We start from the raw sequence: 72,089 nt of genomic DNA, 5'->3' as shown, positions 1-72,089 counted from the left end.
CCCCCTCCCACCAGGTCACATCCAGAGAGGGCATGTGGGAGGTTAGGTGTTGGGTTGCTTCCGACCCTAATCAGTTGACACTTTGGCAGGTAACAACAACAGTTTTGGAGCTATGGACTAGTTGTGTTTGAAGTTCATTGCTTGGTCATGCAGAGACGATGGATTTGGTGAGTTATGGAGTTTCTAGTCTGAGGTTCCATTATGGAATGAGTTCTCTGAGAGGAACTTGGCTTGATGTGCTCCACAAGTCATATTTCTGCAAGCGAGGACCCACATCATTGACTCGGGAAATAGTTTTATACCCTACCTTTGTGATGTTTGTGGCAGCATTTTCATTGGCTGGAGTGTTAAGTTGTGTTGCTCACTATGAGTTGCAAAGAGGAATAGGGTATATTATGGTTTCCTGTTTGAGAGAGGGCTTTTGTGTGGCTGTGCATGGCCAAAGTGAGGTTAACAACTGGTTCCATTTTGGGCTACATTTTGTGCCACCTTGGAGGCTGCTTCCAGGTCTAGGTGACTGGGTTAGAAGGTTTAGTCAGGGGGCCAACTGTGGGCCACCAAGTTGGCCTTGTGCACCAATAGGGCCGGCTAGACTATAGTCTAGTCGGCCCAATTAGGGTTAGGGTTAGGGCCCTAGCCTAGTTAAGGTTAGGGTTAGGGCTGTCGTGTGATGGATTAGATATGGAAGGAGGGGGCGAACCCGAGTACTGATAATTTTGGCGAGGATTTTGTATGCTGTGGAGAGGAGAGTGATAGGCTGCCACTATCGAATCTGCTGACGGTCTCTTCCTTCGGGGATGAGGCAAATCAAATCTGATGAGAGCCACTCTGGCATCTGGCCATTGCTGAAGATCTGTTGGAAAGCGCCATCTTTGAGAACGCCGTTTTGTCACTGTCGCAGTTTGAAACTTTCCTCGACCTGTAGCAAACCAGCCTGCACAGGGTGACAGTGACCAAGAGTACCAGAAGCTCAAAAGGTAAACCAAGTAGAAAGTTCAAATAGACTTCTTAGACTGAGAAGCAGCAAGACCTGGGAAAACTTTGGAAAACAAATGCCAAAGAAGGCAAACACTGCTAAGTTTAGAAGTTAGTAGTGCAAATTGTGAAGTTTGGTGCTTTTGATTTTGATTAGCTCCTCCAACTTATTACAATTCCTTTGATTCTTTCCTCTCTCCTTCTGATATTCAAAGCACTGCTTGATGTTTCACTTGTGACTTTCCAAATCAGCAAATTCAATGCTCCAAGGGCACCAATCAGCCTACAAACTGATGGTTCAGCACCAAATTAGCCCCTTAGATACAACACTGCTAACCAATGGCTTGTGGCATCTAATTGTGTGCAATCACAGTTTTTCTCTCTAGCAATCTCCTTCTTTTTGGGATCATCGACCTCCTCACTCAAAAATAAAAATCAAGTAATGGAAAAATGGTTGGCTTGATTCATTATTATTATAAATAGTCATACACACTTGACTATTGCCACATTACACCTTGATTTTACCACTCTCATTCATCACATATAAAAAGACCATCCCCAAGGCACACACATCAAATGCATATTGGACCCTTGGACTTCACACTTCCTCTTATTTCATGCAAAGCATTAATTGCTTGTACACACAAGTGGAGACAAGCCTGGCAAGACACACAATGTCATGACTGAAGGGAATAAAAATGAACACATGACATCCCCTACCAACACCTCATGCACATTGGATACCATAACTCTGAAGCACGAGAAGTATCCACATTTCCCTTCATCATCTTGCAATCATACGTGAAACTATTTTTCAAAATTTTAAAAAACCAAAGCAAAGGGGTATTTACATGTGATGCTAGTTACATTGGTAGAAACAGACACTCTCAAAACTCCTACTTATGTGCATAGTGACTACCTTGAGACATGAAAAAAGTGTTTAAAAAAAAACCTCATGATCATTCTCATGTTGTAGCAGCATGGCATCTTCACCTTGAAGTCACCTAGTTGCAGCTATTCCCCTTGCATTAAGGCATCGCAATTGTGGCATTCTCAATCAACTGAGACACGTTAGTGACTTGGGTCTTTGTATAGTAGCCTTGAATTTCTTTGGGCAGCCCACAGCAATACTTTTCAATCTGCTCTGACAATGGCACATTTGGACAAGAGTTCACATGCAATGGAGCTTGCAAAAACTTCTTATTGTACTCTTCCAGATTGTGAAAGTTGGTTGTGCTCAACAAATGCCAGGCCATCATAATATCCACCTTAAACGTAGTGGTCAACCATGCAGCTGAACAGTGAAAATACCTACTTAAACTCCACCCATGTGGTGGGTGCTTTACCTTGCAAGAGCAAACTTGTCCACCACGGCAAAGCATTACCTTTCAGGAAAGTGGCTGATTTACGTATCTTTGAAGACTCAAATGAAGTTTTCCCCAAAATAAGTTGCATCAAACTGCGGAATAAGCATTAGAGCTTTCAGCCTATCCTGAGCACCATTGAAGGTCTCAGGCTTCACTTTTGAACCACCCTCTTTAAAGTCCTTTGCTCTTCCGATTGTCAAGTGATCATACATTGGCACTTGCATAGCATTTCCCGTATTCTTACTAACAAAACCACCACCCATCACAAGATTTGACCAACCAGCCCTGATTCCTTGCATTCCAAGCATGCTTCCAGAATTTCCCATTATGCCATGCATCCTTGGCCTCATACCAACATTTCCGTACACAATGTTCGGCATACCAGGCTGCATACCCCCAATGCATACTTCCCTAAAAGCCATGCATACCAAGTTGAAACCCAGCAGGGAAGTTTCCAAACATTCCAGACCCTTCTCCCACTTGACCAGGCCTGAATTACCAAACAACCACCAAAATATCCTGGATGCATCGCAGGTTGGGGGTTAGCTAGCTACTAGGGATTGACATGTTGAAAATTTGCACCAAGACCATTATGCATGCGGCATACCAAAGGGATGTCCTTTAGACTGCTTTGAAACCCAAGTTGCTTTGGCCCCTTCTTGGGCTCCTTTGCAATTGATTGAGCCTTATGCTTCTTGAGTTTCGGAGGAGCCTGCATAAAAGCATTGAACTGCAGATCGTGAGTCAATTGTGTCAGCATCCCCACTGCACTAACCAATTGATCTTTAAACACATTATCAATATCCTCACCCCCATCATCAGCTTCAGCCCCTACAGGCCCTAGAGCCACGGGAGGCTCTTCCTCTTCCTCAACATCTGCAAATTGACCTGCAGAAACTTCATGTTCCCTAGAGGAAGCTCGGTCATCTTTTGAGTGCTCCTCATCCTCTGATTGTTGTTCTTATCAAAGCAAACAACGAAAACTGAACTGAAACTGAATGCAAGGAAAGAGACAGAGAACATTGAAGGATGCCTGAATCAATCTGTTGTAGCCCTAAATCAGGGCAGCAACTAAAGAACAACAACCTCTAAGAGAGGGGAAGAACAAGGGTTGTATCAAGACTGAAAGGAGTAGAACATTGAGGCATTGGACTGCAAACTAAGGCAGCAAGAGAAGTGCCAACAAAGGCTGGAACACATGAGCCAAAGGGAGCTGCAAACTAGAGCATCAAGGGGCAAGATCTGAAGGAGCTGAATCAAGAGCAAACAGAGGCACAAAAATGGAGCATTGGAGGGGCTGTATCAGGAGCACTTAGGAGCTAGAGAAGAGGCACCTGGCAGGATTGATGGCAGGGCAACAAGAGGCCATAGACAGGGGTAGCAGGAGGTGCACCTTAGAACTAGGAAGCAGGAGGCTGAGGGTTGTAGGAGGCCAAGGGCTGTAGGAGGTGTGCTTAGGCAACATGTGTCTGTTTGCTGTAGGTGGAGGAGCAAAAGAGCAAGTTGGAGCTAGTGGAGATGGTGTGAAATGGAGGAGGGGAGGGGGCACTATATATAGGGAGGGCACCCTCAAGAATGCCTCCCAATTAGACAGTGTCGGCCCTCCATCTGGGCTGACTAGGTTGGCCATACTGGAGACCTAGTTTGGCCATATGGTAGCCGACTGGGGGCTAGTGGTTCCCCTCCGAACACCTACTCTAGGCCTCCTAATTGGAGGCAGTAGCTCTTGAAAATGGTCTCCGCAAGGGCCTTGAATCAGTGCCAAAAGAACAATTGTGGTCCTCACCTTGGGCAAGCACACCCACAACAAAGGCCCTCACTGTGTACATAATGCACAATGGTATGTTGTAGACATGAGATGGACACAATGCTAACACCCCCTCTCAACTCTTGCATTCACGGGAGGAGGATCATGAGAGCTGGGTGTGTTGCGGGAACATGTGAAAGAAATTGTCGTAGAGACCACGGTCGGTGAAGCTGGTGTTAGAAAAGCAAACCACCCGGTGCTCGATGGAAGGTGTGCGGGGGTCTGGACTAATCACAGAGTAGTGGTGGGGGATATGGGTAGATCAAAACTTTCTCAACTTATGTGTACCACAACATACATATGCAAACTAGCAAATAGACTGTGCACACTGGCAAATATAGAAGCAACACTATATATTTTTGTCTACCCACAAAGGGAGAAAGATACAATACCAAAGGTTCTCCTACTATCAACATGGCACCTCTAGATCTCTAAGTCCACGTTGTAGCTGAAGAGCTGCAGCAAACTCACTAACCCAAAGGTGAAGATGATTTGGTACAGTTTGCTCTCCTGATGTACAACACAAACTGTGTGCTACTGGCAAGCTCAGTTTGCTGCCCAACTTGGTTCTACCTCCTAAAGTAGGCCTAAAAAGTGCTGCTGTTGTTGCTCCTGGCTGCCCCCAGATTTGCTCGAGATCAGCCGCAAAAGTAGCTGCTGTACCAGCCGCCCTGCTTTCAGCTCTGGTAGCCTCTGGATGTGCGCCTTTTTCTACTGTCTACAGCAGCCTGATGTCTAGCAAAATCTTCTACCAAAATTGCATCTAATGAACTAACTAGGGCCCTGCTTAAATAAGCCCCCATTTGCCCCAGGGCTGGCTGGCCTATTATGGCTGACCACCTACTGCTGGCCGACTGGGCTTTGGGGCAACAGGTTGCCCTAATTGTGTGCTTCCTATCAAGACCTGTGCCTGAATCTCCAATGCCTCCTGAATCTTGCCGTCGAATGAAGCAAGTATTCTTACTAGCTTTGTATTCCATCCGAATTGCAACAACGATCTAAATGTTCTCGATGTTTCTTGGCTCACCTCCCCGACGCACTCCTCATATGGGGGCTCACAAATGGGGAGGTGCCCATTCCAATGCGTCTTTGAAACCGGCCAGTAACACTTACTAGGCAATAAAAACTTTACTTTTATCCGAAAAATGCAGCAACTTGTAAAATTCAGAAACTTCCACCAGAGACTAGACCGTCTCCTTCATCTCATGACACCTGATTGGCCCCTTTAACTGGCGCCTCCTTCGGTATTTCTTTAACTTTATTGCATAAAAGAGGGTACACAACCTCCTCTAGAATCTGCCCTGTACTCAGGAATATAGATATCTAGAAAAACAATCCTTAGTTCATCTTGCCAATCATGGCACAAAGGCATCCAAATCCAATAGAACATCTCTGATAGGCATGGCCGAGCATGATCAATGCAATTCCTTGCAACACAAGCCATTGTCCACTACCACAATTTCAAGTTCTATAGCTTACAGGATGACCCAAAGGTCCCTTGACCGTTACCAGTGCCTTCCTGTGTGACAGCCCGCATAACAAAGTGCGTAGCTAACAGAGGCCTCCCTCTTGCCCACCACTTCTGACAAACTTGCAACGCAATCTCCTGCGGAAATCCGCTGCTTTGTCAAGGTAACTCGATCGGTTTTGGAGGGAGGGGGGGTTTCCTTGGGTCACCGGTTTTGGGTTGGAAGCCGCCATATCAAAGGTGACTAACTGAAAGCTTGAGCTTAAGGGAGAAGGGGTCCAGCCGCGAGCAGAAAGTGCGAGGGCAATGAGGAGGCGAGACCCAAGAAGGAAGTGGAGGAGAGGAGCCCACAAGTGCCCAGTGCACAAGCAGCCCAACCTCACGGGAAGGCCACGAGCTGGTGCGCAACACACAAGCGGGGAGCAAGGTCGGTGCAGGTCGCGGGCAGCCACAGAGGAGGGCACGAACACACAAGCGGGTAGCAAGGTCGCTGCAGGGACAGTTGCTCAAGTGATGCCACAATGCGTAGGAGATGGGCAGATCCAGGCGACCTGCCTCGTCTCTAAATCACACGGTGCATTTAAGAGGGGGTTCAAGTGGGATCGACACAGCTGAGGGGGCCCGATTTTGGGCGGGGCCGATCTGGGCCGTCGGATCCCCGAAAATAAACTAGGGCCGAAAAAAAACTCGGCCTGCGAAGTAAACTAAAAAAAAAACTCGGCCTACGAAGTAGCGAAGTAAACTAGGATCCCTAGTTTACTTCGTAGGCCGAGTTTTTTTTTTAGTTTACTTCGCAGGCCGAGTTTTTTTTGTCGGGGGCTTGTCAAATTGCCTAGTTTACTCCAGTTCCCGAGTTTGGACTTATAATTTTTTTGCCTAAGTCTCAAATTGCAAAAGAATGGAATTGAACCCACGACGTGCCGCTAGAGAGGCCACAGTCTTACCATTAGGCTATAATTTTTGCTAGCTAGTGTATTCGGCCTTTATTAATATATGTGCGCGGCAGCCCTAGTTTACTTTCGGACCCTAGTTTACTTTCGAGGATCCGACGGCCCGGATCGACCGACCCCGCCCAAAATCGGGCTCCCTCAGCCATCGATCCCACTTGAACCCCCTCTTAAATGCACCGTGCCTTTTAGACACGAGGGGCGTAGGTGACGCAGGCAGCAAGGAAAAATGGGGGGGAAGGTGATGCGGCAGCAAGGGGAAATGGGGAAAAGGCGTGTAGGCGACGCAGGCAGCAAGGGGGGGAGATGGGGGGAAGGAGAAGAGCGGGTGGCGAGGATGAGGCGAGGGCGAGCTCGTGCAGGAGAAGGGGGAAGGTAGCATCGACGAGGGCGGTAGCCCAGCAGCAGCAGCGGCATTATGACTTAGTCTACCTTGTATCTTCTGAGATTTGACAAACTCAGTACCCAAACCGTAGTAGAAATGGATGCTCGAGTGCGTGGATGCACGTGGGTTGTGGGTGAGAGCTGAGGGGGATGTCATATTAGACGGTCCATAGTATGCATAATGGCGTTGATGGCTTATAATCTAGTGGATGGTTGACATGAAACTAGAAACTGCACTTTTTTATGCGATGAGTTTGGGTATGTTCCGGGGTTCATCTATTAGCAAACATGCATTGTGAAAATTTTGTCCAATCGGCCAGTTGGTGTTGTGAGGATCTTTCTACCTTTAGTGGTGCATATGCCCTATCAGCTACCCTTTGATTTGAAATAAAGTTTTCAATCTTTTTTGTTTTTAATTTGGGAGAGAAAAATGCAAGATGAAAATTTGCTTCACAAGCTATTGCAGCTCTGATGAAGGGTTTTTGGATTATAATTTGATTAGGTTAGTTTGTAAGCGCTAGCCTTTAAGGCTGAGTCTGCCCTGCATCTCTGGAGCTTGTTCTACTTATGAGATCTTATAGAAGTAGCACACTTTTATATGAATTGATAGCAAGCTCCATGTAATATTCTACTTTCGTCAATATGAACTCTTATGAGTCCCTGAGGATTCCAAAGTATTGTGGATTGGTGTTGTTTAAACAATCACTTTTTATTCCCTATCATTTAGTTTGAAGATTAATGATGTGGCATATGAGTTGGAGTTGCTTCACGGAGTGAGTCCATCTTGTCTTTCATGTTAGGAGACTGAAAGTAGTTCTTGGAAAATGCAATAGTCTTGTAGCCATTGAAGATGTAGTTCGACTTGAGGACTTGTCTTATGTACATTCCACATGAATAAGAAGGTAACTATGGATTGTAAAGAAAGGTTCTTAAAATATGAATGCTACTGAGATTTTAATGAAGTGAAAGTACACGTTAAAGGATGACTACCCAGAATTTGTTGGTGTGGTGTGTTTTAAGGTAGGAAAAATATTCTTGCCATATTTGAGGGATGTTATTTAATGTCATCATGGTTGTAGTAACTCAATGGATAGATGTAACTAGGGCTAGTCCAATTTTCTTTTGTGGGTGCCACCCTTGGTTATCCAGTCAAGTTCTCGATGTAGTTGTTGGTTGTGTGCTGTCCTCTTCCAATACAATGTGCTTCCTCACCTCGCATGTTTGAATTCCATAATTTCATAAGATGACCTTGATAACCTTGTGCATATTCCATTGAATGTATTTTTAGCCTCAATTGACCAGTTCTTTTGCTTGTTTATGATACATTTATGCAGGGTACTTGCCAATGCTTATGTTTGGCATATCATATGGATCTTGTGATACCACAGCAGATGTTCCAATAAATTCACTTGAGACCCAATAGTCTTAGTTTTGTAATTTGTTTGCAAGACGAGACGCTGATATTTGGTCTATTCATATACGAGGTTGTATGGATGAATGCCTATTTTTTTGGAAGAAAGCCTTGAATTTTCTATCCCCTAAGAGATTTATCTATCAAGTGACTAATAGTTGCTACTGCTGATTAATGCTGTAGATTGTCAATTTTGTGCCGTACCTCTGCACATAGTAAGTGGGCTTTATAATGGGCTGTTTCTTCAATTCTCAGGGAAGGTAGCATGGCCACGGGAAACGCAAAAAATGCATTAAAAATGCTTATTTTACTATAGAAATGCTCTATTTTTAAAAAAAAAAATTGTAGAAATGTAGGGAATCCTTTCTACCAAAAAATATCCGCAATAGCATGTGTGGTATTTTGGAAAAAAAATCCGTAAAATGCTTATATCCACTCACAAAATTTCCCCGCAACGTCGATACGTCCATCCAAGTTGAGAAGCACCATGTTCCGACCGCCATATTGATGTTCCCAATGCATAGGCGACCAAAACAAACCAAAAAACAACATTTTTTGCTTAGTAAACATTAAATTTTACTTTTTAAATGCTAAAATTTTTGAATAATGAGAAAATTAAGAGGAGAAAAAACAGAGACCGCTCTGATACCATTGTTAAAACCCCATAGATCTCTCTAGCTAATCACTATGCATAAACACACATAATCCATGCATATACTCATCCACCCAACCACCCCCGAGCCCAAGGGTGCACACATCAACATAATGAAGAACCACATAACTAACCTTGGTGTCCCATACCACCAAGAGGTATGCCTTCAATCTAACAGCACATAGCTCTAGTATGAAATGGCAAGAGAGTAGATACAATGCTCTACACAAGAGAACATCCCTTGAGAGTGCCCCATGTCCCTATTATTTAGGAGAGCTCTCAAGTGACTCTTCACTCTCCATCTCCATGTGTGACCCTTCTCTGCCTGACCCTAACCTCAACCCAAGGTTAGGTCTAACCCTTGTCCCACTAGAGTATGTTCCCATGCTCCCATGCTCCCATGCTTACATGCCTAGGATGGGTTAGCCTCCTAGAATATGCACATGACACAACACCTAAAGGATGCATATTCCACGTTCCAAGCAAAGGAAGATGGATATACAAGGCAGATCAACACACTCACTGAAGCCATTGCTAAAGTAGAACAGAGAGTGGTAAGCCTTTAAAGAGAAAGAGAACAACTGAACAAAGCCCATCTTGAGAAACTGAAGGTCCTCAATGAGGTGATCAACTGCAAAGTCGCTGGAGATAGATCAGATGTTGGTTAGCCATCAACAAGTGCTTGAGCATGTACACCAGCAATTAACTCGCAGCCAAAGCTTAGTAGAGGAGTAACAAAGGTAAATTGAAGAGGTTAATGTTCAAGCCATAGCTTCCAGGATTGCAACGGAGGAAGCTGTAAGAAGATATGCCGAGCTGGCCATTGCTCGAGATGCGCGAGAAGCAGCCATCTCCACACTACTCACCACCAAAGACTCCGGAATATAGAATCTAGAACACCAGCTCACCCTCCAACAAAGATCTCAACGAGCTAAAGAACCAGATGAATTACGCCAGCTCATCGAATACACCTTGGAGATAGGTTCGTTACTTGTAACTCCTCGGGCCCTTCCTCAGACTCTAACATTGTTTTTATCTACACTAACCCTCTCTCTTCTTCAATATGAAATTAACTTAACCAAAGACCTCAATTTAGGAGACCTAATCCTAATTCATCAAAACACAGAAAGGGATTCAGACCCAACTATAATAATGGGAATCCTAGGGGGGATATAGTTCTAATTGACCCAACTGATATTTTCTTTTTCCCCTTACATCTCATAGTGCTAAACCTTCGGAGTTGGTGTTCAGTCAGACATCCTGGATGATAGTGTCGATAAACTCGACCTGTTTCTACCATATGATATCCTAATGACATCGGGGCCAACTACGAGGTTGTTGTACGAAGCTACCAATAGGTTATTAGCCATGGCTGGACTGAAGTATATAATACACATCAGCATCTAAACCTCTCAGAATCATCCATTTGGTATTATAAAACTTTATCGAAATATCCATGAGCATTTGGAGGCTATGCTCACTAACATGATTTATAATTTTGATAAAGAGCATATAGAATACCCTAGTATAACCAACAATGATATAATTAACCTCCAAGAATTTATGAAAACTAACAAGCCTAGCCTTACCACCCCAAGTTCCAGAGAGGGTCAAGAAGAAACACAAGGAACCTCCTCATCTTTTACTTATCCAGTGTTCTCTTCCATCGCCAGTAAGTCCCTTTCCTAATGTATCTCTAGCTAACAAAACTGAGGTTGATTGTATCCTCTCTCTCTTCTCTCCTATCCCTGTTGATTTTCACACTAACGCTCTGGAGATGCCGGCACCAACTTTATCTCTACCAAGGCTGATCGATGAGGTACATGACCATCACGCTCAATCAAGATGATGTCCAAGCTTTTATTAATGCAACTCTTGAAATCGAAACTCATGTTCAAGGTGCTGATGCAAATCACACCATTTGAGCCTACCAGAAGGATCTTGCCGGATGCATACTCCAACATGGAGTCACGGAGGCAGCCTTATGTTCCATACCCTCTCCGAGCCCCAATGCCAGAATTAGAAGAGATTTTACCAATGGGAGGTGGCTTTCTTGCTAAAACAGCCCGCACGAGGGTACTATCTTGTACATAATCTATGCCTTGGGTTATAGCACTTGTCAAATCATCCAAGCTCTGGTACCAATGTAAAGTCTCCACAACCCATGCCCAAGGATTATCTATGGAGACCAATGTAAGGTCTCCACAAACCATGCCCTAGGAATATCTGACCTAGAAGCAAAACCTTAACAAGGTTTCATAGACCATTGACTAGCAACTCACCACCCAACTATAGGTTCAATGCCTTGAACCACCCTCGAGTCCTAAGATCTAATTGCCGCGAGCTTGCTTAGTACCAAGGGCCCCAACCTAGTGTCCCATACCACACTAGGCCGAACCACCAACCTTACAACTCCATGGTACCACAAAAGATTGAGATTCTAACAAATATGTGTGTTAAGGCAAAGGAGAGTTTGGCCATAGAGTTTGGATTGTTAAAGTACTAGTTGGATCTATGTTGGTCACCTTTTGTTTATGAGTTAGTGCATGTTAGTCTCCTACTATTTAGAGTTTGATTATTTTTTATACTTTTCTTTAAAATTTTATGATATTTTCTTGGCTACATTGTAGCTTAAACGGTGTTTGTAAACACCCGATGTGTGTTATTATCAACCTTAAGTAGCAACACTTTCTCTTTCAAATTTGGTGAAATTACCAAAGTCATCAAAATTAATTTAAAGATGTTAATTTTATTTTTTCCAAAATGCATGGATTTTTCCTATTTCGTCTAATATGGACTAATGTGCCATCCTTTCTTTTGTAAACCCAGATGCTTGATTCCTATTTTTGATCTTAATTAGTTACTACTACTCTTTGTTTGGTTAGGAGACATGGGGTCGCGTCTTCCCTCCGCATGTAGGAGGAGCTGCCTAGGTGCTTGATTTCTAACCATTATTCTATGTAGCAATGTTGTGACATGCTCTACATGTGACATCCAAATGAGTAAATATATATTGACTTGGATCAACTACTCTAACTCTCTCTATAGAAGTCCATACTGGGACATTATGGGTTCGATTATTTCACTCATGTTTCTCCCTACATTCATGTACTCCCCTCCTAACAGTTTCCACCCTTCCTTCTATAAATGTAGATGCTTGATTTTTAAGCACTATTCCTTCTCTAGCAACATTGCGATTGGCTCTGCATGTGACATCCAAGAAACGACATCGTTCAAGTCATGCTAAACATCTATATATGGCCTAATAGATTTTCAATCCTAATAGATTTTTAGCCTAATATGTATGTGTAGCCTAAAATATACATAGCCTAAAGTATATAGCTTAAAATATATATAGCCTAAAGATGTATATAGTCTAAAATATATGGCCTAAAGATATATATAGCCTAAAGTTATATATAGTCAAAAATATATATGGCTTAAAGATATATATATGTTAAGGCTTTTCATTTCTACTAGGTCCTCAAGCAAACCTATCGCTCTCATCTGGTCCCCCTCCCCCATCAACTCCCCCCCCCCAGTTCCCTCCATCTTGTGCTACCATGCCATTTCCATATCCAGGCCCTTCTATAAATGCCCTTTCATCATCAAGGGCTCCCTCTACCTCCATAGCGCTCCCTTTCTCCATGCCGTTTCCTTCCAGGGCCCGCCAGGAAATCTTTCACCATTATCTAGAGTGGCTTCACGAACATCCTTGTTTGCGATACCAATTTATCGCTTGGCTTTTCCAGCCAAATGGCCATCTTTAACAACCCCTCAATCTCATGCCCAAGGTTTTGTATTAAGAGTGTAAGTGGTAACTTACTCTCCATAGGCCCAATCTATGCATGGAGCATCTCATTCACTTCCTCTTCTATAGGTTTCAGGTAATCCATTGCATTTTTCGAAGATAGGAAATAGAAAAGATTTTACAGGACTGGGGACTCAACAGTCCTCAACGTCACGACCCAATAAAACAATCGACATGGTCAAAGTGATGGACTCGAGACTCAGTAGTCCTCAACGTCATGACCCATTGACTTGCTTAATCCAGATGATGTTAAAGTTTAAGCATTGGGTTTAGCAGTACTCAATATGGGTACTACTAAAAGTCTGCTAATTTTAGCATGCCCATGTGCAAGAGAGTGGCCACAGACCATTGTGGTGAGAGAGAGTCTCAGAGACAGAGAGAGAAGCTAGCTGTAAGCTGCTGGCTATTAGACACTGGAACTCATCATTGATGAATAGTTAGTAACCTAAGGAAGGTCGCTTATAAAAAACAATTAGTGTAGATTATTTATGAGAATATATTAATGAAGAAGAAGGTTGGATCCTTTCTAGATTTAAAAAAGCATATGTTGATTGAGCTCTCACCTTTCAAAGTTCTGCAACCTGTAAAATTACAAAACTACAAAACCTACAAAGAAGAAGAAGTTAAAAAATACATTCTCTCTCTGCATCCTTGAGTGTAAGAAAAAAGAAGAAGTCGAAGGTGAGAACCTGCAACCTGAAAGCATGCAAAGAAGAATTACAGTCAAAAACAAAAAAAGAGAGAGGGAGATGCATAGCCCCTCCCCACTCCCAAATCTAATCACCTCTCTCCGAAATGTAAGGTAATCATCACCTCACCTTCCTCTCCACTTTTTTCATATTCAAAAAAGGCTTTGATTGAAAGAAAGGTGCTTTACATGCTCATGGGCTATCAAATTAGATGGCTAGGGACTTTTAAAAATTCATCACATTCTTCTTCTTAATATACAAAAAATATAACACAGAGAATTTCTTCCTGGTTGGCTGCCAGGTGGCACAGGAAACCTCTTCCTTTATATAATAAAGAGAAGAGATATGGAGAAGATGAGCTTGGCGTTGGGTTAATAAGGTTGTAAGCCTAGGTGGAGGCTTGCGTTCTAAATCGGTACGGTGCGAAAAAGGAGAGGTGGAACTAGGACTCAAGAGTCAAGAGCCCTTTTTGCAAGGAGTGGTGGCATTCATCATGAATGAGAAAATGCTTAGTAGGTACTAGGGTGCAACACTTCAATGAGGAGGGAGCACACAAAAAGCCAAAAAGGACCTCATCCTCAAAATGTGTAATGGCCACAAGAAATATCCAAGGCAAGAGTAGTACAATGCCCTAAACCCATCTAGATACTCATCCAACCTTAGTGCGTAGGGCTTATGTCTTCTTCCTCATCTGTGGGACACGAGGAAGAAGCCATAGGTTGTTTTAGGGTCTCGCCATAGCTATCTGCTCTGTTACAGAGCTCGCCGAGAATCACATCGCAGGCGGTGGCGGTTGGACAAAAGCTAAGCTTTTTTCTCCTCTGAGATGCAATTTCTGAGCTTCTGAGCTTTTCTGATCTCAAATACAAGGTACTTGCACCCCTCTCTCTCTCTCTCTCTCACACAACACAACACACACACACACACACACGCACGCACGCAATCATGAGATTTAGAACAGTAATCACGACTCTTAGAGAGGTTCAAGAAACGTCAATGACGATTTCTGTGGATTTGTTTCAGAGATGCATATCATTTTTCTTTGCCTTCTAATGATTCAGCATCATGCCTCAATCTATTTGGCACCCAATTTTTTTTAAAAATGCAGCTTGGCTGCTCTCATGGCTGGAAAAACGAACAAGAACAAGAGCAAGGCCAAGGCTGGTGCCAATGTTAATGAAAATCATTCCGAAGGTTTGGCCGAGGATAATGCAGCACTGATGATCGAGAATTCTGATATGTGTATAACTGCCGCCACTAGTGATTCAAATGAGCAGGAGAATGAGTCTGCAGCAGGAACAGAAAATGCACCAGAGCAACAGGTGGCAGAAGACAGCGTTCCACTTATTGACAAATCTGACAATGCAGCCGACTGCAAAGCCGTGGATTCAAGTGGACCGGAGGGTACATGGCTAATCAGACCTCTAATTTGTCTGCACTTTTGGGATTGTTAGTGTTTTACCTATATAGGTATCCTTTCAAACTTCATCTAAGTTGAAAGAAGCTTGTTGTGAAGAGCTTAACAAATTCTCTTGTATATGCAGGAGAACTGCGATTGTATCCTATGGCTGTGAAAGGGCCATCTGGAGAGCGGGTTGACTTGCAGGTAAGCTACTTCATTCTTTACATTTCTCCCAACCATGCTGCTTTTGTATCCCGAAATCATAGAGGCAGGTTTGGCAAGGTGTTTGCATCGTGATTAGTTTTTAGTATTTTTTGCGCCTTGAAATACTATGTGGCAGGGTGCATTAACATGCACAAGTTTTTTCACCTTGGTCTATTGTCTTGGTAACTATATCATCTATACATACACATATTCAGCATTCCCACCCCTATATAAGGGTTCCTCCAGCCCTTGGGCCAATCGTTTGACATTTTTTCACAAGTGTGAGGTGTGTGCATAGCCAAACTCAAGGGAGAGAGGTCTCGATCCAGGGCAGCAAGCAACGTTTCCAGAAATGCAGCCAGGAGGAGGTCTCCAAGTCTACGAATGCGAGTGCCAATGTGTTGCCAGGCAGCATGGCCATGACAGCCCACTTTGAGGTACTCTGCTTGGGACCCTATATTGTGTACTCTCTCTCTCTCTCACCTTAGGTTAGGTTAACCATAGCCCAGGGGTTAGGCATCTTAAGTGGTGCTTAGTAGCTTTTATGAGACATGTGCTATATTTGGCTCATGGTTTATAGGAGGTTGACTATGGGTCAGTTTGAGGGAGAGCTCCTCAAACTTGGACTTGAGGCCTTGAGAGTACTCCATGCTTGCATCAGATGGGTGTGTACTGGTGGTATGGGACGTCGGGGACTTTGCACGTGGAGCCGTGTTGGATGCTACTATCCCCTTGTGCTCAGTGGTGAGCCTAAACGGCTTTGCGGTTCGGTGGTGAGCTAGATGCTAGTGTCTATATGTGTTTCCTTTTTGTTTATGCTTAATCGTAGGGTTTGTTAGCTTGGGGGCTTTACATTGGTATTAGAGCCAGACGTGGAACCAAGCTGGGATCAAGGTGGCTCCAAACGTAGTGAACGATACGTTTAGTACATTTGGAAAACGCGTTGAAAAGATTCCAAACGTAGTGAACGCTGTCCCCGATATATGTATATATATATATTATATAATATTATATATATATATATATATATATATATATATATATAAAATATAATATAGTTTGCTTATAAAATTTTGAAATATGAAGTTTGAAGATTCATCAATGAACATTAAAGCACTTACTAATACTATACAACCTTTAGTTCAATTTTGCGGGAGGGAGAGAGAGAGAGAGACTTGAGCATGTGCGAGAGAGAGAGAGAGAGAGAGAGAGAGAGAGAGAGAGAGAGTTGAGCGCCGCATAGAGACGCCTACAGGAAAAGACTTGAGCGCCGCACAGAGATGCCGCACATAGACGTTGCACAGAGGCTGCCACACGCACGTAAGGAAAAACGAAAAAAAAAACGACGTTGACTTGCATCCGCTTTTTTAACCTATAAAATCAAAAGTGCACGTTCACTACGTTTCCAAACGTTTGGAACGTTTGGATTACATCCAAACGTAGTTTGGATGCAACTATGGCTGGGAACACTCCAACGACGAGAAAATTCATCGTGTGGATCTTGTGGGTTCTAATATGTGGACTGCTTTTTGTCTTCCAAGGCCTGCTGGTATGGGACACTTAGGGTGGAAGACAGAGCATAGTTAGAGGTGAATGGAGAAGATGCTATGGTTAGGTATGATTAGATGGTTTTCGCAATCGTTGCGTATCTATGGAAAAAGCACGATCCTTTTGTCATATCTCTGCGTTTGCTTGTTCGTACGAGGGTAACACCTTGGGCAATGGACGTTTTCATGCATAGGAGGCTTTTGGACTATTTTGTTGAGCCATTTAGAGGGCTGGTCGGGTTCTGCAGAAAGCTGAACCCTATTCGCTTTTTGATTGTGCGTGGGATTTTATGCTTTTTGGGACTTTGTTGTGTGCTTTTTCTGTGTATGGCTGCGACCGGCAGTGACTCCATTTGAAAACTGGAAAACGACAATGTGAAGGTAACCCTAACGCATATATTGTGGCATCTGTTGAGAGAAAGTCACATGGAAGAGAGAGAAAAGCTGTGAACTTTAGCGTGCTGGGCATGCTTTTGGACTGCTGTACCATTGTTTGTTAGACACACAAGCATGAAACAGAGGCAGCCGACTGGCATTAAACCTCCACGACCAGCCAAAAAAGCAGTCGGCCAGCTGCAGGGGTGTCGGCCAGCACATTTGGGAGGTTGTGGACCTGAAGCAAAACAATCAGCCAACACTAGCATGTAAATGCTAGTCAGCCAGCATCAGCATTAGAGGTCCTCCTTCCACCACAGGGCTGCCACCCAAGCCACAGAAAAATAGGGAAAAATGGGGAAATACGGAGAGTGGGGAAAAATGAGAAAACACCTACAAGGGCGGGCATACCCACAACAAAGGCCCTGGTGTCTATAGAAAGATAGGAGATAACTTCTAACACCCCCTCTCAGCTCCTGGCTGCTGTGAAACCAACCACAGGGAGTTGGGGTGCCGCCTGAGCAAATCCTGAGATAGCGACTTCGTGAAGAGGTCCACTGTACTGTCCTCCGTCGAACAGAACTCTAGCAAGATGTCATCAGCAACGATCTGTTCACGAACAAAGTGCGTTTGGATGACCATGGCTTCCTCTCGTGGAAGCCCAATCTTGCAATGCAACCTCTGCAACCTCACCACCTCACAAGCAGCCCGGTACTCTGCCTCTGTCGATGACAAGGCAAAAGATGACTGCCTCTTACTGCTCCATAAAACCGCTCCTGGGCCTGAATTAGATCTCCTTGTGTTCGGATCTCCTCCCCAAACTGAGTCACTCCAACCGTGTAGTTGGACTCCATCAATCAATCCCCCTCCTGTGTAAAAGAGTCCATGATCCTTCGCATGTCGCAGAAACCACAGGATACGCAATCCTACCTCCCAAAGTCATGTGCAACCATGAGCTCAACTCCCTCATCAGGAAGCTCACGTCCAATCTGGTATCCATCAATCAAATCAATGGACCATTCTGCTTCCGAGTCGAAGAGACATCACACTGCTCACAAGGATCAACACCTGTTATGGTGAAAAGCCAAGTCCTGGAAACCTGTTGAAGACCACGCAAGGCCTTCTGGAACTTGTCAACCACCCCATCTGAATCCGGAACCACAAAGCCTGGAGAATGTACCTCCTTCTGCAAGTAATCAACTGCCACCTGCCTGGCTTTCCAAGAGGTCCCCGTGGAAAGAACATCCTCATCTACAGGAGTTTCTTTGTCCCGAATACTACGAGACATCAGAGCATAAGTTACCTGTTCAGTTTCCGCCGTAGGCAAGGTGGAGATGGCGCTGCGTGAGACAGGAGCTGAGACGGTCGAGGTGAGCTGAGCCACTGGCGGAGGTGGTCCTAGAGCCGCCCCATAAGCCGGCGGTGATGGTCTGCTCCCCAATAGCGCCGCTTGTTTAGGTGGTGTGAGTTGGCGGCGTTGGTTTTTGTGCGGCGGTGCCTGGGCGGAGCGCGGCTCTGAATCGACAAGTGGTGCAGGTAGACAGGTTGGTGTCGCGTGCAGGACAGCAGTAGTGGGTGCAGAGAAGCTGGCGTACGCCGTAGAGAGCACACAGTTGATCCCGTTGATTGCTTGAGTGTCGAATCGAGCAGGGAAGGTTGTGATGTTGATCATTGTTGTGAGCAGCAAGCAGTGGGATTCTAGCAAGAGATGCGACTTTGATACCAACTGGTGGCAAACAGAGAGGTTGGAGAAAACGGCAGAGTATAGAGAATCCACAAAAGGAGATGCAGGAGGTTGAGGAGCAGGTGAAAGGTTGCACATAGCCTATATATTGCTGATATGATTGCAGAAATAGGGTCGTTACTTGGTACTGCTCTATGATTGGGCTCTCCCATATACTGTGATGATACCTGAGGTGTAGAAGTCATGTGTACTCGAGCTCATAAATAGATGAGAAGGTCGTTGGCTGGCCACCAAAACCATCCACATGTGCTTCTTGTTCCGCCATGGAATACAGATGCACAAAATCAGCAAACATGCAGGGATTTAAGGAGTGCAGAGAGTTCAAGGTGGTCGCACACAGTGGGTAGATAGCATTCAGCTTTTTGCAGAAGCACAACTCACATAGGTCGACTTTCAGCCCACACATCAAGCATGCCGACTTTAATGAGTAAGTACTCCAAAAAAAGCAAGCTTATCCCCAAAATTACTAGGCGGCCAGCTTTTTCCCTTTTTGTTCCCCCCTTTTTTAGCATAAAGGCCATTTATATGCCATATATGCCTAAAATAACCCCATGCATGCCAATGAGGTGATAGTTCAAGTGGTGAAGGTGTTTGTCTAGGACCAAGAGGTCCTGGGTTTAAAACCCCACTAGGTGCTTCCTCGGTGGCATCGCCTACGGGCGGATACAAAAGCACCTATAGGGGGTGAAAAATGGTAACTACAGGAGGATCTTGGGCCTATAGCCAGTCGGAAAAAATGATAACCCCATGTGCATGCTTTTTTTTTGAAAGGCCGTGTGTCCTTGCGCCCATGCTTTCAGCCACGCGTCACTCTTGCTGCCTGCCTTTTGCACAAATGTGGGTTTGTGATTGTACGGCCAGTGACACAAACGTCCCCCCATTGCTCGTGTATAGACAGTGCTGACAGCAAGTAAAGAGCATGTCCAGCACGCTACAGTCCACTTGCCTTCATCTCTCTTTCTTCCACACGCTTTTCATCCACGAAACACCTTCTTGCTTGCGCTAGGGTTACCCTTCTTTCAGTCATTTCTTCTAGGCTGAGCTACTGTTGTTTGCAGCCATGTATAAAAAAGTATTCAATAGAGTCCCAAAAGGCAAAAACTCCCATGCGTAAAAGCGCATAGGATTCAGCCCTATGAAGAACTCGACCAGCTCTCTATATAACTCAGCAAACAGTCCTAGAACCTCATGTGCATGAAAATGACCAAGGCCCAAGGTGTCTCCCACAAGGAGGCACATACAAGGACTTAGAGAACAAGCAAACACACACAAACATAACAAAAAGCTGTTGCTTTTTCCATGGATATGCAATGATTTCAAAAACCGTCCGAGCATACCTAACCGCATCATCTCCTTCGCTCACCTCTAACCCTTCTCCTCTGTCTTCCGCCCTAAGTGTCCCATACCACCGGGGCTTGGAAGACAAAAAGTAGTCCACAAATTAGAACCCAAAGGATCCACCCGATGGATTTTCTCCTCTCCTACCACAAACAAACAGGAAACAAACATAAACACTGGCATACCTAACCATAGTGTCTTCTCCGCACACCTCCGACTCTCCTCCTCCGTCTCCGACCTAGGTGTCCCATACAACCGGGCCTTGGAAGACAAAAAGCAGCGCACAAATTAGAATATAGAAGATCCATTGATGGACTTTCTCCTCTCCTTGTTGCAGAGTGTTCCTAGCTTAATTCCAGTAGTTGTGACTGTCATACCAATGTAAATCCCCCAGGCTAATAGACCCTACAATTAAGTGTAAACAAAAAAGAAACAAACATAAACACTGGCATCTAGCTAACAACCCAACCATAGAGTTGTAGGCTCACCCTTGAGTACAAGCAGATAGTATCATCCGAGACATGATTGCAAAAAAATGCATTTTTTTTTGAAAAAATAAAAAACGTGTACGTTTCAAAATATCCCAATTTTGGGGACGCGTTTAAAAAAAATAATTATTTTTTTTAAAAATATGTTTTTTTTGGGACGTGTTTGTTTTTGTGCATGAATGGTTAATGTTGAATGGTCATTGGTAAATCAATATTAAAGTTAATGTTGAATGGCATTGTTGCCACTAGACCCATGGGGGCTTGGGGCCATGTGAATGTATTATGATTTAATGAATTATGATAGCCATAGGCTTCAAATTGTTCACTCTTGAGTTTTTATGCACAAGTTTAACTTTTATAGATGAAATTTCTGGTTACTAGGCTTAAAAACTGTCATGACCCTGTGAAAATGGAACAGCACAAGTGTGGGCATGGTGGTTGCTGAGCAAAATAAATATTAAATGATTCATATTTGGGGTGTCCGGACAAAGGGAATGATGTGTGGACATCTGCAGGTGTGAAGGGGGACCAAGAACATTAATATTTTTAATGTTCTAACCATGGGTGGCCCCTAGGCCTTAGTGGCCCCTAGGAACTTTAATAAACATTAAAGTTTGGGCCTTAGGATATTTTTGGAGAGAGGCAACTCCACTTTTGGAGTTACACGCCTCTCTCATCTCTCTCTCTCTCTTGCTTTTGGGAAAACGTGCAAGTTTCATGCGTGAAAGAGAAGAGAAGCTGGTCGACTGCATAGAGGTGGAAGCTGCTGGTTTCTGTGTGTGAAAAGCAGGCCGTACAACGCTGTGGAAACGGCCCGTACAGAGCTGTAGGATAGCAGGTACTGCTGCAGGTTTAGGCGACGGCTGTGGAGCACGTACAGACCTGTCCGAACTGTTGCAGGCGCAGACCTGTCAAGCAGGTACACACACGTGCAGCGTGTATTACTGCAGTACTGTCCAGACAGTTGCAGGCGCAGACTGTCAAGCAGGTACACACACGTGCAGCGTGTATTACTGCAGTACTGTCCAGACAGTTGCAGGCGCAAACTTGTCCAGCAGGTACACACACGTGCAGGGTGCACTGCTGCAGTTCTGTCCAGTTGGTACAAACAGGGCAGTACAGTATTGTATAGCTGCACGCGGCGCCTCATTTGGTACAGTCGGCGCATCATCAAGGATAGCTGCAGGTACAGCACTGAGGCGGCTGCAAGGAAGAAGGTACAGACAGGTACACACACGTGTTGCGCATGCAGATTCGTACAATCAAGTGCACACGTGTGAAGCAGAGTTGTTGATACAAGCGACTGCAAGTACAGACTGGTACAGTCAATCCCTCCGGTGCAGATCCACGCATTGAAATTGGTAAGCTCTGAACTTGTCCATCTTTCTTTCTTTCCACTGGCTTGTATCTGCTGCAGAGTTGTGCTATCTGGCCCCTTGTGAGAGGAGGGGTATGGCAGTTTGAAAGGGTGGAAACAGAGACTGGACAGTGGATGTATGTTTGTACTGAGTTGTGAAACCATGTACATGGGATATGCGAGATGTGTGCTCAAGGCTGCCCGGCTGAATTGTCTTGGCTGATCCGAGGGAAACACAGAGTGTTGCTTTTGTGGAACACAGATCTATGTGTGAATCCTCTGTGCTAAGAGGTCTTGTGGGCTGCCAGATTGGACATACAGGTGTATTCTCCTGGCTGGTTTTGTTGTACTCAGTTTTACATCTCATTGAATATGAATAAAGAAATACCGAAAGGGGCGCCAAGCTTTGAGGCCAATTGGTGTCGTTTTCATTTCAGTTTGGGCAATCTAGCTCTAGTTAATTTTGTTTCTTATTTGGACTACAAGTGGAAGGGTGACTGCTAGTCTACCGCACTTTGGTTTCTACCAGAGGCCGGTTTCAAAAACTATATATACAGACCATAATAATAGCTAAAAAAAATTAACGAATAAAAAACTTATTTTAAGAACTTCCCCAAAAATAAAAAACGTTTTTAAAAGTATAAAACTCGTATAATACTTCCCGTTTTAAAAATGTCTAGCAACTATGCATGGCTCCATGTGCAAAGTCCCTGGCGTTCCATACCACTAGTACACACCCATTAGATATAAGTGTGTTGTCTAAGTTCTTGGAGCCACACACTCTTGTGCTCTGTTTTGGGGATTGGTTTCAGTCCTTGCCACTCGCATTAGATGCCTTGGGTTGCTAGGGCTATGTAGTCTTGGGCTTTCCACCGTTGTGCTTCATTTCGGCACTTTGTGCAAACGCTAGTGCCTGTTCGAAGGAGGTCGTGGTTTCAAACATATGTACATCTCAGTGGATTTGCGTGTCTTTTTTTGTGCTCAAATTTGCGCCACTACAAAGCGAGGTGAGTGACCTTATTGGCAAACTAATGCACTGGTTGTGTGTTCAAGCGCAATCCCCTAAACCCATCCTCAAGCACCTTAAGATAGTGAGGAGGTAAGAATTGCCTCTTGAGGTTGGTGACAAGCTGGTCCCATTTATTGCAAGCAACCCTAGACTAGGTGTTTGCTTGGGCACAAGTAATTCACCAAGAAATTACCTCACCCTCGATGTAACAACTTGCTACACAACCTTTTCTACATTCGATATTCTACCAACAACAAAATAAGCTTTAAACTAATGAATCCAATAATACAAAGCTGGGGGATCAAGTTTTAACACAATCACATTTATAAAAAATCACCTTTTTGTGAAGATGAGCCGAGGTAGTTGCAAGTGTTGCTCTCGTGTCAAAAGCTGCAAAGAATCGATCATGTTCTAGGTGTCCCCTTTGCTCTTCTTATTCTATATACAATCGTTGGGCTTTTGCACTGAGGGCTACTCTTTCATGATATGTTTGCATCTGAAGCTCATGCTCTTGCATCTTCAACTCATGTTGATACTAGAGCGAAATCCAATAGTCGCATGCTTACTATTGTTATAACTAAACACAATCTGTGGATGATACCTTCCCCACTTAGACTGTCTCTTGGAGACATACATCGTGAACATATCCTTCATAGGTTGGTTCGTCCTCTTCGTCTGACCATCTTACCTCGGATGATTATCCGAAGATGACATAACATGTTTCCAATTTGGAGTTGTGCAATGAATTTGGGATCTCCATCACTAACAAACTCCCCAAGCAGTCCATAGAGCTTATACAATTGCCCCACAAAGAGATGAGCCAACTCGTAAGTCTTTACCGACAACTTGGTAGGGATAAATCTAGCCATCTTCGTCAATCGATCAACTACAATCCACATTGAATCATGGCCCCTACTAGTCTGGGGTACTCTAATTACAAAATCCATAGAGACACCTTGCCACTTGTTCTCAAGAATTTGCAAGACTCTATAGCTCTAAGCCTTTCAACTTTATTAAGTTGGCACTGGGTACCCTTTTGCACATAATCCTCAACAAAGGATTTCATGTGTGGCCAATAGAAATGCCAGCCAACCAAGGCCAAGGTTTTATGTATGCTCGGGTGCCCCACATTACGTGCGTCATGGCACTCATGCAATATCAAAGCTTGGACATCCAGATCACTAGGCACACAAACCTTGGCATCCTTGAATAGTATTCCACCTCCAATGGAATACTTTGCTAATATCTTTCTCTCAACAGCACTCATCGAAGTGTCCGAAACACTTGGATACCGTGGGTAGCAACCGGCCTAGACCAATTGCCAAATTCGGCCAAAATGGAAATCATGTTGGCAATGCCCTTTAAGAGATAGATAGAAGTCACAGGTTATGTCAACAAAAGAGATAGCATTGACCTCGAGGATCCTACTAAGGGCATCAGCAACGCGATTAGTTGCCCCCTTACAGGAATGGATCTGGAAGTCAAACTCTTGCATGAGGTCAACCTATCTCGCCTTCCGACCCCTCAGGTCAGGTTGATCACAAATATACTTCAAGGAGTGGTAATCCATCCGACTACAAACCGTGGTCCATACAAACAGTGTGTTTGCATTTTCATCGCATGGATAACACAACGAGAAGCTCCTTTTTTCTAGGTAGGATACCACATCTGTGTCTTTGAAAGCTTCTTGCTTTCAAAGGATATGGGTCTCCCATCCTAAAACAAAGTAGCACCTATTGCATAATCATTGGCATCCGTTTCAATCACAAAAGGTTTACTAGAACCCACAATCCGCAACATTGGCGCTGGGGTAACTAGCTCCTTCAATGCTCTAAAACAGAGATCCAACTTATCACTCCAAACCATCGGAGGACTTAACTCGTGCTTCTTGCTTCTCAATCATTTTAAACCATTCCAAGACGTTATGAACCTTATCAAGATGAATCCTCACACCAGCAATAGAGATGACATGACCTAGATACAAGAGTTCCTGCTGTAAGAAGTCACGCTTTGACTTCTTCCCACCTCACCTGAGAATCTCCAAGATGACTCTGAGAGGTTGTATGTGCTCCTCCAATGACCCTTGTAAATTTGTATGTCGTCCAAGAAGACAACAATCCACTTTCCTAGATATGGACGAAATAAATCATTGCTCTATTGAAAAGTACCAGGAGCATTGGTCAACCCAAAAGGTAGGACCAAGAGGTCATAGTGGCCATAGCGCATCATCCGAAACACAGATTGTTACGACCCTATGTTTTTCTCTGGACAACAAGCAGGTGGGCACGGGCACAGGCACGGGCACGGGATGTTCAGTGTGAACAGGCATCAGTTTGGATATGAAAAGGAAAACCCATATGTGTGTAGCCAACCCAAGTTTGAAAGGAGACTAAAAGGGATTTTAAAGTTTATAAGGTTTAATAACCTTGGACAGCTTAAAAATATTATTTTTTAAAAGCATGCGTTCTTGCTATGTTGCTTTTGGCGTTTTTTTGATGAAAAGTGAATCGCCTCTTTATAAAGGGCGAAGGGTGGCGGATTCGAGGGGAGGTTGCCGGGTGGTTTACGCGGGCGCATCCCCTTGAGCGCTGCTGCGCGTACGTTTGGAAGGCCAGGCAGCTGCTGTGCATGGGCTACAACAGGGTGTTGCTGCACATGGGCTATAGGCGCCAGGCAGCTGCTGCGCATGGGCTACAGGTGGCGAGCACTGCTGCGAGCATAGGCTTCAGGCGGCAGGCGCTGTTGCGCATGGACCACAGGAGGCAGGCGTTGCTGTGCGCATGTGCTACAGCCAGCAGAGGGGCACCAGGCGGCTGGGCTACAGCCAGCAATCGGTAACCAGGTGGGCAGCAACGGGCAGCCAAAAGGAGGCGCCAGGTGGGAGGCTTTTTGCGGCGTAGAGCAGTGCCATGTGCGGGTGCTGGCGACTGTGTGTGTGGAAGCAGCCAATAGAGACTTATCGAGGTGACTGTTGGGTTGGACAGCACGACTCTATCTCTCTCTTGGAAGGAGGCACCGAGGGGCTAACAGCCAAGGGGTTTCTCTCTCTCTCTCTTCGCAAGCAGGTTTTGTTTACGAGATTAGGATGCAGAGGATCAAGCTACATATGCACAGGATGATGTTCTTGGAAGAGATGTGTTGTTGCTCATCATCTTGGACTTATGTGTATTCAGGGATTGCTTGATACGTCCTCTATCTTTCTCTCTCTAGGTTTTGGCAACCATACTTGGATGGTATATCTGTCATGGAAACAGGACATTGGTTTTTCGAGAGGAAACATGACTATGGTATCGAGGAAACATACATGCCTATGGTTTATGGATATAGGTCTATGGTTTATTGGATACAGGTTTTTGGTTTCATGTGGGAAACATGTCTTTGGATTCATGTGAACAGGTTATAGTTTTCTCGAGGTTACATGCAAGCTGTGACTATAGGAAGGTCATATGGTTTGGTACAACCCTACTGCTGTTTGGGAAAGAGGGTTTGTGGGATCCATGGTTGAGATGGAGAAGACCTTTTCAAGCAGGGAGGTGTTGTACAGGTGTGCCTTCTCTATGGAATGCTTTGCTGTAATAACGAGAGTTCTTATTTGGAAGTCCTGGGTGAAAAGCTAAAAAGGATTCTATTGGTAGAGGATTCTACGAGTTGTAATATGTACTCAAATTTTGTTCAAGTAAAGAAATACTGCAAGGGACGCCACTGCGTTTTGGGACCAATCGGTGTCCTTGTACTATTTGCAGGAGCGCTGTAGCTCCCCCTGTTTGTTTCCTTTTCTAGGTCCTCATGGGTGCTGAAGTGTTTTGTGTGCGGGTGTTTGTTTCACCGCCCGTCAGATTTCTGAAGGCCGGTTTCATGGTTCCATTGCCAGGATATCGTCTACTTTCTCAAGGAGGCGAGCCCGTGGTTGTCACATCAAAACCTTCAACATGTGGAAAGTGAAAAGGAAGTACAGGAGATAGTGCAGGATTATGAGTCTTTGCCTATATGAGGTGAAGAGCAAAAGCTAAAGATGAAGCTTAGGAGAAAAGACACCAAGGATAGGAAGTAGTCAGCCAGGAACAAGAAAGCAGTTGAAGTGTTGTGGTGCAAGAGATGGGTTGAAGGCTATGACTTTCGACATTTTGTCACCAGTGGTATCTTCACGGAAGCTTCATGGGGTTCGGAAGGTAGCTTCTTTCTATGTCTAGCAGTGGTGATCTACTATGCTTCATTGGGACTTGTGCTTACCACGTGGGTGGAGTACAAGTATGTTTTGGGTGCCTGTGGATGTATCAGGTGAGGCTCAGTTGGAAGTTGAGGAACTTGACGAGGTTCTTATTCCAGAGCAGATACTGGCACATAAGGAAAAAAAGGTACAAGGTAAAGTTTCCCGTCGCTATCTTGTGAAGTTTAAAGAACTATAGTGATGGATGCGAAGTGGATGGAGGAGGGTGACTTAGCAGATTCACCTTAGGTATTGCAGCTTTATCTTGACGCCTTTGAGTTGGAGCTGACTCTTGCGAATGGCTCATTCAGGTTCAGCAGAGCATGGGTTTGGAGCATTGCCTGATGCTCAAGAAGGGGGTAGCACCTCCGCTCCCTTGTTACAGACAGGCTCAGTTTTTCATCTGGGAGTTGTTTGATGACATCTTTGTATTCACCGGAGGTACTGAGGCTGACAGTACATCTGCTTATGGGACTTCTATGATATTGTGTACTAGTCACATGAGATGATGCTATTTTTGGAGTTGGTTTCCTTTGGAATGGCATGGTGTGGTTTAGCTCAAAGTCTGCAGCAACCTGAGTTAACACTTCGAGACTCTGTGGAGGGCATAAGTCTTGTGAGCAGTCCTAGAGTTGGTTTGGTTCATATATGGATTGAACTCTATTTGTGCATGTATTTATACACTTTCTGAGGTATTATTGTATTCTGGTGCCATTGGATCCTGGTACTCTTGGGAATACATGGGTAATACTCTGGATACGTCAGGATGAGATGCATGTATATTGGTATGATACATCAAGTACTTTATTATGTTCATGGATGCATCTCTGAGTGTGGCTCCTGCGGGATGGTCATGTGCAGAGTGGGTAAACAATCAAGAGGGACATATGTGGAAAGTACTTCGTGGATGTATAGTCTAGATGCATTGAGTGCTTTCATATGCTCATGTTTTACCATCAGTCGTGGATGCCCATGGGTGTAAGGCTTGCGAGCAACCCTGAGACTGCTATTTTGGAGTGGGTAGAGCATCTTCAGGAGCATATTGTTTGCGAATGCATATATGTGTCATGCATATGTTTGTCATATGTAGAATGATGCATGGTTTTGTTTTTGGCTAACACAGGTAACGTGTTTCCACTTGTTTTTAGACTCTTGCTGCAAGTTTTGAAGGAACAAGCAAGAGTTGTTTGTCACTTTGATGTGACGGTATGGCCTTATTGTTTAGGATGATTGTTTCATCACCCAAATGCACCGGAGGGGCATTGCTTTGGTCATATGGGGACTCTTTCTTCATTGGATGCCTTACTATGTTATTGAGTGCAATCGAGGACGCTTGCTGTTTTTCAAGAGGGGGGTATGTTACGACCCTGTGTTTTTCTCTGGACAACAAGCAGGTGGGCAAGGGCACGGGATGGTCAATGTGAACAGGCATCAGTTTGGATATGAAAAGGAAAACCCATATGTGTGTGGCCAGCCCAAGTGTGAAAGGGGGCAAAAAGGGATTTTAAAGTTTATAAGGTTTAATAACCTTGGAAGGCTTAAAAATATTATTTTTTTAAAGCATGCGTTTTTGCTATGTTGCTTTTGGTGTTTCTTTGATGAAAAGTGAATCGCCTCTTTATAAAGAACGAAGGGTGGCAGATTCGAGGGGAGGTCGCCGGGTGGTTTACGCGGGCGCATCCCCTTGAGCGTTGCTGCGCGTACGTTTGGAAGGCCAGGTAGCTGCTTCGCATGGGCTACAGGTGGCGGGCGCTGCTGCGAGCATAGGCTTCAGGTGGCGAGTGCTGTTGCGCATGGACCACAGTGTTGAGATATCGAGCTCGTCTAGTGAGGCGGTGGCCACTGATGACCCGCCTGGGGGATAGGCCCCACACTTACACCACTGGCATGGTTGGTGAGATCTTGGGTGATATGCGGCCAGTGGGATGACAGGCTGTGTGACAGCCACTCTAGAGACTGGCATAGTTATAGCGCCAGCTCATTTAGTCGGGTTCACACTATAGAGAACCCGTGTATGTATTTGGTTGAGTACCTTTCATATTGTGTGTACTCTTATTCTTGTATATGGTGTGTTGAGTGTTGAGTAGAGAAGAAGAAGATTTTCAGCCTCTCACCTTGTGTGTTCTCTATTAGGGTTTTGTGAGTGTGTGTGTGTGCTTGCAAGAGCTCAAGCTCTCTTCCCCCCTGCATCTTTTCATGGTATCAGAGCCTGGTTCGTGCTAAGGGCTGAGCTGCAAGCAAGAGAACCACAGGAAGCGGTACGAGGGTAAGAGCTTCAACTACTCTTCCCTATTTGTGTTGGTGACTACACCCTTGTCGGGAGCTCTACGGGAGGCACCGGCAAACGATGTCCGATTGAGGAGCTTTCTTCGCGGGAGTGAAGCTATAGGGCAACTATATAGTCCTACGGACTGAAATTTTCGGGCCGAAAACGCGTTTCGAGCGCGTCAGGACCTCCGTTTTTCAGAAAGCAGGCGATTTCGAGCACTGCGGGTAAGTCATCGATTCTCTGCAGAACTCTGTTTTACGAACTGCAGGAAGACAGATTGACTGTGCAGACACTGTGGGTGCTGCAAAGAGGTCTACAGTTGCCATTGGGTGTATGTATGCACATTGAAGTTGCTGTTGGTGACATTTGAGAGTACTACAGTACCGCTGTGCAGAAAAATACAGCAGTTGTGCAGAAAAACCATAGTGCAGTTTCTGGTAAAATTGTGTGTTTGGCAAGATGTCTAATGATGGCATAACACAGATTGTGGCTGAGAAGCTGGACAAGAATAACTTCCATGCTTGGAGGTTCAGGTTGACAAATTTCCTGATGGGAAAAGGCTATTGGGACTACATAGAAGGTGAGCATGAAGAGGCATCGGAGATACCGAATATAAATCCGACTGCTGCAGATGTGAAAGAGTTTAAAGATTGGAACCAAGGAGCCAGGAAAGTAATGTATTGGCTTTCCATTAGCATACAGGACACCATGATTGGGCACATTCAGGATGCCAAGTTCCCCAAGGAGGCGTGGGACACCTTGGTAAAGCTTTATGAAACAAATACCAAGGCACGTAAGATACAGTTGAAGAATGAACTTCATACTGTGGAGAAAAAGAGCATGTCTGTGAATGACTATGCGTTGAAGATAAAGGGCATTGTGGAATCCCTTGCATCTATTGGTGTGTCAGTAGATGATGATGACAAGGTGGAAGTCTGTCTACGTGGTCTCGGCCACAATACAAGGCGTTTAAGACGTCTATTCAGACTCGGGAAAACATTCCCAACTTTACAGATTTGGTGTCTATGCTGATTATCGAAGAGAAGAACTTGGGTGAAGACCAACAGTCTTCACAAAGCAAAAACAGTTCAGAGCAACAGGCCTTCTATACGAGTTCAGGAAGAGGACGAGGTAGAGGAGGCCGTGGACGCGGTCAAGGAGGTGGCCGAACAGGTAATCAGAATTATGGCCAGCAGCAGCAGCAACAACAACAGTCCCAGAATCAACAACAACAACAACACGCAGGTGGAAGAGGCAAATTCAGAGGCAGGGGGAGTCAAAGAGGCCGTGGAAATTGGCAAAGGCAATATAATGATGCACGTGAATGCTACTATTGTGGTAAGCCAGGACATGTGCAGTCAGAATGTTATAAGAAGCAGGCTGACATGCAAAATGGGAAAGTGCAGCAAAACAACTATGCATCCTCAAGCAGAAATAATGAGGACAATGAAAGGTTGTTTGTTATGCAGCATGTTGTGAATGCCATGTCTGAAAATGTTGATGCAGCACAAAAAGATAATGTATGGTATGTAGATTCAGGCGCTTCGAACCACATGACGAGTCATGGGGAGTGGTTCAAGGAGATGAAGAACCTGGAAAGACCAGGTTTTGTGGAAACAGGGGATGACACTGCTCATCCAATTGCCCACGTTGGAGATGTGCCATTATCTATGCAGGATGGCAAAGTGAAGTACCTTGCAGATGTACTTCATGTACCGAACATAACAAAGAATCTGGTTTCAGTTGGCCAGATGATTGAGCAGGGTTTACAGGTTAGGTTTAACCCTGATGGGTGTTATGTCGAAGACTTTAAAGACATGTGCAGGTTGGTTGCAAAAGGCAACAGAGTGGGCAGAATGTTTACGTTGGATGTAGACATGCCTGAAATGAGTGCTGCGATGTTTGCAAATGGTTCAGGAGTTGTTGCAGACACAGACATATGGCATAAAAGAATTGGACATGTAAATGTGCAGAGATTGAAGTCTATGCAGACAAAAGGAATTGTGACAGGGTTGCCAAAATTTAAAGTGGAAGGTATGCAGAAAATATGTGAAGCATGCCAATTTGGGAAGCAAACAAAGCATGTGTTTCCACGTAACAGATATGTGAGCAGAAATGCACTAGATGTTGTGCATTCAGATGTATGGGGTCCTACGAAGACCATATCTATGGGAGGCTGCAGGTATTATGTGACTTTCATTGATGACCACACAAGAAAAGTGTGGGTATATTTCATGAAGGAGAAGAGTGAGGTGTTCACTCACTTTCAGCATTTCAGAGTTTTGGTTGAAAAGCAAACAGGGAAATATGTAAAGTGCCTAAGGTCAGATGGAGGGGGAGAGTACTTCTCCAATGAGTTCTCTGAATATTTGAAGAAGAATGGTATTCGGAGACAGTTTACATGCAGATACACTCCGCAGCAAAATGGAGTTGCTGAGCGGAAAAATAGGCACATTGCTGAGATTGCGCGAGCATTGATGGAAGAGAAGAATATGCCGCATTGCTATTGGGCTGAGGCTGTTTCTACAGCAGTATACATCATGAACAGGACTCCAACTGCAGCCATATATGATGTAACTCCAGAGGAGAGGTTTACTGGCAGAAAACCAGATTTGTCTCATCTGAAAGTCTTTGGATGCATTGCATATGTGCATGTGCCAGATGAGCTGAGAACTAAGCTGGATCCGAAAGCTGAAAAATGTGTGTTTATTGGATATTCCCTTGAGCAAAAGGGATACAGGTGTTATAACCCTTCTACACGTGAGTTGAGGGTAAGTAGGGATGTTGTCTTTGATGAGATGAGCAGCTGGTATGCTGCTGAAAAAGAAGCCGTTGGGGCTGATGTGAGTGGAAGTGTGGTTGCAGAGAATGCAGGTCAGCAATCACAGTCTTTGAGTGGACCAGGAGAGTCCTCATCTAGTGGGTCTGTTGATAGACCATGGAGTGGCAGGCTGCGTCATAATACCAGCCCTGCAAATGTGATTAGTACATCACGTAAAGAGAAAGAGAAAGTGGTTGAGCCCCTTGGTATACCTGACATTTCTGCAAGGCATTCTCATGTTGATGGAGAGTCTAGTGGCTCAGATATGAGCCTTGATGAGGAGCTTGGGATCCCAGCTATGAGAACACCTGGTGTAAAGAAGGCTATGGAAGCCATGAATGAAAAGCTGCGAAGATCAGGGAGAGTGAAGAACCCTGTGCAGAGATTTACATATGATGGTTATGTGGCACATCACTATGCATATATGGCAAAGGTTGTGCAGGTTGTTGAGCCCACATGCATTGATGAGGCTGTTGGAAATGTGTGTTGGGAGAAAGCTATGGATGAGGAGATGGATGCACTATATGGAAATGAAACTTGGGACTTAGTGCAATTGCCTGAAGGCAAGAAAGCCATTGGATGCAAGTGGGTGTACAAAGTTAAACATAACAGTGATGGAAGCATAAACAGGTACAAGGCTAGATTGGTAGCCAAAGGATATGCGCAGACATATGGGATTGATTATGAGGAAACTTTCAGCCCAGTTGCCAAGATGGCAACGGTGAGAGTTGTGATAGCAGTGGCTGCGTCAAAGCAATGGTCTTTACATCAGATGGATGTAAAGAATGCATTCTTGCATGGGGATTTGCAAGAAGAGGTGTATATGTTGCAGCCACCTGGTTATGAGGATGTGGGTCACCCCGAGCATGTTTGCAGGTTGAAGAAAGCCTTGTATGGCTTAAAGCAAGCACCAAGAGCATGGTCTGACAAGATCTCTGAATATCTTGTCACTATTGGCTTTCATGTAGCCAATGCAGATTTCTCATTGTATGTGAGACATGGTGATAGAGGGGTTGTGCTTGTTGTCATCTATGTAGATGACTTGATCATTACGGGGGACCATTACTTCTGTCTTAGCAAGATCTTTGATGTAAAGATCTTGCTAAGACAGAAGTTTGAGATGAAGGATCTGGGAGAGCTGAGATATTTCTTGGGCATTGAGGTGATTAGGTCACCACATGGTATTGGATTACTGCAGAGACAGTATGGCTTGGACATGTTGTCCAAGTATGGTATGACAGGCTGTAAGCCTATTTCTGTGCCATTGGATCAGAATGGTAAGTTGAGTGCAGATTTAGGAGAGATCTTGGAGGATCCTACTATGTACAGGAGCATAGTAGGAAGTTTGATCTACATGACGATCACCAGACCAGATTTGAGCTATGCTGTTGGGTTGGTGAGTCAGTTTATGCAGGTTCCACGGAAACCGCATTTGGATGCTGTGAGACGCATACTGAGGTATGTGAAGTCTACTTTACATTGTGGACTATTCTATGAGACTGGGACAGAGATATGTGTACATGGGTACACAGATGCTGATTGGGCTGGTAGTATCTCAGATAGAAGATCTACCAGTGGATTCATGTTTTCTTTGGGCAGTGCTGGTGTGACTTGGAGCAGCAAGAAGCAGCCTACGGTTGCTCTATCGAGTACAGAGGCCAAGTACAGAGGAGCTGCTATGGCAGCATGTGAGGTAGCTTGGTTGAGAAAGCTACTTGCAGATTTGGGTCTATCAGTGGATAGACAAGTTGTCATTTTCTGTGACAACATTAGCAGTATACAGTTGGCCAGGAACCCAGTCTTTCATGCTCGTACGAAGCACATAGAGGTCCACTACCACTTCGTCAGAGAGAAGGTCTTGGCAGGAGATCTTGACCTTGTTTATGTCAGCACAGAGGATCAGGTAGCTGACATCTTCACCAAAGCATTGGGTACAGAGAAGCTCCGCAGATTCAGGGCTTCACTTGGTGTACATGACATGGAGTTGAGCTCGAGGGGGAGTGTTGAGATATCGAGCTCGTCTAGTGAGGCGGTGGCCACTGATGACCCGCCTGGGGGATAGGTCCCACACTTACACCACTGGCATGGTTGGTGAGATCTTGGGTGATATGCGGCCAGTGGGATGACAGGCTGTGTGACAGCCACTCTAGAGACTGGCATAGTTATAGCGCCAGCTCATTTAGTCGGGTTCACACTATAGAGAACCCGTGTATGTATTTGGTTGAGTACCTTTCATATTGTGTGAACTCTTATTCTTGTATATGGTGTGTTGAGTGTTGAGTGGAGAAGAAGAAGATTTTCAGACTCTCACCTTGTGTGTTCTCTATTAGGGTTTTGTGAGTGTGTGTGTGTGCTTGCAAGAGCTCAAGCTCTCTTCCCCCCTGCATCTTTTCACACAGGAGGCAGGCGTTGTTGTGCGCATGGGCTACAGCTAGGCGGGCTGCAGCCAGCAAGGCGGCTGGGCTACAGCCAGCAACCGGTTACTAGGTGGGCAGCAATGGGCAGCCAAAAGGAGGCGCCAGGTGGGAGGCTTTTTGCGGCGTGGAGTAGTGCCATGTGCGGGTGCTGGCGGCTGCGTGTGTGGAAGCAGCCAGTAGAGACTTATCAAGGTGACTGTTGGGTTGGATAGCACGACTCTATCTCTCTCTTGGAAGGAGGCGAGCTGAAGGAGGCACCGAGGGGCTAACAGCCAAGCGGTTTCTCTCTCTCTCTCTCTCTCTCTCTCTCTCTCTCTCTCTCTCTTCGCAAGCAGGTTTTGTTTACGAGATTAGGATGCAGAGGATGAAGCTACATATGCATAGGATGATGTTCTTGGAAGAGATGTGTTGTTGCTCTTCATCTTGGACTTATGTGTATTTAGGGATTGCTTGACACGTCCTCTATCTTTCTCTCTCTAGGTTTTGGCAACCATACTTGGATGGTATATCTGTCATGGAAACAGGACATTGGTTTTTCGAGAGGAAACATGACTATGGTATCGAGGAAACATACATGCCTATGGTTTATGGATACAGGTCTATGGTTTATTGGATACAGGTTTTTGGTTTCATGTGGGAAACATGTCTTTGGATTCATGTGAACAGGTTATAGTTTTCTCGAGGTTACATGCAAGCTGTGACTATAGGAAGGTCATATGGTTTGGTACAACCCTACTGCTGTTTGGGAAAGAGGGTTTGTGGGATCCATGGTTGAGATGGAGAAGACCTTTTCAAGCAGGGAGGTGTTGTACAGGTGTGCCTTCTCTATGGAATGCTTTGCTGTAATAACGAGAGTTTTTATTTGGAAGTCCTGGGTGAAAAGCTAAAAAGGATTCTATTGGTAGAGGATTCTACGAGCTGTAATATGTACTCAAATTTTGTTCAAGTAAAGAAATACTGCAAGGGACGCCACTGCGTTTTGGGACCAATCGGTGTCCTTGTACTATTTGCAGGAGCGCTGTAGCTCCCCCTGTTTGTTTCCTTTTCTAGGTCCCCATGGGTGATGAAGTGTTTGTTTCACCACCCGTCAAATTTCTAAAGGCCGGTTTCACAGACTTGAGCATGTCCTCAAGTTTTCATCGTTGATCAATCTAGGTGAAATAATTTGCACCTTGAAGACAAGGCCATCCATCCTTGACATAGGATACCTATTCTTGTTAGTGAGTTTATTCAAGCCTTTATAATCTACACAGAAGCACATGCTACCATCTTTCTTCTGAATTACTAGACAAAACAAAAACTTTATTAAGATAATCTTGTAGTTGCCAAGCAATCTCGTCTTTCTCCTTCCAGCTAAACCGATAAGGTTGCGAATAGGGGGGATTACCACCCCGGCAAAAGCTCAATCGCATTATCAATGCCCCTCTTGGATGACAAACCATCGGGTAACTCGCTTTTGAATACACCACGAAACTCTTTTAAAATATCCTCAAAAGTTTGTTCTTTAGAAATTACAATGCTTGAAGTTGAATTACGTTAACAAGGAGATGATCTTAACAAACTTTTAGAATTGAAAAGATCATGAAAACTACAAAATGATTCAAAATTTGGATAAAAAAGAGTTTCATATGGAGATTGTAAATGATTGCATGAATATGCTAGAAGATACTTTAGCTCAATGTGGGAATGAGTTGTGAGCCTCCCCAACCTTGCGGTCTGCCCACTATCGCAATCTCCACCCCCCTGTCTGCCATTGCCTCTCCTCCCCCTTGGCTTCGTGCATTGTGCTTCTTGGAAAATACTGGTGATAATAAGATAAGAGGAGGGTAGGGCAAGAGGCGGGATGCGATCGAGGGGCAGGGGGTTGGCAAGCAAGCGATAGGAAAGGGAGGGAGGGGGGCAACGCACAAGTAAGGGAGATGGATGGGGCGAGCAAGGGGCGAGCAGGGGCAATGCGCAAGCAAAGGGGGTGGAGAGGGGCCTAGAGGGGTGGATAGGGAGGCATGAGAGCCCATCACAGTGGATACGGGAGCCTATACCATAGTGCCCCCTCCCAGTAGGCTCCACGGGAGTCGCATCAGATCGGGCGCACACGCTCCAGAGAGCTAGACGCCCTTGTCCTGTTGGATCCCGACCACCCCCAGCTCATCAGCCTCCGATTTAGGAGATGCTGGCCTGCCATTGAGCAGCCTCTTCCTTATAGAAGACTCTAGCCTTCTTGTATCACCCATGATGGACATCCTGGATGGGCGCTTGCCCGGCATACAGGGTTGATTGACTGTTTTTATTCAGCTCTCCCATATCCCATCGCTTATTGTACCCTATACCTAGCATAATAGGATCTAGATTTTTCATCTTGTATAATTTCAGAGTCTGAGATCTTAGCTTTTAGTTTTTAGTTTTAGTTTACTGTTGCTTTTTCTTATTTCATTCATGCTAAGATTTCATGGACACTATGTACACATCATTTTGGTCTCATAGACCCTTTGGGTCATTTGAAGATGTTAACTATGTGCGCGCGCACACTCTAAGCTGTATGATGATGATGGTCCCATTTTGTATCATATGACTTGGATTTGACATTCCCAGCTCATAGCTCTCGTGTTTGTTTTCTTTTGTACCATGATGAGATTACATGTACACTATTGTACCACTTTTGGTCTCATAGACCCATTGGGTCTTTTGAAGACGTTTAATATAACTTTCTTTCTTTCTTTCTATCTTCTTCATATTGTGCTATTCATCATCAATATAAGTTTGTGTAAACTCTTCAATATATAACTAAGTCATAGTTTGACTCACAACATGTATAGCTTTGCTTGGACCTGGGTTTGAATATCCCCATAGGACTATTCCTTGTCCCCGTATTTCTGCTAATGACATGGGATAGCCTTGGTTGATTAATCGTCAGTACTTAAGCTTTTTTGTTGATGATAACATAGAATCATCATTTTGCAAACTGACCTTGCCAGCCTTGAAAATTTTAGGTGAATCCAGTTGATTCTGTGATGGATCTTCGACAGTTTTTACTCGATGCCTCAGAGACGTGTTTCTACACCTGTTATGATTTGATACTCACAGCAGTAGATGGTTCCAAACATCAGCTAGCAGACTTCTATGAGATCGGGGATGTTGCTGATGTGACCACAGGTGGTTGCTCTTTGGAGATGGTCAATGGTAAAGCTCTTCTCTCATAATTATTTTAGAGTGTCGGATGGTATGGCTCCAATAATGGCATGGAAAAAAAAGGGTGATATACTCTTGCAATTTAATGATAACTTTTTTGGAGTGCATTTTTGCTTCACATTACAGATGTAGGGTTGTTTGACATCATTCATGTTGCAGCTTTGTATGATGATAGGTCTGTTAGAACTCATTTACGGAGGACAAGAGACCTTCTTTCCACAACAAATGTACACTCATCTTTCTCAACGGCCCTAGCCATGGAAAATGAATCCAAAAAACAATCAAGCTCAGGTATCACTACAGCAAGATCAGCGTTGTATTCATTCTTTTTCTCTGACTGTGATTGTAGTCCCATGTAGGGATAATATCAGAATTGTGAATTATATTTGTGTACTAGGTTTGCTACAACATTTCATGTGTACATAAGCTTGTGTGCTGACAGTCATATCTCACCATTGCTTTTCCCCTTCATGAGATTTTTACTTGTGTGTGCGTGTGTGTGTGTGTGTGTGTGTGAGAGAGAGAGAGAGAGAGAGAGAGAGAGAGAGAGAGAGAGAGAAAAGAAAGAAATTTGTATTAACGTCTTCAAAAGGCCAAAATGATGTATGAGACCAAAATGTTACATCATGTCCATGGAATACATCATCATGGTACTGAAAGTAAAACTAAAAGAAAATATCCTTAAAAAAAACGAACAAAGAGCCTCAAGCTCTCGCATCAACCAAGAATATCTCGCATAGGGCGCTGCAACATGGTACCCAATGTAGTTAGGCTAACATGGCGGGAGAAAGTCCTGCGGTGGTGGGAAATGATGGCTTTGATCCTCTTGAGGTAACGTGAGTGTGGGTGGCGGCCACTATGTCGGGGGCGTTGGGCTCTGCATAGCTTGGTGGCTTTGTCTAATGTCACTCCTTTGGCCGGGCTCCTGCATCAGCATGGAGGTCGGGGGGAGTGGGTGGGTCTACTCTTAGGGCTCTAGTCAGGAAGAAGTCAGTGAGAGCTCACTGTGCTGGTCCTCGGGTGAGTGCAACTGATCCGGGCCATAGTAGGGATTCCCTGTGTCTACGCAGCTCCAGAAGAAAGAGCCCTAGGCATCTCTGGTCTGGAAAATCCATGATCCTAGAGAGTGGTCCGAATCCCTCTCCGAAGAGGCAGTGGAACCTCCCCCTGATCTCATAGTATACTGGGCATCTGCATATATAATGAGCCTTTGTCTCAGCCTCTGTATGGCAAAGCTTGCATGTCTTGTTCGTTGGTGCAGCTGCTCTCAGCCCATATATGGATGTTTCCACTCTCAACTGGTAGGATGAGGTGCGGATCACACACCACCCCAAATGAGAGATTTGTATCCATGTAGTGCGGGCGTATGATGAAGCTGTCCTCTATCATGTGAAGAAGATGGTCTCTGTGGAAAGCCATCTTCGTCCCTAGGGATCGGAGGGGTGGATGCCAGGTCCTTTGAGTATCCAATCCCACAATGTCCTTCCTGATCACCCTATTCAGTTCTGTGGGGCTCACAGCAAAGGAAGGGACCTCTATGCTGTACTGAAAGGTTGGGAGGGCTCCCATTTGCATGCCATGGATACCAAACCAAGTGCTGTCCTGTGCATCAAGTGCCAACTGTCTCGAGGACTCTAGGGCAAGCCAGGGGTATCTATTTGGTGGGAGCTCCCATAATTTGCGCCAGTATGTCACTGTTTGGAAAAGAGCCTCTGTCATGATAGGGGCAGCCCCCATCTCCGCTCGCACAATCTCATGTGGCACTTAAGGCTTACTCTTGATCATGTGGGAGATCATCATCACTAGTGGCCTCTCCATCGGCTTCCACCCATCATATACCTCTCTTGTATCTGTCATAGCTGACTCCCTTCTCTGTCTCCTCTCGTGGTATGAAGTGGGACCCCGAATGGGAGCTCCATACAATAATGCAGGTGTGACCAATGTGTCAAACAGCCAGAGCTTCGTCCTCGGCTCTCGAAATTGTATCCGTGGCAATGCCTCTCAAGTGAGCCTAGAGTTGCATACCCTCGCATCAATGTGGTTTCGATTGCCTTCCGCATAGAGAACCGAGGCCCGGCAAAAGTGATCCCAAGATATACATAAGAGGCCACATACTCCACGGGCTGCCCATTATATGTAAACTGAGGTGCGGATCTGCCTACCCATTGTGGGGATGTGTTAAAGATCATAACCTTGGTCTTCCCAAGGTTCACCGTGAGGTCTCGATCCTCACAAAAAGCCCATAATGCATCCAAGTGCCTCTGCAGCCCCTTTGGTGAATCGGAGATAAGGACAATGTCATTTGCAAACAATAAGATAGGTATCAAGACTCTTGCCAATTGCGCTTCTGGTCCTCCTTGTCTATCTATGTAGTCAGATATCTCATCAATGTATATCCCAAAGAGAGTAGGAGACACGGGGCAGCCCTATTTCACTCCGATAGTGCTGTGTATGACATCTAAGTCACCACGTGGGGCCCGTACTTTGCCAGTGAGCACTGGAGCATGTCCTGGATCTAGAGCTGATGAGGTGATCGTGGTCGACCGGGGGGGGGGGGGGGGGGGCGGCGTCGGGCACGCCGAAGTGCGGAGACCTGGTCCGAAAATGTTTTCAAAAGACCTTATGGGTCTATGAGACCAAAATGATGTGTACATAGTGTCCATGAAATCTCGTCATGGATGAAATAAGATAAAGCAACAGTAAACTAGAACTGAAAACTGAAAGTTACGATCTCAGATTTTGGGATTATACAAGATGCAAAATCTAGATCCTACTATGCTAGGTGAAAGAATGGGTACTATGCCGTGATACCCACAAAGAAATGCTGCAAGAACTACACAACACTGTATATGGACAGCAAGCATAAAGGAGAAAAGAAGATCACTGCTGAATATCACCAGAATAGGTAGTAAATCATGTGGAGCAGCATAAGGGAGGTCCCGTAGATGCTACCTATCACTGCAGAAGCTGAAAAATGAGATGATCTGAGGGAAAAGGGAGCCAGCCCATATATTGTATTCGAGGATGCTGGTCGGCCAGCTGTAGTAGGCCGACAGCATGGCTGTAGCAAAAAATGCTATAAAATGCCTAAAAAATACCAAAAAATGGTAGAAAAAATGCTAAATAATCTTTGCTAAGATATGCCAATGTAGGGCTTCATATGGAGCCAGATACAAGCATGAATATGCATGGGAAAGTCCATCTGGGGATGAAATAATTTCCAACACCAGGTATAGGGTACAATAAGTGATGGGATATGCGAGAGCTGAATAAAAACAATCAGTCAACCTTGTATGTCAGGCAAAGGCCCATCTAGGATGTCCATCGTGGGTGATACAAGAAGGCTAGAGATGTTGATAGTCTGTTGTGAGGATTGCGGGCCAGGATCTTCTGAATTTGGGACTGATGCTGAGGGTGGTCAGGGTCCAACCGGGATGAGGGCGTCTAGCTCTCTGGAGTGTGTATGCCTGATCTGAAGTGAGTGCCATGGGCCTGCTGCGAGGGGGCACTGTGGTATAGGCTCCTTTATCCACTATGGTGGCTTGTGGTGCCTCCCTATCCACCCCTCTAGGTTGGAAAAAATTGGTGATGGTAAGTTGAGAGGAGGGGGGGGGGTGAGGGGGCGGTGGCTGTCCGGGGACGTGGCAAAGGGAGGCAACATAGGTAAGGCAAGTGTTGAGAGAGAGAGAGAGAGAGAGAGAGAGAGATTAAGCGTCTACTAAAAACCCAATGGGCCTATGAGACCAAAGTGATACAATAATGTCCATGGCATATCTCATCATGGAATGGAAAATAAAATAGAAAGAAAACATAAACATAGCTATCTCACTTAGGTGATACAAAACTGTCCATGGAAACTCATCATGGAAATACTAAGAACATAGAAACATGAGAGCAGCTTCAGATCTGAGTAGATGGTATACCTCTCTCCAAAATATCAAGCATGGGGCTAATGAGTATGGCCGAGAGGTCTCCCTCAGCTATGTCACGTGGAAAGGTAGCTCGATGGCGGTGGAACATGTCTTGGATCTGAAGCTGATGAGGTGATCGTGGTCGACCGGGGGGGGGGGTCGGGCACGCTGAAGTGCGGAGACTTGGTCCGAAAATGTTTTCAAAAGACCTTATGGGTCTATGAGACCAAAATGATGTGTACATAGTGTCCATGAAATCTCGTCATGGATGAAATAAGATAAAGCAACAGTAAACTAGAAATGAAAACTGAAAGTTAAGATCTCAGATTCTGGGATTATACAAAATGCAAAATCTAGATCCTACTATGCTAGGTGAAAGAATGGGTACTATGCTATGATACCCACAAAGAAATGCTGCAAGAACTGCACAACACTGTATATGGACAGCAAGCATAAAGGAGAAAAGAAGATCATTGCTGAATATCACCAGAAAAGGTAGTAAATCATGTGGAGCAGCGTAAGGGAGGTCCTGTAGATGCTACCTATCACTGCAGAAGCTGAAAAATGAGATGATCTGAGGGAAAAGGGAGCCAGCGCTTATATAGTACCCGAGGATGCTGGTCAGCCAGCTGTAGAGCAGGCCGACAGCATGGCTGTAGCAAAAAATGCTATAAAATCCCTAAAAAATACCAAAAAATGGTAGAAAAAATGCTAAATAATCTTTGCTAAGATATGCCAATGTAGGGCTTCATATGGAGCCAGATACAAGCATGAATATGCATGGACACTTGTTTCCCTCAAACGGGAGGACTATTGCAGGTATATATTTTATGATATTTTTGATGCACAATAATCGTAGAAAAGTCCATCTGGGGATGAAATAATTTCCAACACCAGGTATAGGGTACAGTAATTGATGGGATATGGGAGAGCTGAATAAAAACAATCAGTCAACCCTGTATGTCAGGTAAAGGCCCATCTTGGATGTCCATCGTGGGTGATACAAGAAGGCTAGAGATGTTGATAGTCTGTTGTGAGGATTGCGGGCCAGGATCTTCTGAATTTGGGACTGATGCTGAGGGTGGTTGGGGTCCAACCGGGATGAGGGCGTCTAGCTCTCTGGAGTGTGTATGCCTGATCTGAAGTGAGTGCCATGGGCGTGCTGTGAGGGGGCACTGTGGTATAGGCTCCTTTATCCACTATGGTGGCTTGTGGTGCCTCCCTATCTCCCTCTAGGTTGGAAAAAATTGGTGATGGTAAGTTGAGAGGAGGACTGTTGGGGGTCAGGATCTCTAAGTAGTGACTCTCTGTGTTGGCTGAGCTTCAGTAGGAAGAGTCCAAGGCATGATCTGGGATAAGGGTCCAAAGCCCTCTTTGAATAGATAGTGAAATCTTCCTCTAATCTCATAGTAGACTGGGCTCTGGCAAACATAGTGCTCCTACGGATCAACCCCCATCTGATAGAGTCTACATGTGTTGTCCTCTGTGGGTATCCCATCAGCTCTCCCAGTCTCTATCCTTAGTCTATGGGATGATAGCCTAAGCTGGTCAATGGCAATCTGCATAGCATGGGACATGAAGGCATCGAGATAACTTGGTCTCTTACATGGTCACCATGAAACGCGTTTCATTGCTATTGAAACGTGAAAAAACGTGTTTCGCTATTGAAACGTTTCAATCATGGATGTTTCATCCAACGTTTCAGGGCAGTTGAAAAGTTGAGAAGAAAAAAATAAAAAACGTTCAATATTGAACATTAATTGCAATTTGTGCTTGTGGCTCCACCAACTATGAGGCATGTTATTTTTTTGCTTATGTAGCATGTATACAATATGTAACTCGCGGCGGTTGCCCGGGGGACTAGGGCCTTTGACACACTTGTTGATACCATCAATGCATATTAAAACATTTAAAAGCTGGACAAAACATCCACTAATGCTGAAAATGGAGCTTGCACACGTGACACCACATAGAGGCTGGAATGGGCCGACCCCCCCCCCCCTTGGAGTATTTTATTACCCAAGGAGAATAATATCATATACAAGCTTTGAGGGCCTTGCTCTTCCCACGGGAGATGCCGGATTATCCATATACAAATGCCATAACATAGCCCAACACGAGGCTACCAAGCCGGAACACAGGTTGTAGAAATGGCGAACCAACAATATAATCCATATACCTCCGTGTGGGTACTGATTCTTCCCCAAAAACCACGGGTCGTCATGCAATAGAGCTGGTACAGCAAGTACAACGCTCCATTCAGCCGGTACAGTAGGTACAATGGTTGGTACATTAGGTACGGTGGCTGGTTTAGCAGGTACAACAAGTACAAATGCTGGTACAGTATGTACAATGGCTGGTACAGCAGGTACAGTGGTTGGTACAGGCGATACAATGGTTGGTACAATCGGTACAATGGGTGGTACAGCAGTACAACAAGTACAAGGATTGGTACAACGAGTATAATGGTTGGTACAGTAGGTACAAGGGCTGGTACAACAAGTACAATGGCTGGTCCTTTGTATTCTAGGATAATCTCCCATTTCCAAAGCTTGTACTTTCCAAATATTTAGACATCTTGGAGTCCACTAGACTCCTTTCATACTGGGAAATGTCCAGGCTGGTGACATTCTCCCCAACTTCTTAAAAGTTGTCCGCAACTTTAAGCTTCAAGCCATATATTCAAGATATAATCATGTCCCATCAAGTGGGGGAGACGAGCCGGTCTGAAAAATCCAATATAACTGAAGAATCCATGTCCCAAAGAAATGGGTGAGACTAAATAAGTCTTCATAATACCAATATCAAAATCATGTCCCAAAATAAATGGGCGAGAATTCCATGGAAGATTTGCTAGACACAGGCACAAGAGCCAATGGTGTCTCAATCACCAATATCAATGAGATAATCATATGCCAATGAAAATCACCAACCAGGTGCTAAGACACTTAAATAAGTGCCATGCACAAGAAACTAGTACCTCGCACAGAAACATGTGCTATGCACACAAAGTGGTGCCATTCAAGAGCACAAACCATGGTGACAGAAAAGCTGGTTCTCCATAGTTCTAGCAATCCTTTCTCCCAATCCCAACAGTTCCCATGTTCTTCCATACAATCCCAACTCTGATCAACAAGCATGGTGTGGAAACAATGAAACACTCACTCCACAATCGCAACACGAATCCACGTGTATGGTGGAGTGTTCATTGAATTGTACCCTCACAATCCCAACATGAATCCACATGCATGGTGAGATGAACAATGAACCTCTTGGCCTCTGTATGGGGAGAGTGTAATTCTAATATGGCATAAGGATAAATAAATCCATGTCCCAAATAAACGGGCGAGACAAAACAGTCCCATAAGTCCAGATATCATAATCATGTCCCAAGTAAATGGGCGAGACAAAATAAGTCTCCTGCCAACAAGGCAACGGTCCACATGACCCTTGGCATAGACATAAGTCCCGTGCCAACCAGGCGTCATGTCCACTTTACCACTTGCACTCCGTGTTGGTACTCTGATCACACACCTTGGATGAGAGGTGGGCTCAAGTAACAAGATAAAACAATCACTCGCATGCATAGATAACCTGGTGTTCCATAAGCATTTCTGCTATTTCGGCCACCAATAGTTTGTAGGCATTTCGGCCACCAATAGTTTGTAGGCATTTCGGCCACCAACTCACACTACCCTCTCAAGTGCCCATGTTCCCTTCCATCTGCTCTCTATTGTTCCACCCATATATGGTAGAAACAATCTTCAAGAGAGCACGTAGGACAAGAGAACACTACACACGGTATGTTGTGCTCGACACTACCCTCTGAAGTGTCCATGTTCCCTTCCATCTGCTCTCTATTGTTCCACCCACACATGGTAGAAACAATCTTCAAGAGAGCACGTAGGACAAGAGAACACTACACAGGGTATGTGAACCATGAGTTTCATAATTCCAATGCATCCCAATCTTCAAGAGAGCAGGTAGGACAAGAGAACACTACACAGGGTATGTGAACCATGAGTTTCATAATTCCAATGCATCCCAAATAAAGGGAGCCAAAAAGAATAATCCATAAACTTGAGGATAGATCCAAATCCCTAGAAAAGAAGTCCAGGAATCCATAGACATGTATACCATAACTCTTACCACATACTCCGTGCTAACCACACCCCTTGGAGTAGAGGTGGACTTTATCTATAAAAGCATCATATCCATGAGATATCCAAAGATTTCTTCTCTATAAACTCGGACATATTTGTCCATAGAAATTGCTTGTGAAGCCCGATGTCTATATAAATCTCGTCCAAGAAAGAAATCTCCATAGATATAATCCATCCCAATAAAGGGAGCCATAAACAATGTTTCCCTGAAACCATCTCAAGGCAAACAACACCACCTTTCTCCTTGCATGGCTATACAAGGGTTAGTGAACATAAAAAACACTTCATAGTAAATAGCAAAAGCACCAACTTTGCAAACTCAAAGTATACTTAGCTGTTCTTTGCCAGGTTGGTCATGAAGCCAAAAGAAATATCTCCTCACCATATCCTTAAGATATCCCGAGATATATCTCCATATAGCTTGCCTGTAAGCTTGATAATATAATCCACAATATCCATATGGAAAGAGTGCTAAACGTGTGCACCTAAAGGCAACTCCATACTTCCAAGATAAAATTTTGTGAATTCATAAATACTTAGATCAACAAGCTGTCTACTGCTCATGCTCATGCTCTTGCTTCATAGGCTATGAAGTGGATGGCCATGCTTAATAGCAATGATGGTAAGTGTGGTCCCCACTTGAGATCTTTTCTCTTCCTTGTTGATAGAAGGAAGCCTCTGCTTCCAAGAAAGCCTATGCTCTGATACCAATGTAACTCGTGGCGGTTGCTCGGGGGACTTGGGCCTTTGACACACTTGTTGATACCATCAATGCATATTAAAACATTTAAAAGCTGGACAAAACATCCACAAATGCTGAAAATGGGAGCTTGCACACGTGACACCACATAGAGGCTGGAATGGGCCATAATATCATGTACAAGCTTTGAGGGCCTTACTCTCCCCACGGGAGATGCCGGATTATCCATATACAAATGCCATAACACAGCCCAACACGAGGCTAAGCCGGAACACAGGCTGTAGAAATGGCGAACCAACAATATAATCCATATACCTCCGTGTGGGTACTGATTCTTCCCCAAAAACCACGGGTCTTCATGCAATAGAGCTGGTACAGTAAGTACAACGCTCCATTCAGCCGGTACAGCAAGTACAATGGTTGGTACAATAGGTACGGTGCTTGGTACAAGAGGTACAATAAGTATAAATGCTGGTACAACATGTACAGTGGCTGGTACATTAGGTACAGTGGTTGGTACAGCAAGTACAGTGGTTGGTAGTTGATACAATGACTGGTACAGTTGGTACAATGGGTGGTACTGCAAGTACAACAAGTACAGGGACTGGTACAGCCAGTATAATGGTTGGTACAGTAGGTACAAGGGTTGGTACAACAAGTACAATGGCTAGAAATCATAATAAATGATTAAATACCCTTGCCTTCAGTATTTCTTCGCGATGGAAGACTCCAAAATAGTCCCCAACAGTCGGTATTCTTCATGGGCAGCCTTCAAGAGAGAGAGAAAGAGAGTAGCCATCATTAGGGCAGCCTCTAACGGTGGTAGAGGCTAGTGTGCAGCAAGATAGCCTCTATTAATGACGAGAGAGGGCTCCAATTTATAGATTTGGGCCTCCCATGAACTAAAATGGCAAGAGAAGGCTACAATGACAAGTGGAGAGCCACACAATAGCTGAAGTGACAAGTGTGAGGCCACTTGTCTCACTTTGATCCACTTTCTAACAAGTGTCAGGCCACTTGTCTCACTTTGGTCCACTTTCTTGCCACATGTCCCAATCTAAGAGATGGGTCCTTCCATAAACTTTATCTCTAAAAATATCCCAACTGGTAGACATTCTGTCATAGGCACTTTGCCAACTCTTGATATTTGCTCAATTCCAGATGTAATGACGCGAACAAAATTTCCATCGGAGTCGGGCCAAAATAGCAACTCTCCTAAATTTTAGGAGTGTGGTCCTTTGTATTCTAGGATAATCCCCCATTCCCAAAGCTTGTAATATTTAGACATCCTGGAGTCCACCAGACTCCTTTCATACTGGGAAATGTCCAGGCTTGTGACACAATATGACTCAAAATGAGGAAATCACTCAGAATTGTCCATGGATGCAATCAACAATGCATCGTAGTGTTAAACTTTGTTTGGTTATTCACTACTGGATTTTGGTACTTTTGTTTTCTTAATTGTAAGTATTCAAGTAAAATTGTAAATAAGCTCCAAATTTGAAATTTCAGATTTGGGTCCCCAAATTGGAGGGAAAAGTTGCACTTTTGCTCTCCAATTAAAGGTCCAAATTTAAAACTTCACATTTTGGCAGGCCCAAATTTGAAACTTCACATTTTGGCAGGCCCAAATTTGAAACTTCCGATTTGGGCCCGCAAATTGGAGGGAGAAATTGCACTTTCCCTCTCCAGTTGAAGGCCCAAATTTGAAATTTCACATTGAGGCCCCTAAATTGGAAGGAAAAATTGCACTTTTCCTCTCCAATCAAAGGTCTAGGTGTGAATTTTGGATTTGGGCCTTCAACTGGAGAGGGAAAGTGCAATTTCTCCCTCCAATTTGGGGGTCAAATCTGAAGTTTCAAATTTGGGCATGCCAAAATGTGAAATTTCAATTTTGGGTCCCCAACCTTCAGATTTTATGTATATAATTGTTTCGGTCTATCGTTTCATTGTCCACTTGCCTGGCATTGAAACGTTTCATTCCAAAATAAATTGTTTCAACAACGTTTTGTTTCAGGAGTGAAACGTTTCGCGATGACCTTGGTCTCTGTATGAAACCATTTGCTGTGAGTCTTAGGAAATGATCTCTGTAGTACTACATCTTGGTAGGCAATGGGTCTACCGGTGTCATCCATGTGTTATGTGTGTATAGCCCCAGTCGATCGTATCGGATCACTTTGTTTTTGTCCTCGTGTGTAAGCCTAGTGTATGGGGACTCTGGATCATATTGAAATGGAGGGAACTGGTCCATCTGTAATCCATGTGCTTGAAACCAAGTGAGTACTGTGCCATACCAAGATGAATGCTCTCCTCCGGCGGTCACTATGTGTTGTGATGATCAATGAGAGAGAGAGAGAGAGAGAGAGAGAGAGAGAGAGAGAGAGTCTACTATACTAAAGTACCAATAAGCCTCTGAGACCATAGTGATACAAAAATGTCTATGGCAACAAAAAATAAAATAAAAGAAAATGTTTGCTTATGACCCAAAGGCTCTATGAGAGCAAAAAATATTACAGTAGTTCCAAGTGGATTATGTAAAAGGAAATGAAATTGAAATGACTAGCTATGTTTACAATAGTGATCATGATCATGCGAGAAGAAAAATATTCCTCTCAATACGAAGTAGTGCGAAGTACAGAGTACAAAAGTAGCCACTAGTTAAAATGGTGTGATCATTGTGTAGGGTAGACTTGTGTGATGTCATATATGCTCTCTATGACCACCTCAGTGGGGTGACTATAAGTACAAAGCATGAGGTGTAGATAAAGGCTAGAACTAGGATAAGTCTATATTAAAAATAGATACATCGTTTAAACTTTAAATAAAGGAGCGTGCAAGAATAGTGCATATAAAGTTGTGAAAAGGAGATCTTTTTGAAGGTCTATATATTGATGTAAACTCCTTGCATTTAATGATACTATTGTATAACGTGTCTCCACTCTGAGGTGATGGGATGAAACTTGTATCTAGCCAATCGCAATTCGCATGGTATGGGACATGTGAACACTCAGGTAGCCCGGTTGGTGGATGAATCCATCCTCAACGAGTGTGAGGAAGTGATCTCTGTAGAAGTGCATCTTCGTTGGGAGCTCTAAAGGAATGATCCATGTGCAGTGGGCGTAGAGATTGAGAAGATCTAACCGAGTAACTGGAGTCCAAACTGTACTAAAGGGTCTATGAGAGAGAGAGAGAGAGAGAGAGAGAGAGAGAGAGAGAGAGAGAGTTATATTAACGTCTTCATAGAGAGAGAGAGAGTTATATTAACGTCTTCATAGAGAGAGAGAGAGAGAGTTATATTAACGTACTCTTCCTCCTAGGTTCGGAGGAAGCTGGTGATGGTTGGTTGGTGAGGGAGGGGTGCGGGTTGTTGGGGCCGAAATTCTCTCAAGAAAGTGTTTTGCACCAAATATGAAGAAGAGTAGAGCATGTTTTCAAACCAAATTTGCATGAATCCCTGAGCTCGAAGGAGATCATTCAGACCAAAGGTAGACAGACTCACTAATTCGACACCCTTGGTAACGACTATTATCGAGATGATGAATTTTAATAGAAGACCTTGTAGTTCCATAATGTGTAGTGAGCTCCTACCCACTGAAGATTTCTTCTTGGACAATCCCTATAGTGATGACTGGGATGGGTGCACTGGAAGCATAGGTTATCCTTTCGTGCCTTTGCCACATGTTCCTCGGTAAGTGGGGAAAACCTTTGCTTGTGTTCAGAGCGCTTTCTGGGATTGCACTACGAGTTGATTGACCCTATTGGAATGTTGCAACATGCGCTCCCTTCTTGTCTTTAGAGGATTTTTGGCTCTCGAGTGAGGAAGCACATGTAAGCTCACCTTCCCTTTTGAGTGCAAGGGTATCATCAAAATTTTTGGCATATTTGTGGACGCCGTCTAGTGAGTGAATATGGTTCCGGAGAACCTTATTCTAATAATCCGGCAGAAGGTCGACAAGTATAACATGCAAACCAACACATGTGGCTCCTCAAGTGTCTTTCAATGGTTCACCAAATCTTTAAACTCCAGAGAATAGTTGTCCAGTCTCTTCTTTCCCATCTCTAGTTTAAACAGCCATCGGAATAGAGACAAACCGTGTTTTAAACACATGCTAAAAATCAGCCCAAGTTGTCGGCTTCACTTGGAGGTCCTTTCACCAAGCAAACACTTTATGCTAGAGCATAATTTGAATGTGACTAATATGCTGAGCATCATTGTACTTGTACAAATCAAAAAAGCGGTCCACTTCCCAAGCCAACTATCCAAGTAAAGTTCTTCACACGCTTTCTCCTCACCGGAGAGGGTTCCGGATTAAAGGAAACTTGCAGAGGAGGAGGATGTTAGTAGTCATCTCTTCTCTGTATATTTACACCAGGGCCTTTGTTGTGGGTGTGCCAGCCCGATTTAGGTGTTTTCTCATTTTTCCCCACTCCATATTTTTCCCTATTTTTTCCCTATTTCACCAGGTGTGGGGCTGTCCTGTGGTTCTTGGATTGATCTAGGTAATGGGTGATGGCCGACTGGTCCTGCTGCTCCCCGCTTCTCTCCGTTGCTGGCCGACTTCACACGTGTCCTGGCCGACTGACAGAAGCTGGCCGACTGGGAGTTCAGCAGGTCGGGTGTCCTTTTGTGGCTGTCGGCTGTCCTTGCTACTGGTGGCCGACTGGATCATAGGGGCCATATAAAATGGCCCCTTGCCCCCACACATCTTGTATTCAGTATTTTCGGGATTCCTAGTGTATATAGTAGAGTTACACGCCTCTCTCTCTCTCTCTCCCTCTCCCTCTCTGTTGCTGTATTTTTCTGCAGTGCACTTGCTCTTGTGTTTTCAGATATTGTCTTCATCTCCTCTGCATATTCTGACAGAGGATTACTAGCTAGAGATTGGGGAGCCTCGTAGCGTAGCTCCGCCAAGTGTCTATGTAACTCAAGCACAATGGAATACAAAGAATCCACGAAAGGAGATGGAGGAGGTTGAGGAGCGTGATGGCTGTCCAAATGGCAGAGGAGGCTGCACATAGCCCATATATTGGTGATATGGTTGTGAGTATTGAGAAAAAGCAGAGTAAAGATTAGGATCACTACCAAAAGTTGCCATAGGAACCAGTTGTCGCAAATACTGAGATGGTACCGTGAGGGGTCGAAGTCATGTGTTGAGTGCTGAGAGGTACGTGTTTCAGCCTTTTGCAGAACTCGGCCAGCTCTCTGTATATTACTGTCATGTGCAAAAAGAATCAAAGGCCTAGTGTTTCACCCATGCATACAAGGACTATTAGGGAACAAACAGTTGGGAATCAAGGTCTTACTTGTGTGAACCCACTCGTATAACTTTGGTAGTATGTTTGTGTGTAAGGCTATTAAGCTTGATTCTGTTTGTGAAAGGCTATTAAGATGATCATCCTTAGTATGATGGGCAAACAAGGAGGATGCATTGGGTTTTGGAGGATATGCGTCGTGTGTATGTTTCCAAGAGACCATCTCATTGGGAGAGACACATTCCTATGGTCAAGTTTGTCTATAACAATGCTACGCATACGACTACTGCAAATAGTCTGTTTATGCTTATGTATGAGTATCAACCCCATGAATATTTGTGAACATCCTCTAGCAAAGGCATAAACACCCACTTATGTGTTTGTGCGTGTGAACCACAATGCAGAGGGGTATAAATAATATCTAGATATTTGTGTGTTATGTGAGAAGGTGGTGAACCTTTGTACCTATAAAGGTCTTGTACTTGAGTGAAGAAGAATGAACAAGAGTCACATCATTGAGTCGTACACTTCACTCTCTTTCTCTAGCATTGTCTTTCTCTCTCTTCTCTCTCTTGTTTATCTCTGTCCAATGCCCTGACAATGTTTCAGTTTCAGCCCCCATAGCCTGTGTTCACTATCTCCTTCTCCCCCTAGATCAACACAAACAACATACACATACACAAACATGACAGAAAGCTCTTGCTTTCTCCATAGATATCTAACGATTTCAAGAATCGTCTAAGCATACCTAACCATATAATCTTCCCCGTTCTCCTCTGACTTTGCTCCGTCCTCCGCCCTAAGTGTCGCATACCACTGGGCCTTGGAAGACAAAAACCAGCCCACAGATTATAACCCAGAAGATCCACATGATGGATTTTCTCCTTTCCTTCCGGTGTATTTTCCACTTAATTCCAGCAGGTCTGGCTCTGATACCAATGTCAAGCCCCCCGCTAACAGACCTGTGTGATTAAGCATAAACAAAAGGAAAACACATATAGACAGTGGCATCTAGCTCACCACCCAACCAAAGAGCCATTCAGGCACACCCTTGAGCACAAGGGGAATAGTAGCATCTAAGACATGGCTCCACGTGCAAGTCCTTGGCGTCTCATACCACCAGTACACACTCATTGGATGTAAGGACGGAGTTGTCTCAAGGCCTAAGTCTAGGTGTGAAGAGCTCTTTCTCAAACCCAGAGCCAAATATAGCACGTCTCATAAAAGTGTTGGGTATTTTGGAGTCTCTTGTGTTCTGTATCGGAGTCTCTTGTGTCCACCATCATCCATGTTGGGTATTTTGGAGTCTCTTGTGTTCTGTATCGGAGTCTCTTGTGTCCACCATCATCCATGTTGTGTATCCATCTATATGTGTTTGTATAGGTGTGAACACCTCATGTATGTGTAAGTGTACCTACAAGTGTGTGAACACCCTCTTATGTGGATAAGGTAAGTGAGTGCCATGTGTCGTGTTCCCATATGTGTATGTGTTTATGTGAGTCTAAAGATAGGTTTGCAACCTCTAAAAGCATGTACTTAGTGTAGTTCAAATCATATCAATTCAATCTACATTGAGTCGTGCAATCATCTCTCTCTAGAGCATTGAGTTTTTCTCTAACTCTCTCTCGTCTCTCTTATCTCTCTGCACAATAGCAATGGAGAGGTTCCATCCTCCTTAGAATTGCAGAACCCTAACTTTATCAGGTCCTACAATTGGTATTAGAGCAAGGCTTTTAGAGTTTAGCAGCTTACGGTTTCGTTGTTGCCTGTTGAGCACAAGCGGGCTGCCTGTCTCAATGCCCATCATCACCAATTCACCTCCTCCTTCGCCAGTCTGCTTGGAGCTTGCGACTTCTGTTGGTTGCTCATCCCTATCACCTACTGCACGACAACCTCCAGCATAGTGTGGCGCCTGCAAAATCTGTCTCTCCATTTCGAACCTCTGGTCGGTTGACTTGTGTTCGTTATTTTTTTGTCGCTTGTCATTTTTATTCGAGGCTTTAATAAGCCTTAGTCAAGGCTTTAATAAATCTTACAAGTTACTATAAGGTTTAATTAAAAGACATATTAAATCTCGACATCCAAACTTGTGCACACTTGTCGCTGCTGCTCACCACCTTGCTGCACTTGCTTGACAACCTGCAGTTGTTGCTTGGTGGGATACTCTTCAAACATCGCTAGGACTACAATCGCCAGGACATACAATGCCTACATGACATCAACAGCAACAAAACCATCTCATACTGTACTTGCAAATGCTAGTTTGGGGCTTTCTAAAAAGTAAGATGAAAATCATTTAATTGATGGTCCTGCAATCTTAAAAATTTTGGGAGTTTTTACTTTTAAAGAAAAAGTCATCAAATTGAAGCTACAACATCAGAGAAAAATTGAGGCTTTTACAAAAATTGCTCTCTATTTTAAAAATTGAAGCATGTAAAAGCTCGAAATTCAGGAGGTTTGCTCTAATTCGTCTCTTGAGCCGAAATTGAAGGGTGTGCACTTTTTACATTTTGGGGCTTTTTCAAAAATTGGCCGTTGCATAAAAAGTGGAGAGCCCAGAATGTTCAATTTTTGGGGCTTTCCCAAAAATAAACATTTTCTCACAGAATTGATGCCTTTTGCATCATTGGTGTCATCCCCATGGATACTTGAGGCGGCAACATCGCCTTGACACGTTCTGACAGCACCGAAACTCAGCTTCAAAGACGCTTGGCTTCATTGACTATCTTCTGGCCATTGCTCCATGTGACAGTGTCTTGGAAGAGACACCGGAAAAGATGACACCACTGGCACCGAGGGAGATTTCACCTTGATTTCCTCGAGATTTGTAATTTCCGTGTTGTGTGTGAATCCAGGTTCTCTGCCCGGGATGTCCCTCAAAATGTGGAAAAATAATCTTGTGTGTGCGATGTTTTCTTACCTAAATGCTTTTATCGCCTTGTGTTATAAAAGGCTTTGTAATTTCCTTGATTATCGTGTTTTGAGTCAAGGAGTAAAGGGTAAGAGCAGTGAAGGCTGGTTGCTAGTAGCTATTAGACTAAGGAGGGTAAAGCTCCATATTGGAGTTTGGAGAGAGAGAGAAAAGGAAGAGGAAAACAATGCTCCAATGTTCAAATGTTTGCACGACTCAATGAGTATTGTATTGCTTGATATGATTTGAAGTACAACAAGTGCATGCTTTAATAGGTTGCAAACCTTATCTTTTGACCTCACACAAATCACACTCACATATGGGGACATGACACATGACACACACTTATCTTATCCAAATAACAAGGTGTTCATACGCATATAGGCACACTTACACAAACATGGGGTGTTCACACCTATACAACCACATGTAGATGGATACACACATACTAACAAGTATATGAGGTGGACATACAGGACACAAGAGACTCCGAAATACCCAACAAACCTGCCTTCGGAGCGAAGGTGATAGAGGCCTTCATACTTACGGTGATTTGGGCTCACTGGCACCACGTGCAAAAGATCACAGTGGCCATACCTGACGTGATACAACCGATTACAGTCAAGCCTGCAAATGCAGCTTGACCACACACACAAGATTCTTCAGCCCTTCTAGACTACCCACCGACTCAAAACAAGGTAATGGAGAAAATAACGAAACCTTTTATAGCACAAGGCGATGCAAACATTTAGGTGGGAAAACATAACACACACACAAGATTATTTTTCAGATGAAAATAATCTATCTCGGGAAGAGAACCCAACTCAAACACGTGAAGAGATGAAAATGGGCTAGAAAGCCTAGTGCGTATCTATCTTTGTAAGAGATAGATCGGAGAGTTCAGCAAAGAGGGCTTTATCAAGCATTGTTGTAGAATCTCTGGCTTCTCTGGTTCTTTCTCCTATGAAATGCATCTTCTGCCACCAAGTTTGCATGGTTTTCTTGGCCATTCTCTTGAAGCATTTGTCTTTAGTATGTCCAAGCTTTCGGCAATACGTACACTTCACTACCTTGCCTGTGAATTTCCTTCTTTGTTTTGAGAAGAAGCTTTTCTGCATGTCAAGGACCACTGTGTTTTGTTCATCAAGGATTGCTATCATGCTGCTCTCTAGAGAGCACTTTTTTGAACTTGTCTATGTCCTCAAGACTAGAGAAGAGATCAGCCTTCTTGTCGTCTTCATCAATGTTGGCAGTGTTGGGTAGGAGGGCAGCTAGCCTGCACACACACACAACCTCAAGCACAAAGAAACGCGAGTGCTGGAAACGATGTACTCAATGAATAATAAAATGAAAGTACCAAGTGAGTACTAAAAAGCCTAGGGCTAAGTGCCCAACACACAAAAGTGTGGTCAAACGGGGAAAAAACCTGTCTAGTCATAGGGGAAAAGTGCCCGTGAGTAAGCTGGGTTCACACTTGCACTAGCTGGGAGTGGACATGACTAACAAACCTCCCTCAAGTGAATGGTGTGAACGGGTAGCAAGGTGATAAAGCTGTGAATGCTGCCCTGCACTATGCTCCACAGGAAGAGTGATCAAAAGAGATCACGATGGCAAAGATGAACTGCAGTGCCAATGGGAAAAACAAGCACTCACAACCTCAAGCACAGAGAAACGTGAGAGTGTTGGAAAAGATGTACTCAATGAATAATAAAATGAAAGTACAAGTGAGTACTAAAAAGCCTAGGGCTAAGTGCCCAACACACAAAAGTGTGGTCAAACGGGGAAAAAACCCGTGTCTAGTCATAGGGAAAAAGTACCCGTGAGTAAGCTGGGTTCACACCTGAACTAGCCAGGAGTGGGCATGACAAACAGACAGCGAGGACACCAAGTCGTTGTTGTAATAAAGAACCAATAGTGCTCAAGGGTTCTTAAAGTGAGTGATGCTCCTTCACTTTTAATGTATAGTATTTTTGTTTTAAGAACACTTTGGAGTTATTAATTTGATTGCCAATGAGATTTTCCAACTTGTTCCATACCTCCCCTGCACTTTTGTTGAAGTCGATATGATGTATCAAATTATCAGCAAGGCTCGGGCCAATATGTGCGACTGCTTTGTCATTGCGGGTCCACCCATGGTTTGACATCTGGAGAAGTGGCAGCTCCCTCAGGCTTCTCATTTGTTCTTTTGACTATGTTCCACAAACCATCTCTCATGAGGATAAGTCTCACTTTGTTTTGCCATTTTGTGAAATTTTCTCTAGACGAAAGGCTGCAACAAACAGAACTTGGCTGACAACAACAACAGAGGTGAGAAGGGCACGAAAGGGAAAGACACCCGGATCAATGAACTGAGGGGAATCTAGCAACAGCAGGTGTAGAAGAAGGCACTGCAAGTGCAAATCGACGGGAAGGTATTGCAAGTGCCAACTGACAGGAAGGCACGCCGGCTCCGCCCATTTGTAGAGAAGGCTGGCTGCTACTAGACTAAGGAGGATAGAGCTCCATATTGGAGTTTGGAGAGAGAGAGAGAAAAGGTAGAGGAAAACAATGTGCCAATGTTAAGTGTTTGCACGATTCAATGAGTATTGTATTGCTTATATGATCTGAAGTACACCAAGTGCATGCTTTTATAGGTTGCAAACCTTATCTTTTGACTCACACAATCACACTCATGTATGGAGACATGACACATGGCACACACTTATCTTAACTAGATAAGAGGGTGTTCACACGCATATAGACACACTTGCACAAACATGGGGTGTTCACACCTAAATAGGTATTCACGAATCACACCTATACAACCACATGTAGCCATATGGATACACACCTATGTAACAGGTATACGAGGTGGACATACAGGACACGAGAGATTCCGAAATACCCAATAGGGGGTATTTGGAAGGGTGGAGGAATCTTATGTGTGGTCAAGCTCCATTTGCAGACTTGATTGTGATTTGTTGTATCACGTAAGGTATGGCCACTGTGATCTTTTGCATCACGTGGTGCCAGTGAGCCCAAATCACCATAAGTATGAAGGCCACTCCATAAGACACCACCTTCGCTCCGAAGAGGGATTTGTTGGGTATTTTGGAGTCTCATGTCACGACCCTGTGAATTTGTACAGCGTCACTCTGAACATTGGGCATGGTGGTTAGTGTGCAAGACATTTGTCGAGTATTTATACTTGGGGTCAAGAGGACTCTAGGTGTTATTATTAAGTTTTCCTTTCATAACCCCATCTGGGGGAGACAAATGTTTGGAGGGGACAAAGGTTTTAAAAACCTTTAAAACAAATGAATACCCGTTTAGGAGCATCATGGCCCTTTTGGGGGGCTACTTTATTTTTGGAGGTGACTCTTTTGGAGAGAATCGGGCTGCAGCTGCATGCGTGGTGCTTTTCTCTCTTGGAAGGCTGGCAGCTGGACTGCAGCTACATACAGGAGCTTTGGCTCGTGGGAAATGCTCTTTTCTCTCTCTTTCCTTTGGAAGGCGACTGGTGGGCTACAGGGAAGCGCAAGTCTGCAGCTGCTCGTGGGCTTTCTCCAGACGGCTGGCGGGATGGTTGGGGAGCAATAAAGGAGTCATGCAGTCAATAAGCAGGCGGGCAGCTTGCAGGTGGCGGGCAGGGGCTGAACAACAGGAAACGGGCGAGCTGCAGAAAAGCAGAGGGCTGGACTGCAGAGAAGCGTGGGCTGCACAGAGGCCTCTTTGCTTTTTGGCTACTGGTGGCGGGCTGCAAGCGCAAGGACTGGACTGCTCTATCTCTCTCTCCCTCTCCTGGATGCAGGCGGGCAGTTTGCAGGCGGCCACAGAAGTCCACAGCCGACAGGTCTCTCTCTCTCTCTCTCTCTCTCCGGGGGAAGGTGGCACAAGGACTGCAGGTTTCTCTCTCTTTGCGAGCAGGTGGGGCTGCAGGAAGTGCACAACCGAGTCTCTCTTTTCACTTGCTCGAGACTGTCTTGGAGGTGCTCCTCTGGCCCTTTGTGAGAGATCTGCACCTCAGCTCATCATTTGAGAGTGGAGACAGTCAGATATGGGCCAAGGGTGGGCAGCTGCACCAGAGGACAGGATATGTTAGCTTTGTCACACAGAGGCTAAGACAGAGGCCCACTATGTATGCAGATGCCCAATATGAGATTAGGGGGAGGTTCCACTGCCTCTTCTGAGATGGATTTGGACCACTTTCTAGGGTCGTGGATTTCCTAGACCAGAGATGCGTGGGACTTTTTCTCTTGGAACTTTGTAGACACAGGGAGTCCCTTTTGCGGCCTAGACTAGCGGTACCCGTGAGAGGACCAGTATAGAGAGCTCTCACCGACTTCTTCCAGACTAGAGTGATGAGGGTAGATTCACCCACTACACCCGACCTTAAGACTGATGCGGGAGCTTGGCGGAGAGGAGTGACACTAGATAGAGCCATTGAGCTATGCAGAGCCTGGCACCCTCGACCTTGTGGTCCCTGTCCACGCCCACGTCACTACAAGAGGATGAGAGCCATTATCTCCCACCACCACAAGACTTTCCCCTGCCGGCCTAGCTTTAGTACATTGGGTGCCATGTTGCAGCGTCCTATTTTTTAGGGTGATACGAGAGCTGCACACTTTTTGTTTTGGGATCAGATCTGACATTTTAGCTCTTATTACTTTCTTTGATTTTTATTTTTAGTACCCATGATGATGTATTTTCATGGACCTTTTGGTGTCATAGGTCATTTTGGCCTTTTTGTAGACGTTAATACAACTTTCTTTCTTTCTCTCTGCATAGCAACAATGGAGAGGTTCCATCCTCCTCAGAATTGCAGAACCCTAATTCTATTAGGTCCTACAAAAAGCTACTAACCCCCACTCAAGGCTATGGTTATTCTAACTTGAAGGTATTAAGCCTTGGGATGAGATGTAACAAGTAGGATTAGTTGATTTTGCAATAGATCTCCTTGCTGTGTATGTTTCTTTTGTATGCTATATCTCAATGTTCTTCTCGGATGTGATATAGGATTGCCTTAAAATTTAGGAGGATGCCAGACTTTATAGCGTATTGAATTATATTGACTGTTTGTGTGTGAAGGGGTAGTCAAGACAGAAGCACCAGAGTTGGAAGGCCTTGGGTTCATGGAAGATGCAGCTGCGCAGTTGGGAAACCTTATTGCTTCTCCCAGTCTACAAGAGATCAAATGTGTTGAGAGCATTGCTTTCTCATCTTTTAATCCCGTCCCTGGCTTTCGAAGGTAAATATACTCACAAGATGTGAGAAAAGCCAATGAAGTATGAACATATTGAATCCTCTTGTTTTGTGGTAGCAACTTACTTTGGAGAACAAAATATCATTGCCCCAAAAATGGAACAATAGGTGGACCTTTAGCTAAGGCAGAGGATGGAGAGGTTTCTGAAGAGGATTACTTTTGTTCTAGTGATGCTACGTTGCATGTTTGCAGGCTCCTTGGAGATCTGATCTATTTGGACATTCATATACTGGAAGGGAAAAGCTATTGTGTAACAGCCCATACCAAAGGCTTTTTTGTTAATGCGAGTGTGGGAACTATATTGGATCCTCGCCCAATTAATCCGACTCGTGAGGCCACAACTTTGGTGGCTCTCTTGCGACAACTCAGCGAGAAGTTTTCAAAAGGTTTGCCCACTAGCCACGTGTTTTCAGAGGATTGTCTTGATTGCAATTTCAATGTTCCCACGTCTGTACACTGCATGTTAGCCTGTTTTACTTTAATCAGGCTGTTAATATGCGCACCAATCTCCAATAGAGATTAGGATGCCGGATGTCTGGGCTGCTCAAATATGGCTGCTGCTCATAAAGGGGGCCTCACTAACACGAACTAGCCAGATTCGGGGTACAAGTCACTTAGGGTGGAACATATGTTTCTAAGAATTCTGTGGTAGATGCAATTTACTGTTGCTTGGTTGAAACTTTAGCATGATCACAGCCTTTTCTATGTGTTTGATATTTGTGCAGGTTTCTTGGAAGTCTTAGAGCGTAAAGCCCAAGGACACCCTTTCGAAAATGTCCCCTCTCTCTTGCCCGTAAGTCCTTGGTTAGGACCTTATCCTCCACTTGGTAAGTCCCACGATTTGCTGTGTAATGCTTGTACACAACAGTATGTATGTCTTTGTAGGAAATGTGTGAAAAACCGATGTGTATGTGATGTCAGCTCACAAAAGAGATGTTGCTCGAGCTGAAGATGCCTTGATGCCATCATATGGGACAGAGACTATAGGTATGCAAAGGGATTGGAATGAAGAGCTGCAATCATGCCGGGAATTCCCACGGAAAACTTTGCAGGACAGGTTTGGGGTGCACACAATTTATTTTGGTTTTTTTTTTTTATGGTCAGCAAAAGATTTACAAGCTGGCACACTTCCACTATCTGAAACTGGTCGGGTGGAAGCATTGGTGTATTTTTTTGTGTTGGTGTTTGAGTTGGTGATTTTTTTGATTTCAGGATCATGCGTGGTGATTTTTTTGATTTCAGGATCATGCGTGATCGGGCACTTTATAAGGTGAATTGTGATTTTGTGGATGCGGCAATGAAGGGTGCGAAGGGAGTAATTGGCCGATGTATTCCTCCAATAAATCCAACAGATCCAGAGCGTTTCCACATGTAAAATCTCTGCTCTTGCATCATATTCTGGCCACAGTACAGGAGAGACGAGCTTCCATTCAAATATGAGTTTGTGACAAGTTTTTTTCTGTTTCTGATGCCCTTTTTATCCCTTTCTGCAAAAGTCATTTTTGAATCCCACTTGAAAGCCGCTTTATGTCCATGACTGGGTTAAGTTAATACCTTAATACCTTTAGGAGAGCCTGGATAGGGCTCTCTCTGGTGCAAAGTGGCTTTTTAGCTACTTTGGGCATGGACTTGTGTGAAAAGCACCTGATAACAGTAAAGGTGTGCTTTTACTAATAATCTGAGGTAATTTAATTGATTTGAGTTGATTATTTTGGGGAGTTAGAAACCTTAAAGATGGAGCTATCATAAAACTCTTGAGCAGCTTATTAGGGAAACGTCTGTAACCTCTTGAAACTTCACTCCATGCTTGGTTGTTGGGAAAGCACCATGCTGGTGTTGCTCATAGGAAGATAATGTTAATTCCTTCGGTCTATCCGTCTCCTGCGCATGCTCCTTCCCCTTAAGAATGTGTTGTTTCTTGAGAGGGTATTCTGGATTTTTCATGAGTCCACATTTTCCAGGTAGAAGTGTGAGTTTTTGCTTCTAAATCAAGATTCAGGTTTTGGCACTCAGTTCAGATCTATTTGTTGCATCTTGGCCAGGTACGTGCACAACAACATTTTTTTCAGTTTTGCAATGGATGGAGATTTTACATTGATGCAGCAGCTGCATGAGCAAGGATCCAAGCAACTCTCAAATGGGGAGGGCAAAGACACTTCCAAACCAGTAGATGATCTGGATGAGAAGGTTTCCTCAAAAGTTGAGGTTGTAGACAGGCTGGTGAATACAGAGTCTGTGCAAGATCACAAAGATGGTGCTTCTGTGATAACAGATTCAGACCCTCTCTCTGAGAGAAGTGCATCTCTACAAGTTGTGGAGAGTGAACAAGCTACATATGCCTCAGCCAACAATGATTTGAAAGGCACAAAAGCCTATAATAATGCAGATGTTACCGGTCTTTACACTCTAGCAATGGCTACTATTGACTATAGAGGTCACAGAATCGTTGCACAGGTGGATGCAGTATCCCTCTAGGCAGTATGCTATTGATTGAACTTAAACCTTTTTATGTATGTTGTTAACTGAGTCTTAGAATGTTGGTTAAAGATTCACCAGGTTCAATTGTTTGCAGAGCATAATACCTGGAATTCTTCAAGGTGATAAGTCAGAGTCTTTGCTTTATGGCTCTGTTGACAATGGCAAAAAAATATTCTGGAACGAAAAGTTTCATGCCAAGGTATTTCTGAGGATGGACTTGGAGAAGATTCCAGGTAGCTTCTCTGCTAGAAGTGGCAACTAACTCTTTCTTTTGGGAGCACATCCAGGTTCTTGAGGCTGGAAAGCTACTGCATATCAAGGAGCATGAAGTCTTTGACGGGTCTGGCACTGTTGTTAAAATGGCTGCTCCTGTGGAGTGCAAGGGCATAATTGGCAGTGATGACAGGTTTGTGTTTGAACTTTGTATATTAAATGTCAAAATGTCCCAATGGAATAAAAGCAGCAAGGCCCAAAATGTTTTGAAGATGGCAAAAATTGAAAACAAAAACGGATTCTAACACTATTTTATGTCATCATGCCGGGTTAGTGTATACATCCCAATTGGTGACATAGACATGGGCATTTGTGTAAGCAGGATTAAGAGATGAATGCATGAGTTTGACTGCAAAGACAAGTTGGTTGAAGAAGCACTGCATTTGGCCCCTTGAAAACAATGTTCACAAACTGTTCTTGTCACAATTATGAAGGCTTTTATTTTCCTAGTCAAGCGTAATCCGATTTTGTATTTCCAACCAATATGGGATTTCCAGCTTGCATACCAACACTCTCCAACGCTGTTCTCAACAGTCTTGGAAAATGTTGGTTGGCAAGTTGGGATGCAAAGTTCAAATGTCTCAACAGGGTTGGCAATGGCATCTCACAGGCATAAATGTGAGAGAATGGGGCTATGCCAAGTTTTGACAACCATGGTTGCATGTATTCCATCCATGCCTAAAGCTATGGCCGTTTTTTTTAATGCACGAGTGGGTACTGAAATTAGATGTCATGGGTAGATTTGAACCCAGGTCCTCATTCTGGGAATCCCGAGTGCTAGAGCCTGCTCGCAAGCCATGGCCGTGTCGAATTTGCAAGTCTACCATCTGTGTTGGTAGTCGCGTCTATGGCATCCATGCCTTGAGCCTAAAACTGCCCTTTTTAACTTGGTGTCTAAACCCTCTCAGCTCTCCATTTTGAAATTAATCGCCCTATGCTTGTTTTGGTAGGCATTATATCCTAGATCTCATGCGAACAACTCCGAGGGATGCAAACTACACAGGGACAGGTTTCCGACATGCTGTTCTGAGACCAGAGCTGGTGGCAGCATTTTGCCAAGTGAGTGCATTTCCTGCAAGCACGCATGTTTGCAGCATTGTTCCTGCAGTGACTCACTTGTTTTCCTATAGTAATGGCTCATGCAGGCAGAGGCATTAGCAAGGATGAAGGGGAAGCTGGATGAAAAGGATGAAGGGGAGGACAGTAGTCTGATACAAGAGGAGCTTCTTTCAATACGACTAAATCCAAATGTTCTTACAGACTTCAAACTGGCTGGTGAACCTGAGGTCTGCATTCTCTTCTAGACATTGAGAATCTGAGTGTTTGGCTTCAAAAAGTGTGGCATCATTGAAACATTTTGGCGACTGCAGGAAATAGCTGATGATGAAGCATCTGTAAAGAGAGCAGGGAAATATTTGGTGGAAACTGTGCTCCCCAAGTTTGTTCAAGACTTGAGCAGCTTGGAGGTGTCCCCAATGGATGGCCAGACTTTAACAGAGGCACTGCATGCACATGGCATAAACATGCGGTATTTGGGTCAAGTATGTTCCTGCACTGTTGTCTTTGATTCAACTGCCTGAATGGTTTAGGCCACCCTTTGCTATGGCTGATCTCTTACTAAATGTAAGAGCTAGGTCAGGTATTGTGTCTAGGCATTATTACCTGATATAGACTGCTAGTTTTATCTAGCTACAAAGACTGAGCAGGTCCCTCTATATGGAAGTTTTACCTCATTTATGTCTGTCCGTTGTGCTGCATTGATTTTGGTTGGTCCATGATCATGATACTTTTGGATTCCAGGTTGCAAATTTATCAAAGCAACTTCCACATATATGGGACTTGTGTGTTGTAGAAATGGTTACTCGGACTGCAAAGCATGTATTGAAGGTGAGAATTCTATTCCAGGAGTTCTGACCACCGAAGATCATTTATATAAAAGTATTGATATTCACATCTTCACTGTGAAGAGGGCTTAGACTTGGGTTGACCATCTCCTCCCCCACCCTGCTCCCCTTTTCCCCCCTCCTTCCTCACGCCCTTACTCTGCATATATGTTCCAGCTTCCCTTCATGATTACTAACTTTATTTTGCAAACCAAAGTGAGAATTAATCAATTTTGTTTGAATTGAGCTTTCAGGGGATTCTGAGAGCGACCCAAGATCATGATGTTGCAGGTGCCATTGCACATTTTCTTAACTGCTACCTAGGTCATGACACCCCAGAGGGTACGTCACCTTTAATATTTGAGAAGATCCCGGATGCTTCTGTGGTCAAAGCTTCTGGTAAAGCTGGAACTCCAGAGAAGGGACGGAAAAAGGGGAAGGGTGGTAAAAAGTCCGCTGATTCTCAAGGCTCCTTGAATTCTGTAAGTTTGTGTCATTTCTTTTGTCTCGTTGACAACCCTTGACATCCTTTACATATCAAATGGTGCGTGGGCTTGATTGTCCATTCATAAGCTGCCATCCCCACCCGTTGTCAGATCATAGCCATCCCTGCCCTGCTGTCATGAGATCCTCTGACAGCAGGGATGGGTGGGGATATGTGTAAGGGGCCTAAGGCTCAATAGGCTCTGGATTGTTGCATAGAGCTGATTTACGGCGGTGTGTTGGCGCCCAGCTGATTATTCATTTTGTTTCTTATTTTTTTTGAACTCTTTTATTAGAGCGATGGATTGTCTGCTGCAGAGGGTGCAGACAATCCATCCCTCTAGTAAAGGAATTCAAAACGTCCAACTCATTATTCATTTTGTTTCTTAAATTTTTTGAATCCTTTTATTAGAGTGATGGATTGTCTGCTGCAAAGGGTGCCGCTGGAAGTGAGGCTTCCTATTTATGCATAACTTCCTTCCTGGTTTGGAAGGACATCCATGAGGGTGTCAAGTTCAAATACCAGGTTAAGCATCCCCTTTTTGTCTCATTTTTGCAGTCTGCATCTTTGAGCTACGTGGATTTATTTAAATCGAAACCATTGTAACAGCCTGAAATGTGTAAGATTTTTTTTGTTTTTTAATTTGGTGCTGTGCAGTTTGAAGTGCCCGATGATGTCCAAACAAAAGTACGGAAGATTTCAACCATTCGGAGCTTGTGCCAGAAGGTGTGCATTGTGTTTAGAGATTTGTTTTCTTTGAGCAGTGGATCAGGGATGACATAAATGTGTTTCTATGAATCAGGTTGGAGTGACACTGGCTGCCAGGAGCTATGATTTCCATGCAGTTGGTCCTTTTCAAATAACGGACATCCTTGATCTGCATGCTGTTGTGAAGCACTCTGTGCCAATGTGTGCAGATGCTCGAGACCTATTAGAAAGTGGAAAACTGAGGCTGGCGCAGGTCAATATTTCCTCTTTTAGAAAGTGCATATCAGCAAATTACTGTTTTCTCAGTGGCCATCACATGCTCTCGCATGTGTATGTGCACCAGTCCTTATGTACCTGTGCATGGGCAGCACGAGGACTGTCTACACAGCTGTGCAGTGCACAGATGGTCTACACTTTGCATGATGGGCTGCTTACTTTTGGCTGATAGTCAATGGAGGGTTGCAGTGCAACCTTAATTATAGTGATATCCTATAAATTCAAATCTTTCTCTGGGGTTACTTATCTAGATTTTCCTCTGTGGGGCCACTACCATGTATAAATTTGATGCCCGCTCTTGGGCTGTCTTCCAGATTGCAAAAATCACATGGAGCTTTGCCAGGTGTCGTGCCAATTATGAGTCTGGCCTGTGGGAAATGTGTAGGTGATAAGTGAGCTCATTAAAAAAGCACGACCCATCCTGCATGGAGTGACCCTTTTCCGGCTCTTGTTTTGCCGCTCTTGGCAAACTACATGAATTGAGTTTCCCAAGTATCTGTTTGGAAATCATGTTTACTTCAGGGCATGTGGTTTAACGTTGCCCATTTTGTCTGTCAGGGAAAACTCAATGAGGCCTATGAGCTTTTCTCTGAGGGTTTTAGTATTCTTCAGCAGGTATTACTATCCCGGCATACTGTCGTTATGTACATGTGGTCAAGGATGTTTAATTTTAACCCACAGTGATTTGGCAAACTAATTATGCTAGAGAAATGCAGGTTTGTGGGCCTATGCACCGGGAAGTTGCCAATTGCTGCAGGTAGATATGCTATTCATTCTTCATTGCTCTTCACTCTACATGGTTGAAGTCTATTACTGGAACTACATTTGTTACATTGAAATTTTTGCATGTTTAAAGGTACCTAGCCATGGTACTGTATCATGCTGGAGATATGGCTGGTGCCATCATGCAACAACATAAAGAACTAATTATCAACGAACGCTGTCTTGGTTTAGACCATCCTGACACTGCTCACAGGTTTTGCATGCAAACTTGCTTTATTTTGAACTTCTGCATGCTGGGTGTTTGCAAGTTTGTCTGATACAGATGTCTTTGCTATGTCTACCCTGGGGCCTGTTGTGGTCATTGCAGTTATGGCAACATGGCACTTTTCTATCATGGTCTGAACCAGACAGAGCTTGCCTTGCGTCACATGGCTCGCACATTACTTCTGCTTAATGTGTCAAGTGGGTCAGACCATCCCGATGTTGCAGCGACTTTTATAAATATAGCCATGATGTACCAGGATATAGGGCGAATGAACGTAGCTCTGAGATACCTCCAGGAAGCGCTGCAGAAAAACTTGCGACTCTTGGGAGAAGACCATATTCAGACTGCTGTTTGCTACCATGCCCTTGCTATTGCTTTCAATTGTATTGGAGCATATAAGTTGTCATTACAGGTGTGTTTTTCCATGCCCTTGCAATCACATTCAATTGTATCAGAGTGGTTCGATTTTGCCTTCCACAAATGACTTCTGAAATTCCCACAGCATGAGCGGAGCACCTACAACATACTTGCAAAACAGCTGGGAGAAGATGACACTAGGACACGTGATTCAGCAAATTGGTTAAAAACTTTCCAACTTCGTGACATGCAGGTTGAGGCTTAGGATAAAATTAATGTTCAGTAGCTTCTATATGAAGATAATCACTTTGGATCTATGTCCTTCTGTTTCTTAAGCATTTGGATGGTTTATTGACATAGCAGAAGGGTCAACAGCAGACAATGACAGTGGCAGCTGCCCAAAAAGCAGCAGATGTTTTGAAGGTTTATTGCTGCCTACACCCAAAATCCATGGAAAATATCAAGAGAAAATTTGTGAGCATGTTTCTGTGATCGCAAGTGGTATGCAGCACCATCATCATGTTTGATATCAATGTGCCGTTTTTTTGCATCTACCAGGCTCGCCCAGACCTCTTACAAGCCTTTCAAGCTGCAGCCGCTGGTGGAGGTGGTCCACGAGGGTCTCTCAACAAAGCTGCAGCAGCAGCTGCTGCACTGATGGGGGAGAGAGAGAGCTTGCCAAGGTCGAGAGGTATGGATGAGCGGGGTGCTCGTGCCAAAGCTGATGTCCGAAAAAGGGCTGCAGCTAGGGGTTTGAATGTTCTTCCTCATAATGTTCCTGTTCAGGCTTTGCCGGAATTATTGAATATACCAAACAATGGACTGCACGAAAAAAGTTGGGTTGAGGATCCCTCTCCAAGTTCGTCAAAAGGAGGTGGTAAGGAGACACCTGAAACAGATCGTGGGATAGATGCTAACGGCCCTGTTCAAGGGGGAGACCCAAGCCATATAAGTGATGTGAAGTTGGAGTTTTTGGGAGTAAATAACCCCAGCGTTGATATCTATGTTGAGAAGGCTATGGAAGACAGTTCAGCAGCGCAGACACCCCTAGGTCTAGGTGCAGGTTTAGGAGTTTTGGAGGCAAAGAAGTCGAAGCAGAAGACGAAGACATCAAAAGCTGCTGAATCATAATTTCACTGTGAGCTAATCTTACTGTCTTTGCTGTGGAGGGTGTAGCTATAGAAGTAGCGTCCTTAAAATGTGTCTGGGAGCCAGATTGTGTCTTTCACAGAAGGTTTCCTTCATTTTTGCAGTCAATTTTGTTGTAGTAGAGAACGGGGTCCTGCAATTGGCTGGTTTTCCCCCTGTAAAGCACTGTTAGCATTTGTATTTTTGTGCTCGTTAGATAATTTTTACTCAAATAATTACAGCTGTGTGGTACTGTAACAAAGTCTCGGCAGTGCACAGCACTATTCTAAGGTACATGCCATAATTCTGTGGAAGGTTGTCAAGAACTGCTGTAATGAGAATCTCGGACATGTACCAGTATTGCACACTTGTTTTGCTGTCAGGTTTGGACCAGCTGTTTTGGAGTGAGCTTACCACTACTTGATTACACTTCTCTACTTGGTTTATTCATTTTAAAGGTCCCATCATAAGAATTAAAAATCCAATCTGCACAGTTCTCTTCTGGTTTGTTCATCTTAAATACTGTGAAGCTCAACAGAGACGAAACCAGTTTCATGAAGTGTTACTGCTGTGTGGTTTATTATGCTGTAACAGATGATGGATTGTGCTTTGTCTGATATCAACACATGGTTGTTTCCTACTACCATTCAAACACTAGTGAACAGGTGCTTAGTGGAGATGATGTGGGCACTCGGTAACAGGCAAAGCTAATCGATCTTTTTGGTTTTTCTTAACCACCGTGTGTAAGGATTTTAGTGCAAGATTGTCAAGGTTTGTAGAGAGGAGATGGTTTAACTCCAATTCATTGCAAAGGTTGTTTGATGAACTCATATGGGGTTTTTGATTGACAATACAGAATCTTTTTTGGGGCTAGAAACTCCAGCAGTCCTGTATTTTTCTTTGAGCTTGTTCCAAGAGTAGGCAGCTCAGTCTAGCAGCTGATACTAATTGTGCCCCATGACAAAAGAAATTAGTCATTTTGTGAGCAATCAAACTAAAGTTAGATTCTCCTCAATTTGGCAGCCAATTGGTTGTCAATTTGAGTGTTGATGCTAGGTGGAATTAGTGTGTGGATTAAGTATATCAGGGGGAATCTGCAATCTCCAAAGAGACAGAGGACGTTTAAAGTTAAGGTACTGCTGTGTATTATTAACTGTGATGGATGTGGAGTGGTGGTTATGCCCAGGTTCACCCTTTCTTACAACAACTATCTTGAAAGCCAAGGGATTGCATCTAGAAAGAGGGTTACATAGGAGTAAGGTTTGAGTTCAGATTGCGGTCAAGTAAAGCTTCAGAATCTCGAAGGAAAAATAGGTGAGTTCAGATTTTGTGGTCAAGTACAGCTCAAGAAGCCCTGAGGAAAATTTACATGCTTATCGTCTTGCAAAAGCAATGTATATGGAATCTTTACCTCTTTTATGAGATCCTTTTCTTTCTACATGGGTTGGTACCTAAGTGCATCAAGAGAGTAATATCATAACTGTATAAGTACAGGTCAATATTTATTTCCTTTGCTCGTCCAAAAAAGTGTGCTTTACTTCATATATCTGTATATTCAATGCATTAACAATAATAACCATGTTAATCTGCATTTAACTCTTATTTCAAGTTGATTTTACAAATTTCATGTAATCTCATTGGTTACTAGATTGGTATAGCTCATGAATGCGTCATTCGTTAATAGAGTTGAGTATCACGTCGTTGCTAACCTCTTGATAATTTAAAATTACATGAAATTCAATCAAAGCAAGAAATAAGCCTTGTTTGATGAGATAACATAGTCTTTACAAAGCCACTATGGTCTTTACACATTAAAAATACAGACTTGTTGTGCAACTAAAGTTCTTGAATCATGATCTAAGCCACTTTCTAAAGTATAATTGAAATGTATAAACATAAGGGTATTTTTACATACATGGATGCACGACGGACGTGCAATGTAATTATTATGAGAAAGTTGGGTGGCGAAAACTCCATGGAATTTAATGCCTAATGCCTAATGCCGCCTCCTTGGAAAAGATCAAATCTCTCAAGTTAGAAAGACAAACACATAAATAAGACCATAGTTACTTTTTATTTATGATGACAAAAATTCATATGGATTCAAAATTGAGAAACATTTGAAAAATGTCATTTATTACACTTCCATGTGATTATCCATAGATTTGAAAGATCAACATTTTGATGTGAAGCATGTAAATTTTGTTTGTTAATAAAAATATAAAGATATATTCTAGAGTTGTATTGGATGGATATACCAGTCATAAAGCATCAATTTTTTGTAGCTCCATTTCTCTTCCTTGATATGGTGCTATCCAATTAGAAGATGGGTAGTACTTTCTTGTCTTGTTTATTTTATAAATGGTTGTGCACAAATTGTTATCTAAAGGATACTTTAAATTGGAAAATGTTTATTGGAGTAAGATAAACTTTGTTTTGAGATCATCCGCACCATATTTCATGTAAATTTCTATTACTATCGAAATATCTTTTACACTAATACTATGTGATATTTTTATAATGAGGCTTGTTCAGATCTTTTTGCAATAATCTATCAGATCATAAAATGTGTATATTTTTTTGCCTTAAAGATCTACATATTATGATTTCGCCAATAAGATTCTTCTTATCCCATCCAAGATACTTTTTAATGAGTTTATTAACTGCAATAATTGACATTGCATGAATTCTACTTTACATTTGATAGTGCATATGAAAAATTGTATCCCCTCTTTCGAACGAGGAACTATCAAGGCATTCTTTTGTGATAAAATCATAAAGATTATTTAGTAATGCTTCATCAATATCACAACTACCTAATGATATTGTCACACTTAGCTCAAGCACTTTAAAGTTGACATTGGATTGATCACACAATGCATCTTCATTAGATAACTTCTTTGGTCTATCATAAATTTTCTTTGGTTCTAATGCTTGAAACCTCATTACTTTGATCGTTTGAATTTATAAATTTTCAGTCCCTGTTTCTTATGATCTTTTTCTTATTTTTGACATTTCACATCATAGATTAAAGAAAAGTAAAGAAAGTAAAAAGACATATTTATGAAAGCACTAATAAATAAATACTTTTTCAAATCCAACAATGTATTAATCTAACAATGGCAATTTGCAAATCCCAACTCACAATTAAGCATTGCAACATGGTGTACTCACGTGGCTTTTGCAACACACACCAACTCTCTCTACATTTAATAAATCTAAAAACTACGACTTCTTATTAATGGATGCCACCCAAAGTGTACACACATCTGTGCATAATTGCTAGATCATTTGTAGTAAATCTTATCTGCTTCGCTTGTCGTTATGCATGTTTTGTCTACTATTCAGTAAGCCTTTGATTAACATAATGTATAATTAGTATAGAGTTAATTTCATAGGCAATGTGATTTTTTTTGTCTACGATTAGGGAAGACCAAAATGCAACTAGTGATTAGAAAA

General features: G+C 43.8%; 1 protein-coding gene across 2 annotated transcripts; it reads left to right on the top strand.

Moving 5' to 3' along the window:
• Positions 1–14,048: 14,048 nt before the first annotated feature.
• On the top strand, positions 14,049–69,065 carry LOC147636924 (clustered mitochondria protein-like). 2 transcript variants are annotated; one of them, XM_086800507.1, is made up of 28 exons: positions 14,049–14,381; positions 14,620–14,915; positions 15,056–15,117; positions 37,677–37,866; positions 38,035–38,166; positions 59,881–60,040; positions 60,248–60,441; positions 60,781–60,882; positions 60,977–61,112; positions 61,298–61,426; positions 62,098–62,509; positions 62,628–62,732; positions 62,821–62,939; positions 63,757–63,865; positions 63,952–64,092; positions 64,177–64,347; positions 64,607–64,693; positions 64,944–65,171; positions 65,585–65,698; positions 65,831–65,899; positions 65,976–66,134; positions 66,716–66,772; positions 66,874–66,914; positions 67,014–67,133; positions 67,248–67,557; positions 67,648–67,755; positions 67,866–67,925; positions 68,061–69,065. In XM_086800507.1, exons 2-28 carry the CDS (start codon positions 14,633–14,635, stop codon positions 68,631–68,633), a joined length of 4,371 nt encoding a protein of 1,456 aa, XP_086656633.1. In that variant the 5' UTR covers positions 14,049–14,381; positions 14,620–14,632; the 3' UTR covers positions 68,634–69,065. The 2 variants fall into 2 exon arrangements, with proteins under 2 accessions (XP_086656633.1, XP_086656634.1); XM_086800508.1 differs by lacking the exons at positions 14,049–14,381; positions 14,620–14,915; positions 15,056–15,117 and having other exon boundaries at positions 37,729–37,866; positions 38,051–38,166.
• Positions 69,066–72,089: the final 3,024 nt, after the last annotated feature.

This window comes from Cibotium barometz, chromosome 7 (genome assembly GCF_041138505.1).
Source record: "Cibotium barometz isolate CiBa-2024 chromosome 7, ASM4113850v1, whole genome shotgun sequence".
Classification (NCBI taxonomy): Eukaryota; Viridiplantae; Streptophyta; class Polypodiopsida; order Cyatheales; family Cibotiaceae; genus Cibotium; species Cibotium barometz.
Note: the sequence above shows the minus strand (reverse complement) of the source record. Positions and strands in the feature narration are given on the sequence as shown.

Coding starts and splice junctions, on each gene's coding strand:
- LOC147636924 (XM_086800507.1), top strand. CDS start 14,633: ATGGCTGGAAAAACGAACAAGAACAAGAGCAAGGCCAAGGCTGGTGCC. Junction 61,113..61,297: donor CGGAAAACTTTGCAGGACAG/GTTTGGGGTGCA, acceptor TTTTGATTTCAG/GATCATGCGTGATCGGGCAC. Junction 67,926..68,060: donor AAGCAGCAGATGTTTTGAAG/GTTTATTGCTGC, acceptor TGCATCTACCAG/GCTCGCCCAGACCTCTTACA.